The following is a 71,673-nucleotide window of genomic DNA, read 5'->3' as shown; positions in this document are numbered from 1 at the left end:
GTTAGTTAAAATTGTTAATAAATAGTTCCATTGACTTTTACTCTGAAACATCAAATGGAAAAAGACATAATTTGAAAGGCATAGGTGTTGATAGCCAAATTAATAAACACAAGGGAATAAGACTATAAGAGGCAATCTTTGTAGATTATTCCAAATGCATGGATACGAATTAAAACGATAAACAGTAAATGCTTACAGCGATCTCCCGCAGATCTGTAATCGACATCGGCAAAACTCGCTGTCGAAAGAATGTTCACAGGATCAGAAAGCTCTCTACAATTCCACTAACCAAATCTCACCGCCTCAGATGTTCTCCTTCTCTCTTTCTTATCTCTCCTCCTACTGCAGAATGATCCTTGGACGCACCCCTTATAAAGGGAAATAACCCAAGGGTATAATGGACTTTTCTATTAAAAGTAGTGGGGAACATGGACATGTTCCCACGTTCCCACTTTCCCCATTTCCTACATCTCCCATTCGTCCAAGGTAAGTCACTAAAACTAGTTCATTCAGGTAAGTCACAAAGACTAGTTAATCACAAAGACCTAATAAGTCACACGGACTATTTGAGAGTTTGGTCACAAAGACCTAATAAGCCACATAGACTATTTGAGAGTTTGATCACAAAGACCATATTAGAACATCCAATCCATACTTAGAGAAAATGGCTCATGTGACAGCAAGCACACTGAGCGATAGTTGCTAAGAAGATTGTTACACCTTTACTTAGCTGCTCTTTGAGCGATCAATGCTAACAAAGTTGTTACACTTTACTTAGTCGCTCAAATAAATTAGAGACTCACTCTTCATGACACATAGCCACTTTCCTAGTAGCACATAGCCTTTATCTAGGAATCATCCAATCTTCAAGTGGCACACAGTCATTATCTTGGAGATATCCATGTCTTGCTATTTATCCAGATTAAATTATTTTTATTTACATCAATATGAACATCTCTAATCCCTTATAATGACCATTATATCAAGAACATATTCCATATCCAATATTCACATTCATTTCTATACATAATAGAAATGGGTCGACCAGTGAATAATATCAAAAGATGTAAATATATTTAATCCTTCTTTTTAGCTAGAATCTATTCATTTTAATCAGTCGCTTTCCTAATTATGCTCCATAGACCGAATCATACATAGTCATAGGGTACACGCTAAAATAGCAGACACTGATTAAAACTTCAAGTAAACAGCTAAATAGTCACTAAGGTAAAAAATGAGATTAACTTATAATCTCAAATGTCTCACATAGTAGAGAAACAAGGATTCATTCTCCTACTACCTTTATTGTCGCAATAGCATATGTAGTATAAATCACATATTACGATGTTATTCTCTTTACTAAAAAGAGCGCATGTTGTGTTCAAATTTAACATCGTACATATTTTGATCTAGACATACCTAATGTCTAATCCTGAATTTAACAAATGAATTCTAAGATGGCCTTCAACAGGTTCAGTAAATGTCACGCCCCAGAGGAGTCCCTGTCCGAGAAAATTTCGGCAACATCTCCCCTGTATGGTGGACAATCTGAAACTTTTCTACATCTCCTATACCTCAGCCACAGGCGGCTGGAATCATAACAATAAATAAAAACACATTCCACACAACCATCCACGCAGTTATATATAATCAACAAAGTAGTAATACTCTGACTCGAAAACCACCCTACTCAACTACACTCGTAAAGCTCAAAACCGACGAACTCACCTCTTCTGCCGTCCAGGCAGGCATGTAGTAGAGTAAATCCAAATCATACCAAAATTCCATCCAACGGAAAGATTCCATACAATATCCATATGTAAAGTCCAAAACCAAACTAAAACAAAGTCTGATAGCGAAAAGCTAAAATAAAACAACAACTCAAAAACCAGCAGAGGAGTAGCACTACGTGCTGTGGGGACCAGCGACTGGAACTCCCTCCTGACAGCATCAACCTGAAAATAACAACAATGGAGGCGGGGTGAGTTCAACACTCAGCAGGTACAATTGATATGCAAAGTAAAGAAACAACACCTAGCACTAATCATGCGTACAGTCTCCTGATAAGAAAGATAAAAATGCATCTGAAGTAAACAGGAGAATACTGTACTAACCAGGTCCTGAGTATAAGGTCAAACAGTCCGAGTGGTATAGGGATCCTGTATGCATGTCAAACATAGGTATCCAAACAATATGCAGCATATAAATGCAGCAACCACAAACACAAGCAATAAATGCATCATGCATATGATGCCAATGATGCGTCCTGGTCACCCTGACGCCAGTCGATCATCTCATACAAAAGTGAGGCCGAGTGGGTAGGGCTGTGACAACCGTGCACTCTGTCGTCACTACTCCTGATGAGTGACCGAGTGGACGGGATGCTGTCGGAGTACACCTATCCTCCTACCCCAAATCATAGATGGGGGAGCGCAATGCTCTCAACTCTCGGTACACGATGACGGGGAGGAATCCCTGCCGGATAACTCGTTGTGTCACACTACCCATGAGCGGACCAACGGTGCCTAACAGAGTCCCTGCTGCAACACACTCTGCCTGAATCGACCACTAACCCATGAGTGGTGGTGTGTGCAGATCCATGTAACTGGCGATGTGCTCAACAATAATGGAGCGGACTATCGCACAGCATGCAATCATGCAAATGATGCATGGCAACAACCATATAAACATCCTGACCTAATCCATATATATAGAAAAGTGCACCCTAGGTCAACGAATCATATCGAATCAAAGGTACACAGAAGGTATAAAAACCTAGGTCCTGAACATGGTGAAGCATGGTATATCACTACCCCTATAAGCATGTATAGTCAGGTAAAGTATACATGGGATGCAAAACAAATCAATCAATCAAACATGTATCAAGATTTGGGTAGTGATTAACCGAAACAGATAAGAAACACAATTGATGCAATATGTTAATTTCATTACTAAGCATATCAAAGACAAAAAGTCAAAAGTACCCGCCTCCGATAAAATAGTAAGGTCCAGTCCGACTCCGAGATACTCGTCTCGCGTCACAGTCCTGTGTCAAACAATAAATCTTTTTATTTAGCTACACTTCTTGTAAATAGCTAAATACAATCTCTAATCCTAAAATTAGAGTAAAACCCTAATCGAATATAACTCAAGTTAACTAGAGTTAGTTTCCTTAACCTTAACCATTCTACTATTCGGTTTCAATCGAAACCTACACACGATTCCAAATTAACATATAATGCCAACACAACTAGCAAACATCTACAACAAAGTCCAAAACCCTAAATCTTACCTCAAACTCACAGCCAGATAGTTCCTACTGGAGAAGGGTTGTTTTGCTGTTGTAAACAAATACAAGCAACCCTCACAATTGTTACGCAAAGCTTACAACCTTATAAAAACTTCCACTGACAGCTACCTAGAATCACCAAATCCTTACCTTGTTGCTGCTGGATCAAGACTTATGGCCGAATTGGGCTGTCCGCCACTAGAAGGTGACTGCCTGTTGCTTCCTCATTCCCTCTCTGTCGGTGGCTGATGGAAGAAGAAGCCGGCAGTGAAGAAACGAACCAGGGCACAGTGTCAACAATCAACCGATGGGGAAGAAGGCTCGGCAGAACCTGGTGGCCGGAAATGCAGAGGTGCGGCGGCGGCTGGGATGCACACACTGTGCCGGCGATAGTGCTAGGGCACAAGGGAAGATCGGCAGCACTTGGGCAGTGAGGCTGTCAACTTGGTCGTCACTGCTCGGGGCTGTGGCCGGCGGTAAGAGGAGAGGAGATGTGTCGGCGGCGGTGCTAGGGCACGGCGACGGCGACACCTAGGGCTCGGGTCGACGTTGCTTGGCGCGAGGAAGAAGTGTCGGCGCTACTCCTTGCGGCGGACTCCAGGGTTAGGGCAGAGCTCGGGAAGAAGAATGAAGAGGAGGAGAAGAAATTGCCGAGAGATTTAAAGCGTCGGCGAGGATACCGCCGTCGGCGGTTAGGGCACCGAAGGAGAAGGCGCGCGGCGGCGTCGGGGAGAAGAAGGAAGGGGTGTGGGGACGGCTCGGGTTCGGCGACAAAAGCAAAGGAAAAGAAATAGAAAGGAAAAGGATATATAAATATAATCTTTTCCTCGCTTAAATCGGGTAGCTTAAACAGACTTTTCCGGACCCCGTACTTGTTCCCGTTAACTCGTCCATACGAGCTCCGAAAAATTCCCGAAAAATTTCCAAAAATTCCGGAAAATTCCCTTATTAATATTCGCCTATTTTCGGTATTTTACATTCTCCCTCACTTATAAAAATTTGGTCCCCAAATTTCGTTATCTACCATCAACAATTACTAACAACAGATATAGAGTATAAATGCTGCACGATAAATAAATCACATACCTCAAGTGAAAAGATGGGGATATCGAACTCGGATAATATCCTCGAGCTCCCAAGTAGCCTCCTCGTCCGAATGATGCTGTCATCCGACTTTAACCAGTCGGATAGTCTTGTTCCGCAACTGATGCTCTTTCCGGTCGAGTATCCGTACCGGAACCTCCTCATATGTAATGTCAGGCTGGACAGGAACTGGAATATCTGTCAGCACATGTGTCGGGTCGGGCACGTATCTCCTCAGCATCGATACGTGAAATACATCGTGAACGCCTGACAGGGACGGTGGTAGTGCCAGTCGGTAAGCTACTGCTCCGATCCTCTCCAAGATCTCGAAAGGGCCAATGTACCGCGGAGCTAACTTACCTCTGAGGCCAAATCTCTTCACCCCTTTCGTGGGTGAAACTCGCAAAAATACATGGTCGCCAACAGAGAACTCTAGTGGTCTGCGTCTCCGATCAGCATAACTCTTCTGGCGATCCTGCGCCTCTGACATCCTCCGTCTGATAGTACGGACCAACTCTGCATCCTGCTGAACTCTATGAGGTCCCAACAACTGGGCCTCTCCAACCTCATTCCAGAGGACGGGTGTCCGACAAGGTCTACCATACAACGCCTCAAAGTATATAACACCCTCCTCGTCTCGTGTGAACTCAGTCTGCTGCCCGGAAGCTATCTGACTGCCAATGAACTGACAATGCTGATCACTAGCCTGAGCCTCTCGGATCCTCGTCCTGATCGACGACTTAGCAACCATGGTAACCAGAATACCCTGCTCTGTAAATCCCTACTCCTCAAGGTCTAACTCGGAGAAACCCTGAATCAAGTCTGTGACCACAACTCGGTGGCAAGCTAAAGTCCCTCTGGACCTCTAGCTAAGTGCATCGGCAACCACATTAGTTTTTCCCAGGTGATAGCTAATGATACAATCATAATCCTTCAGGAATTCCATCTATCTCCTCAGTCGAAGATTAAGTTCCTTCCGAGTGAACAGATATTTGAGACTCTGATGGTCAGTGAGAATCCCAATGTAATATTATACAGGTAATGCCGCCAAATCCTTAGGGCAAAAATAATAGCGGCCAACTTCAGATCATGAACTGAGTATTTTCTTCTCAGGCTCCCTCAACTATCGAGAAGCATATAAGAACGCTCTACCGTGCTACCTCAGAACAGCACCCATACCCTGTAGAGACGCGTCGGTGTAAAGGACAAGTTCGTCCTCTTCCGAAGGTAAAAACAAAAAATCAAAGCCGACCCTAGTCTCCGCTTCAGCTCCTAGAAGCTGGTCTTACAATCCTCAGTCCAAGTAAACTTCACGCCTTTCTTGGTCACGCGTGAAAGTAGCATAGCTATGCGAAAGAAACCCTCGACGAAAGGTCTGTAATATCCTGCGAGTCACAAAAGACTGCGGATCTCCTACACTGATTTTGGCTGCTCCAAACGGTAACAACCTCTATCTCCTGTGGAACCATGGTACACTCCTACTGGTGACCGTGTGTCCCAAACATCATAACAAAAGACAATCCAAACCAGCACTACTGATAATCACATATAGATGTTCTCATCGAATCATCTCTAGATCTATGCAAAGGTAGCGTACGTGACTCACCTCGGATCCGTAATAGATCACAACATCGTCCACAAAGATAATGGAAACCTATCCAAACATCCTCGACATACCAAGTTCATCGAGTCCCTGAAAACATCTAAGGCACTGTAAGCCTATATGGCAAAAACCAAGACACATAATGTCCGTATCACAGACATTCCTATCCATAAGATCTCCGATAATAAATCGAAAAATCTGATCATCAATAACATAAATCACCAAAGAATAAATCCTCCAGGGTGAGAGCAACGCTCCATCACAGGAAACACCACATATGTGGGAGCAACGCTCTACCACAGGAAATCCTCAATATGTGGGAGCAACACTCCACCACAAATAATCTGAAATATGTATCTGCAATAAATATAGGAGCAATGCTCCGCTACCAGCAATCCGTAATATGTGGGAGCAACGCTCCACCACAAAACAATACCTAAGTACCCTAAGGCACCTAACTATCCAGCTAGAGACTGTACAAGATCTCTCTACCACAATTCGCTGTGGTTAGCCTAGGATATAACAACCTAGAAACTAATCAAATCCATCATCAACTCTATCAGCATCCTAGTGGGTCATCCACTGATAGGAAAATTAGTTGATGGGTTAATTCAACAAATGACATAATGCAGTCACTCCACATTCTGCATTCAGTATAAGTAGAATCATCATGTTGCTACCAATGTATACACCTAGCACACATGCTCACACAACATATGTATGATCAACAAAATCCTCCAATTATTATACACCAAACATACTCACAACTCAGGTATATTCAGTATGATACCTCCAACAATACATACCGAACACGTGTGCAAAATCAATGTAGGTAAAATCAACAATACACCTCAAACAACACTCACATGACATATCTTCACCTATGCCAAGAGTATAACCAACATATACTTCCAATAAAGCATACTAAACCCAGGTGCACTCACAAATCAAACATAATCAAAAAGTTACCTCAGATACCACACCAAACACATATGTACATATCCCAACTCAGATTAAATCGACAAAATGCCTCCATCAAAACACCACCGATGTACTTATACTACATCTCGGATTTAATCAACAAGATATCTTCAATAATACATCCAGATACATACACCGAACTACATATCTATAATCCACAAGGAACTTTCAAACCATATCAGAACATGGATACATATACTACTTGCAAACGGACAGTCTACCACAGGACTCCTACAACACATAACAATCATAATATACATCCAACATAGACATGCAAAATCAGCATACCACCTCAATCAAAAGAGACCAACCTTATGCTACCAACACTCATGGGCTACGGGTATATCTAAACAAAATTCATGCATATGTATCAAGCATGAATACATCAATCAAAAGCAACCCAAAATAAAGCAGCCTAATCATCCAGTAACATCCCTGCTCTAGGTTCAAAGGAACTGGTATCGGAACAAGAAAGATATACACACCATGGTATAACATTGCAAGTCAATGTCATACACTACCAAGACTATATCCAATGGGAAAATTTTTTTATCGTCATAAATCCAAATGTACTCTCCCAGTTTACACTAGTAACGATTGTATCCCATAAGTGTTAAGCAATTAGCTCTACACTTCCTTACACCAGCGGGGTCACATATCCCAACGCACCCTCTAAGTTATCCCACCAGATATATACAGTCCACGGTCCAAGTCTTCATGGAATAGGATACATCGATCCTTTATAAACTATCCAAGCTGAAAATGATTTCTGACTAAATCAGTCCTTCCCACGTCAGTACAAAACATGTACTCAAAGGTGCTCTAGATACATAACTAAGCACAAATAACCTAAAGGTTCAAACCTCTAAAAATAGAGTATGACAATCCTCTACTGATCAACCAACAAAACTAAATCATTCATCTACTAACTAATCAAGAATACTTTAATCCTCCACAAGCATCTAAAGTATATCCAACCACATAATATCATAGGTATAAATATGTACGACCCAAAAGAAAAAGTCAGAATTTAGGAACATCAAGACACTCTCATCTTCATCCTCAAAAACATCAGCCCACACTATATCAGATAAATAAATCTCTACTCCCCATGAGGGCAAGTTAGCATTCAAAACATCAAATCATTATTTATCCACATAGTCCAATATCAGAGATAGCAAATATCAACTTTATCATCCTATTAAACTAATCACAACTAACCAGATTTTATTAAAATCCATAAGTACACTCAACCGTAAACTCTCCAGCACCCAATTTATAATCTGATCACCAACCATAATCATCAAACCTGTGAATATCATAAATGACACTCACTATGTCACCATCAATGACAACCCAAATATAAATCATCAAAATAGTTATCCACTAATAGATCATCAAAACAAATATCTAGTAATTGATCATCAGACAACTACATAACATTTACTCTAATAAATCATTATAAATCAACATATCATAATATCTGATCTCACAATATCCCTCAATGATCAATTTCCATCGTACCTGGTACCCTAATATCCAAAAGATATGAGTATAAAACTCTCCTGGCTAAGTCAACAGGAATATATAGGTATCATCCACTACCCAGCTAACAATAGCAGAGGCTAGTATGTGCCTCCATCTCCTACGAGTAGTAACAGAAGCTAACACTACTGATGGTATGATAAGAAAAATCACCAGAGATTATAATCCTTTATCTCTATTAAGGTCAACCATCCTCAATGGCTAACCCATCACAAGTAATATGTGCTACAGCAACCAGACAGGTAATAAAAATAAAGTGCTAATAGATGTCCTAACCATCATAAAATAAACATCATACCTATTTGCCGTCTGGAGATGTTCCATCGCTGTCCAGTCCCCAACTTCTGACCTCAAAATTTCCGAACGAGAAAATCACCGGAAATCCAATAAATCCGAAACGGAAATCCGAAACATAACCATATTGAAATCTGAAAATGCCCAGTTTGACTCGCAAACCTGGCTAACCCAAATATCCTGAATACCAACAACCGGTATCCGATAAATCTCCAGAACACCAAAAGCAGGTATCATAACCCGCTCTGATACCAAATAAATTGGTATCAGATAAATCTCGCAAATCCAAAATACAAAAACAGAAGATCGTAAAACTGTGCTCTGATACCACTAAATTGTCACGCCCCAGAGGAGTCCCTGTCCGAGAAAATTTCGACAGCATCTCCCCTGTATGGTGGACAATCTGAAACTTTTCTACATCTCCTATACCTCAGCCACAGGCGGCTGGAATCATAACAATAAATAAAAACACATTCCACACAACCATCCACACAGTTATATATAATCAACAAAGTAGTAATACTCTGACTCGAAAACCACCCTACTCAACTACACTCGTAAAGCTCAAAACCGACGAACTCACCTCTTCTGCCGTCCAGGCAGGCATGTAGTAGAGTAAATCCAAATCATACCAAAAGTCCATCCAACGGAAAGATTCCATACAATATCCATATGTAAAGTCCAAAACCAAACTAAAACAAAGTCTGATAGCGAAAAGCTAAAATAAAACAACAACTCAAAAACCAGCAGAGGAGTAGCACTACGTGCTGTGGGGACCAGCGACTGGAACTCCCTCCTGACAGCATCAACCTGAAAATAACAACAATGGAGGCGGGGTGAGTTCAACACTCAGCAGGTACAATTGATATGCAAAGTAAAGAAACAACACCTAGCACTAATCATGCGTACAGTCTCCTGATAAGAAAGATAAAAATGCATCTGAAGTAAACAGGAGAATACTGTACTAACCAGGTCCTGAGTATAAGGTCAAACAGTCCGAGTGGTATAGGGATGCATGTCAAACATAGGTATCCAAACAATATGCAGCATATAAATGCAGCAACCACAAACACAAGCAATAAATGCATCATGCATATGATGCCAATGATGCGTCCTCGTCACCCCTGACGCCAGTCGATCATCTCACAGAATAGTGAGGCCGAGTGGGTAGGGCTGTGACAACCGTGCACTCTGTCGTCACTACTCCTGATGAGTGACCGAGTGGACGGGATGCTGTCGGAGTACACCTATCCTCCTACCCCAAATCATAGATGGGGGAGCGCAATGCTCTCAACTCCCGGTACACGATGACGGGGAGGAATCCCTGCCGGATAACTCGTTGTGTCACACTACCCATGAGCGGACCAACGGTGCCTAACAGAGTCCCTGCTGCAACACACTCTGCCTGAATCGATCACTAACCCATGAGTGGTGGTGTGTGCAGATCCATGTAACTGGCGATGTGCTCAACAATAATGGAGCGGACTATCGCACAGCATGCAATCATGCAAATGATGCATGGCAATAACCATATAAACATCCTGACCTAATCCATATATATAGAAAAGTGCACCCTAGGTCAACGAATCATATCGAATCAAAGGTACACAGAAGGTATAAAAACCTAGGTCCTGAACATGGTGAAGCATGGTATATCACTACCCCTATAAGCATGTATAGTCAGGTAAAGTATACATGGGATGCAAAACAAATCAATCAATCAAACATGTATCAAGATTTGGGTAGTGATTAACCGAAACAGATAAGAAACACAATTGATGCAATATGTTAATTTCATTACTAAGCATATCAAAGACAAAAAGTCAAAAGTACCCGCCTCCGATAAAATAGTAAGGTCCAGTCCGACTCCGAGATACTCGTCTCGCGTCACAGTCCTGTGTCAAACAATAAATCTTTTTATTTAGCTACACTTCTTGTAAATAGCTAAATACAATCTCTAATCCTAAAATTAGAGTAAAACCCTAATCGAATATAACTCAAGTTAACTAGAGTTAGTTTCCTTAACCTTAACCATTCTACTATTCGGTTTCAATCGAAACCTACACACGATTCCAAATTAACATATAATGCCAACACAACTAGCAAACATCTACAACAAAGTCCAAAACCCTAAATCTTACCTCAAACTCACAGCCAGATAGTTCCTACTGGAGAAGGGTTGTTTTGCTGTTGTAAACAAATACAAGCAACCCTCACAATTGTTACGCAAAGCTTACAACCTTATAAAAACTTCCACTGACAGCTACCTAGAATCACCAAATCCTTACCTTGTTGCTGCTGGATCAAGACTTATGGCCGAATTGGGCTGTCCGCCACTAGAAGGTGACTGCCTGTTGCTTCCTCATTCCCTCTCTGTCGGTGGCTGATGGAAGAAGAAGCCGGCAGTGAAGAAACGAACCAGGGCACAGTGTCAACAATCAACCGATGGGGAAGAAGGCTCGGCAGAACCTGGTGGCCGGAAATGCAGAGGTGCGGCGGCGGCTGGGATGCACACACTGTGCCGGCGATAGTGCTAGGGCACAAGGGAAGATCGGCAGCACTTGGGCAGTGAGGCTGTCAACTTGGTCGTCACTGCTCGGGGCTGTGGCCGGCGGTAAGAGGAGAGGAGATGTGTCGGCGGCGGTGCTAGGGCACGGCGACGGCGACACCTAGGGCTCGGGTCGACGTTGCTTGGCGCGAGGAAGAAGTGTCGGCGCTACTCCTTGCGGCGGACTCCAGGGTTAGGGCAGAGCTCGGGAAGAAGAATGAAGAGGAGGAGAAGAAATTGCCGAGAGATTTAAAGCGTCGGCGAGGATACCGTCGTCGGCGGTTAGGGCACCGAAGGAGAAGGCGCGCGGCGGCGTCGGGGAGAAGAAGGAAGGGGTGTGGGGACGGCTCGGGTTTGGCGACAAAAGCAAAGGAAAAGAAATAAAAGAAATAAAAAGGAAAAGGATATATAAATATAATCTTTTCCTCGCTTAAATCGGGTAGCCTAAACAGACTTTTCCGGACCCCGTACTTGTTCCCGTTAACTCGTCCATACGAGCTCCGAAAAATTCTCGAAAAATTTCCAAAAATTCCGAAAAATTCCCTTATTAATATTCGCCTATTTTCGGTATTTTACAGTAAATGGTGGGTTCATTTAATTCGATCATTATTAACACATAAATGATCTCATCTTGACACAATTATTAAGGCGACCTCAACTTATGTATCTGTCTCTAATTTCAGCTACATAAGCTATTCCATAAGTAACGGTCTTACCCCTATTGTACTTAACAAACAGAGATAATTGTCCATGTGAGTGGACCAATCTCCACCTGCCAACATGCTCACCGAGATCTTATATGAATGTAACAAATACAACATATACACTGAATAAATTATGGCAAATAACACAATCAAATCACAAAGTCTGATTACTATTTCAATATTGCTACATTTTATGAAGTCCCAAAGACTTTACATATTCTTTAAATGACTCTTTAATCATTGGCTTAGTAAAAGGATCTGCAAGCATAACATGTGTAGGTACATACTGAAGAATTACTTTTCTTTTAGTCATAATACCTCTCACAAAATTATATTTAATTTCTATATGCTTGTCTTTGCTGTGATATTTGGGATCCTTGGAAAAAACTATTATAGCTTGACTGTCACAGTAGACAGTTATTGGACTCCCACTATCTTTAGCAATTTTCATATGCTTAAGGAACCTTCTCAATCAGATTGCTTCTTGCACAGCCGTTGAACATGCCACATATTCATCTTCCATACCATTTAGCAAGAATGCATAGCCTGATGTGGATTTTCTATCATCCAGGTCCCCAGGCCAATCTGTATCTGAATAACCTTTCAGACTCATATCTGATCCTTGAAAACAGAGACAATAATCTGTTGTCACTTTCAGATATCTGAATATCTTTTTTACCGCCTTCCAGTGTCTCAATCCTGGGTTTGACTGAAGCGACTGACCAAGCCCACAACATAGCTGATATCGGGGCGTGTACACAACATATTGTACATCAAACTACCAATAGCACTGACATATGATTTTTTATTCATCTCAGCTATTTCCTTTGAAATTTTAGGACACATACTCTTGCTCAAAACAATACCTTTCACAATAGGTGTATGTTCTACATTGCAATTTGATATGCTGAAATGATGTAAACTCTTATTTATATAAGACTCTTGTGACAGACCCAAAAGTCTTTTAGGACGATTTCTTATGATCTGCACTCCTAAGATGTATTCAGCTTCTCCCATATCCGTTGTATCAAATTGTGATGACAACAACTTCTTGACTTCATTCACATATCCTATGTCATTTCTAGCTATCAGGATATCATCAACATATAATGATAAAATGACATACTTTTCTTTTTCCCTTTTCAGGAGAACACAATGATCCTCATTGATCATCTCAAAACCATAAGATAAAATAACTTTGTTAAATCTTTTGTTCCATTATCTTGACACTTGCTTTAGCCCATATATAGACTTTCTACGTCTACATAATTTTTGCTCTTGGCTTTCAGCAATGAAACCTTCTGGCTGAACTATACAAATTTTTTCATCAAGATCACCATTAAGGAAAGGGATTTTTACATCCATTTGATGTAATTCCAAGTCATAATGTGTCACAAAGGCCAAAATAACTCGTATTGACACAAATTTTACTACAGGAGAAAATGTCTCTTTAAAGTCAATACCCTCTATTTGGGTATATCCTTTTACAACTAAATGAGCTTTGTATCTCTTAATCGATCCATTAGCTTTCTTCTTTATTTTGAGAATCCACTTATTCCCAATAGCCCTTCGGCCCGGAGGAAGATCGACTAAGTCCCAAACATGATTCTGAATCATGGACTCCATCTCTTCAACCATTGCAGCTTTCCATTTTTCTCTAACTCTACATCCCAATGCTTCCTCAATGGATTGAGGTTCGTCGTTGTCAATTGGAAGTGTAATCAATGCCTCATTCTCAATATTAAATCTCTTCTTAGGTTTAATCTTACGAACACTTCTCCGTAAGTTGGGTTGTTGAGAAGTCAACTCATGACTCGACATATCACTCCCACTCGGTTGACTAGACTCAGGTATCCCTTTTGACACCTCTCTTATTGATAATATCTCATCCTCCTCAAATAGAGAAATATTTTTATCAACATCACCTCTGATTGGAAACTCTGTTTCGAGAAAAGTTGCATCTCTCGAATCTATTTCGGAGATGGTTCCATCTAGTTGTTCACCTATGAAAACATAACCTTTGGAGGTCTCATAATATCATATAAAGATACATTTCTTACCTCTAGGTCCCAATTTTCCATACTTGTGAGAACTATCATGAACATAAGCAGCTGACCCCTAGGGTCTCAGATTACTTAAATATGATTTTCTTCCTGTCCAACGTTCATATGGGATAGATGGAACTGACTTTAAAGGTACTTTGTTAAGTGTATATGTTGTAGTTAATAATGCATCTCCCTAATAAGAGATTGAAAAATTAGCCTACGCCATCATAGACCTATTCAAGAAGAATCCTATTTCTTCTTTCAGCTACCCCATTTTACTGTGGAGTTCCAGGGATTGTCAGTTGTCTTATAATCTCTCTATCATTACATATTGTCTTGAACATATCAGACAAATATTCCCCTCCACGATGAGTGCTTAAAGTCTTAACTTTACGTTCCATTTGATTCTTGACTTCATTCATATAACGAATGAAGCAATCCAATGCTTCAGATTTGTGAGAAATCAAATATACATGACCGAACCGAGAGAAATCATCAATAAATGTAATGAAATAGGAAACTCCATGTCTAGCCTTCACATTCATCAGACCACAAATATCCAAATGAATTAACTACAATGTTGATTCAAATCTAATAGTCTTACCAAATGATTTCCTAGTTGCTTTTCTAGCAAGACAATGCTCACATATAGACAATTGAATCTTAGCCCGAGTGCCCAATAGACCCTCTCTAGCCAACCGATTCATACGTTCTTGTCCTATATGTCCTAATCTAGCATGTCAAACCTCATCAGTTATATCTGCATCACTAGTTAAAGCAATGTTTGAAAAACAAACATCAATAACATAATTGACATATGGTTCTACATCAAGAACCATAAAACTATTTGTTAAAAAACCATGTCCGATTGACACTGAGTCAATCTTAAGTTCAACACATCGACTGTAAAAATTAATACAATATCCTAAATCAAGAAGACACGTAACGGAAACAAGATTCCATCGAATTTTAGGAGCATACAGGACATCATGTAGAAACAAAACTCTACCACCACGGAGGTTGAGTTTGCAAGTGACGACTCCTTTGACTTCAACTCTTGCATTGTTTCCTACATAGATCCACTTGTTGTCAGCTGGTACCCGACAGTACTCAACAAATGTAACTCGTTCCCAAGCAACATGATTGGTTGCTCCCGAATCTATAATCCACAAAGGATAAGAATCAGCTAACAACACTGAACTAGCAACAAAATGCTCTTGAAAAGAAGACACGCTTGGATTTACCTTTTTCGGCTCAGTGCACTCTCGAGTGAAGTGATCCTTCTTACCGCAGTTAAAACAAGTCAACTTATTTTTAGGTTTCTTTCCAGTCTTCTTTACTATCTTCTTGATTGGGTCATGTCCCACTGTAGCAGCTTCCCTCTTCTTTCTTGAACTATTTCTTTTTCATGGATCTAGATGATCCAGCAGAACCTACAGCCACATAGGCTTGTCCAGAAATCCTTGCGGATTCAACTCTCTCCGCCTCCAATTCTACATGACGTGAGACATTAGTGAAAGTCTTGATACTCTCACTATGAGTTAGGGTCTACTTCATGGTCTCCCAAGAATCTGGAAGTGAACGAATAACTGCTTGAACCTATTGTTCATCGGTCAACTCATGACCAGCAGTTTTAAGCTCCCGAGTCATGTTCGACATCTCCCTGAGGTGTTGAACCATTGATACATTTGGACGCTTCTTGTAGCTGTCAAACTTGATTGCCAGCTGTTGAAGCTTGCTCAGACTTACTCCACTGTATTTTTCTTTAAGGACTACCCAGACTGCATGAGCCGAAAGATACGACTCATACTCAAAAGCTAGGTCATCTACCATTAAACTAATCAATATGCCCTTCGCAGTGGAGTCCTTTTTCTTCCATGCCTTATAGGCATCAAGATCTCGTCTGTGCTGTGCAGTGGGACCATCTACAGGTTCTATCATAACCTGATTTACAGCCTCCAGAACTTCTTGTTCCTCAAGTACATATTGTATCCTAAGGTGTTAGATCTTATAGTTATCCCCATTAAGTTTTTCACCTTTGTTGAGTTCAGCTATAATATTTTTGGTTGTCATAATCTATCATAAATAAATACATTATTTAGTATTCAGTGTAATTCATATGTATACAATTTATGATTGACTCAATATTAATTTGAGTTGGTTTACAAAATCAAGTGACAACAATGTTTTCACTCATTATTCGTATGACCAATCAAATCAATATTGATCAATTCTATTACATACATCCCAACCAATGAACTAATCATTTATAAAATCATAATTTCTTTAATTAAATGAAATGATCATTTAATAAATCATGATTACTTAATTAAATGAACTGATTATTTAATAAAAATGAACTAATCATCCATCATGTCAAGCAAACAACATAAATAAATGAACATATCATTAATATAAAATTATGCTGCATATTGTTAACATATAACCGACTGACATGAACGAAATAGACTAAAATTGTTTACACATAATGAAAAATAACAATAACAGAACTCTAGTAAACTAGATAGGCTACTACCACTCCCACTAGGACAGACACTAGTGCAGTGGCCAACATTATCCCTTTCAGCCTGGACTCATTTGGGGTAATCTCAGGCAGGACAGCTTCAAGATTCTCGATTCTTCAGGATCTTCTGAATCCTCTTCAGATTCATCTGGATCCTCCTCTGGATCTTCAGGATCTTCTTAATCCTCTTCAGATTCATCTGGATCCTCCTCTAGATCTTCAGGACCCCCAATAGAAATGAAGCAATTGTCTATACATCTCTGAATACGAGATGTGCCCATCATAATCATCCCAAAGTTGGAATGCTATCTGTCTACGATTTTCTGGCAGTTAATAGACCAGAGCCCATCTTCTGTGTGTGTCTTGGACTGGAAACTCTTCTCGCTCAAGTTTCCAGAACAACCGATTGAGTCGACCAATAAGTCATCTGAGTCCTTGAACCGGGTCGAAATCAAGCTCCTTGATCTCCTCTCAAGGCTTATGTTGTCGTAAATCACGACTAGCCATCTGAAAAAAAATTAAAATTAAATAAGTCAGTACAAAACCGACTAACCAGTCCAAAATCGACTTATTTCAATTTATACAGGCATAGTATCAATATAATAAATCAAGAAAAATAAATCTTCTCGATTTTTAGGAGTTTAAGTCGACAATTAGAAATGATCTAATTGGTCAGACCCATTCGATTGGTTGATTATGGATCCAGATGCTAAGTTTGGTCCATTGTCCTTAATTAGAACTAATCTAATTAGATAGGGATTTTTGTACCTATGTTCTGTTACTGTTTGATCTAAGTTCTACCAATTTTAGACTTATTGATCAAACTCAGGTCCGTTTGATCAAACCAATATTCATTGGTTTAAGTCTGACCGATTAGAACAAATTTAATCATTTGATCAAATTTGACCCATTAGAATAAATCTGGTCATTTGATCATATTTGGTCCAAATCTAATTAATCAACCCAAATTGATTAGATCAAATTGATTTAGTTAAACCAACTAATGTTTGATTGGACCAATATAGTTCGACTAAACTAACTAATGGTTTAGTTTACCCCGGGTCTAGTTCTAATTATCTTTAAATCAAGCCCATTTAAAGTTGAACCAGTTTAAGCGAACAAACTTCATTGCATTAAATAAAATCATTGCATTCAAGTGAATAAAATTCATTGCATTCAACTTGAACTTAGCACGTAATTAAATTTATGCATGCATCAAATTCAATTGGGTAGACATGATACGTTTTTCCCTTTTAATCATGCATATTTCCATGCCATTATTCACTGCATGCATTAAATAATAAAAAAAAGTTTCTGTCGTGAACCCTAATCTACTGTTTCTCCACATTATATGCCGCCACCAGCACTTTTCTCCACCACGAACCCACGTTGCACACCGCCTCACAGCGACGAACATTGGTCGCCGCACATCGCCTCCCCTCTGCAGCCAACCTCACAACGACGAACGCTGTGCAAAAATTGCAAGGGGTCACCTCGAACACGCCGCCGGCCAACCTAAATGTCGCTGGCCATGGATCGTTGCCACCAGTGTCCTCTAATGACGCAAGGCCTATGTGGGAGGCAACCATGAACACAGTCACTGGCCAAAATCAGAGACAATTTATGTGGGTGTTCCTTGAGGCCTATGGTGTCGGCAATTGAGACAGATCGCGACATGGACGCGATATTGCCATCGTGTTGACGATAGGCAACAAAATCAATCGGAGTGGCAGCAAACAAGAGGGCATCGATTTTAAACAGGATATCGTACATGCATTTAGAACTAACTTGGGCTCTGATACCATTGTAGATTATTCCAAATGCATGGATACGAATTAAAACGACAAACAGTAAATGCTTACAGTTATCTCCTGTAGATTTGCAATCGACGTCGGTAAAACTCGCTGTCGGAAGAACGATCACAGGATCGGAAAGCATTCCACAATTTCACGAACCAAATCCCACCGCTTCAAATGTTCTCCTTCTCTCTTTCTTATCTCTCCTCCTACTGCAGAATGATCCTTAGATGCACCCCTTATAAAAGGAAATAATCCAGGGATATAATGGACTTTTCCATTAAAAATAGTGGGGAACGTGGACATGTTCCCACATTCTCACTTTCACCATTTCCTACAATCTCCACCCACATTAATAACTTCTTCTTTTTTAAAAAAAATAGAAAACTCCTACTTTTGAGTGAGTAAAATGATATACGGTAAATCTTGAATTTCCACCCTAAACACACAATGTCTTTTCATAATTTATATGGTAAATATAGATTACCTTCTTTGAAATGTTCAAAGTATGTACCTTGCAAGGAGAGTCGAACCCAGCAGTTATCTTGGGACGAACCGAGCAGTTAAAAAGAAGAAAATCGAGCAACGTAACATTGAGAACCAAACAAAAAAAAATGTCAATTTGGACAAAAAAAATATGCAAAATTTGTAAAATCAGCTAAGGAAACTAGCGTAATTCATTCGAACACTCATAGAAATACCTCATACCTGGATTCATTGGCGGAATCCTTCGTTGTGGGAAGTAGGATTTCGTCGATATCTTTGAAGAGACGAAGGAAGGGAGATTTAGGGCAGGAGAGGATTGGGAGAAGAAGGATGGTTCATCAGGGTTCGATGGGCACAGAGAGATTTAAGACAGGGAGGTAAAGAAATGAGCCGAAGAGATTTAGGACAAGGAGGCGGAGAGAAATGAGCGCGGGGAGATGCGGCAGAGAGAAAAAACTTAAGTTTTTGGTGCTGACATAGAAGTGTCCATGCAGGAGTCCACATTGGTCGAGATGAGATTTCAAGATTAGGTTTCGAGAGGTACATCATTTCTCTTTTAATTATTAGATTGCAACTACACGTGTCGTTGATTTGGAAATTGAAGTCATTCCAATTCATTTAAGGGAACTGGATCCAGGGTGTTGATTGTTCTCTTACATATCCAGCGCCTTCTGTTTTAGATGCTTTTTTTCCATTGAAAATCAGGCCTCAGCTTGTTCTGTTCAAAGATTTTAGAGCAGTTTTTCTGGTATCTCGAAGGAGTTGATCAAAATACTCGCGTGTTGATTTTTCATATTAAATCATTCTTTGGTTTTTTTATTCACATTGATTTTATTTAGCTTTCCTTACCATCTAAACCGCAAACTGATTGGCACATCTCACATAACTATTGGAGCAAAAATTATATTTACAAGATAATCTGACTAACTCATTGACCAACTTAAAGTGATTTGCATGCTTCAAGACTATCGTACACAATTTTAGTGTCGGTAAAAGCAGCCAGCTTCAATGCAGCAACACGGTACAAAAAGTCATTCATCTGTCGGTTAAAATCAAAATGGAAATGAATGGAAGTCTCCTCGAATAAGACTGAGACTTGGTTGAACCAGCTTAGTGCTTGTTTTAGAGATCTAAGATTGATTGAGAGTAGGTCTAAGCTCCCGACTCATAAGGCTATAATAAATTAAGTATTTATCAACAAGTTTAGTATTCAATTTGGTAAACATTTTTATGTTCGTTCAATATATATAAAATTAATTAAATAATTAAATTTAAATAACTCGTTAAACTAAATAAATAAGTTTAAACACATATATGTTCAGCTCGTTAACGTTTATGAATAACATTCGTGAACAACGTTTATGAACAACGTTCATAAATAACATTCATAAATCATATTTATTAATAAAACTCTTTTCAGTATACTAAATAAATTATTAAATAAAAATAAAATAATTAAATAAGTTTAAATTATCAAACTCAATAATTAATCAAACAACTAAAAGTTTCAAACAATCAAAGAAGATTAAATTGAAAACTCAATAACATGTAAACGAACCAAACTCGAACCAAACTCGAATCAAACTCAAGTAAAGTTTCAAACAAACTTAAGCTTATAAAAAATAAACTAAACCAAGTTTAAACAATCATTTCAAAAGCTTGGTTCATTTTAAGCCCGGCTTGGCTTGGTTCGGTTACCTTATCAAATAAGTTTGAACACCCCAAAGCTCGACTCGTTTATAACCCTACCAACATAGCTCGGCTCGGCTCGGCTCGGCTCGACTTGGCTCAGCATTAGTCGTCACCTATTTGGCTTGGCATTAGTCATCGACATCGCTTATGACTCGGTCTCAGCCGCAAACATCGTATACTCTCAAGATTACTCAACACCAACATCGATTCTTCATTTCTTCATTCTCAAATTAGGTTCATACTCTACATGACCTATCAAAGGTACGAGAGTATAGGACCAAAAGGGATTAGATATCTCCACAATAGTATGATATTGTCCACTTTAGGCCTAATTCCTCATGATTTTATTTTATGCTCTACCCAAAAGGTCTCATGTCAATGGAGATGTCTTTTTCTTATAAATCTATGATCTTTTCCATGTATTTTCAATGTGGGACTTTGTTTGCAATCTTGCAACCCAACAATCGCCCCTCAAACGAAGGACCACGACTTCCCACGTCTGATCCTCGACCCACCAGGTCTTCCTGCCCCTCGGTCCACCCGACCTACTTGGACATCCTTACCTAGCCGCAACTAAGACTTCCTGCCTGGTCTCTAGTCCTCTTGATTCGGACACAGGAGCCCCCACCTCCTTTGTTCGAGGTCAATATTCTACTCATATGGCTCAATTAGACCATAGCTTTTGTGCACAATTAACAGTTAGACCTTCTAGTAGTCCCAACTCTGATACCAATTGTAGGATCATTGCGCTAAAGGGGGATAAATAGCGCTCGTGGCTTTCACGTTCGTTTTAAACAATCGAAGAACAATCGAAAGAAAGCAGCGGAATATAGAAAAGAAAACAAAAGTAATGCTAACTCGTCAAGATTTACTTGGTTCGAAGCCTGTGGCGACTCCTACTCCAAGGTCCACACGTAAGAGTGCTTTCGATGAGCAATCACTAATCAATTGTAAAGAGTACAAGTACAATTTCAAATGGTTACGAGTAATTAGAAAAGTAAAGAATACCGACAACTTTGGAGAATGTAATCTTCAGCGTAGTCATTATTAGAGCAATTTCTGAGCATCATGGAGGTGTTTTTTTAGCAGCACGTAGAAGCAGAAGCTGTTTGGAATGTCGTTTTGAAGCCATTGGTCGAAGGCTACTTTTATAGACTATTCCGGGCGTCTGAACCCCCTGCCAGGGGTTGGGACCGTACTGACGTGGTGTGCTCTCGTTAAAAGTTGATAGGCAAAAGTTATCCGCTTCTGACTGCCCGGACCGTGATGTAGGCCTGTGTAATCTTCACACTCTAGCTTGGTGAAGAGATGAATTTTGGTGGTCCGAGCGTGTAGTTGACTCACCGACTCACCATCCTGCATTTTAATATTGTATAGCTTATTCAAAATTAAGTCTCGTTTGCTTACCTTAGTGTCGGAGGTGTCCTCGTGCATCTTGATTAGCTTTTCCCATAATTATTTGGTGTTGTTGAAGGGGTCGACCATGTTTAACTCTTCTTTGGTTAAGCCACATTGGAGGGTCTGGGTCGCCTTTGCATCAGCTTCAATCTTCTTACAGGTTGGTGCTTTCCATTTGTTGTAGGGGACGAGTACTCTATCTTCGATGGAAAATGTGAATCTGGTTGGATTATGATTTACATCTCCACTTGGGTCTTGAGGTGGTACTCCATTCGGCTTTTTCAGTACCCGAAGTCTTTACCAAAGAAAAAAGGTGGACGGACGGTGCTGTAGCCTTCTTGGTGGGCTATTTAAAAAAATCTTGCACACACAAAAAATTGATAAATGTCCCAAGACTTGGTCTTGGATTAATAGTGCTGGAGAAAAATAAACAAAGAGTGTTTCACGAATTTTAAAAAAAATAATAAAATAATATAAAGTAATAATATAAAATATTATGATAAATTTTGCTAAATATGATATTTCACCAACTCTGACTAATGGTGAAAAAATAAAAGTGAATTTTAAAAAAAAATGGAGGGAAAAAATGAAAGATGCTCAAAAAGGAACCCCTGCTCGATTGGTGGTTTCACCAATTCTGAGTGACCTAGTTATGATACCAATTGTTAGGACTAAAAGAGATTAGATATCTCTAAAATAGTATGATATTGTCCACTTTGGGCCTAAGCCCTCATGATTTTTCTCTTGGGCTCTACCCAAAAGGTCTCATGCTAATGGAGATATTTTTTTCTTATAAATTTATGATCTTTTCCATGTATTTTCAATGTGAAACTTTATTTGCAACCCTGCAATCCATCATTGAGAATCATTTCTTTACAAATACTCTAGAACACGTATCACTGGATAAATAAAAAGATAGTTATAAAATTATTAGATCTGGTCTCCCCCAAACGCATAGCAGTTAGTAAATGATAAGACAACTAACAGTTATCGTTTGGTACCTTTACTTGCTTATATGAAGAAGATAGAAGAACACACTCTATAATAACTGATGTGGAGATGCTCTCTTGATAGTTATATAAATGCCCATGAAGATAATGGCAATGGATCCCTAATTTTAAATTCTAGACCATATGCTTTCCTTCTGCATCTATTTGGTTTTCCCATATATTACATCAAGTAAATCTTAACTTAAGTCTCAGAGCAGTTTGTGTAGGATCGATAATATGCTTGTAACGACCCGCCTCCTACTGGTTAAGCTGTAAGGTCGATCGTTACATTATGCTGTGCTAATTCATGTGCGGAAAGCTGATCTGATGAAAATTTTGCTGAACTAATGAATATGCTTCTGTTAATCCCTATTTGAACTGGATGTTTAAACTACCCCTTAAATTCCTGTGGCTATGCTAGAAGGGGTGTTCTAGGTCTTTGCTGTCATTTGGGGCTGAACTAAAGTGTCTTCAGCTAATACTAGGCCTCTAATCGATCCACGGATCGATTCAGCATGCTACTGTGCACGGAGACTAATTTGAATCGATCGGCTGATCGATCCAGGTTAGTCTCCGTGCACAGTAGCACGCTGGATCGAACCGTGGATCGATTAGAGGCCTAGTATTAGCTGAAAACACTTTAGTTCAGCCCCAGATGACAGCAAAGACCTAGAACACCCCTTCTAGCATAGCCACAGAAATTCAAGGGGTAGTTTAAACATCCAGTTCAGATAGTATAGCGATTAACAGAAGCATATTCATTAGTTCAGCAAAATTTTCATCAGATCATCTTTCCGCACATGAATTAGCACAACATAATATAACGTTCGGCCTTACAGCCTAGCCAGTAGGAGGCGGGTCATTACAGAGTGGTATCAGAGCAGAAAGTTCCATACTTCCTACACACACATCAGCATTGAACCTGCAGCTTCCAAGTAAGAATACCTCTCACTTTGCTATGTTTATTGCTTTCTTGTTTGTAGATAACTAAAGTATGCTTATCTGTAATAGTAACAAACATGATAGTATTAGCTATGTGACATGAACATTTAGTTATGTATGTCCTTTGTTCCTTTAGAAATGGCAAGAGGACGCCCAGCTAGAAGGGCACCAGCTACTGAGCCCCAGCATGAGGCAGGCAGTTCAGTGCCTCCCCCAGACCTTACAGCAGTAGTGGCTCGGTTACAGAAGCAGCTAGCAGAACAACAATAGGAGATAGCCACCTTAAAGGCTAATCAGCAGAATACCCCCACTGTTACCCCGGAACCAAACATAGCAACCCCAGTAGTTATAGAGGTTCCACCAGTCCAGCCTACAGCACCAGTAGCCCCAGCAGCAGAGGCAAAGCGAGAAGCCTATCTGATCCAGTGGCAGAGAGTCAAGCTCGAGAACTTCTCAGGCACCAGTGAACCATGGGATGCTCAAGCCTGGTTCAAAACACTGGAGAGTACGATGGAGCTTCTGGACTGGCCAGAGCATGAAAAGGTGAAGTGCGCCTCCTTTTGCTTGACAGGAGATGCACGTATGTGGTGGGAGAGAATTAGAGCGAAGCGCCCAGTGGACCAGATGACATGAGCTAACTTCGAGAAAGAATTCTTCTAGGAGTTCTTTCACATGCGTGTCACAAACCGTCACTACGACGAGTTCACTGAGTTTCGTCAGGGCAACCTATCAGTTAAGGAAGCCGTGAAGAAATTTAATAGACTGACTCGTCTATGCCCCGAACTAGTCAGCACAGAAAAAGAACGAGTCCGGTTGATGCTCAAGATGCTGAGGCCGGAAATAGCAATGAACGTGGCTGGCAGCGTTCATAGGCCCCAAACCACCGAAGAACTAGTCAGCAGTGCTCTGACTACCGAGCACTATCAGAATAATATCAAGCAGTAGAAGCAAGTCCTCTCAGAGTCCAAAGGGCAAGGAGGCTCAGGTACTCAGAAACAACAGGGCCACAACTCTAACTGGAAAGGGAACTCCAGCAACAAGCGCAAACCAGGGAGTTACCCAAAGGGAGGACCAGCTAGCAAACAGCCTAGTTATCCCAAATGTGCTACTTGTGGGAAATTTCACCCAGGAATTTGTCGCAAGGGCGCACGAGGATGCTTTGAATGTGGACAGGAAGGGCACATGGCTAAGCAATGCCCGAACAAGACAAGTCTTCCTCAACCATAGCCGATACAGTATGGAGGACAGCCAGCACAGCTACATCAGATGCAGCCATGTTAGATGGTCCACACATCAGCCAGGGCAGACTAGAAGCCCCTCCAGCTATGACGAATGCAAGGATCTACTCCTTAACCAGAGAAGACGTAGCGAATGCCTCGACAGTTGTTACAGGTCAGATTAGTATTTTACAGCAAAGTGCAACTGTCTTATTCGATACTGGGGCAACCCATTCTTATATATCCAGGACGTTTTCCGAAAAGTTAGCGATACCCCCAGAGGTACTCAGTAGTCAGTTTTTGACGACACTACCTTCAGGAGAAATTATGGCGTCCACGCACTGGCTCCGGGCAGTGCCAATCATTATAGCAGACAGAGAACTCTTTTGTGATCTGATAGTGCTAGATATGACTGATTATGATGTCATATTTGGAATGGACTTCCTAATCAGATACAGTGCCTGTATAGAGTGTCGTAAACAGAAAGTTGTATTCAAACCTGAAGCAAAAGTACAATTCAAGTACATCGGAGGACCAAAGAGAAAAGCGAAGAAATTTCTCTCAGCTCTAAAAGCACAGAAATTAATGGATTCAGGATGTACGAAATTTGTAGCGCATGTAGTCAATGCCTGTCAGGACAAGGACCAACAGCTAGCAGAGGTCCGAGTCGTATGTGACTACCCAGTAGTCTTTCCTGAAGAGTTACCAGGCCTAGCACCAGACAGGGAGATTGAATTTGAGATAGAACTCATTCCCGGTACGAATCCTATCTCCAAAGCACCTTATCGCATGACTCCAACAGAACTGAAGGAACTTCAGAAGCAATTACAAGAGCTGCTTGACAAAGGTTTCATACGCCCTAGTCACTCACCATGGGGAGCGCCTGTATTGTTCGTGAAGAAGAAGGACGGGAGCATGCGCCTGTGCATAGACTACCGGGCACTGAACCAAGTCACCATCAAGAACAGGTATCCTCTTCCTAAAATAGATGACCTGGTTGATCAGCTAAAGGGAGCAACAGTGTTCTCTAAGATAGACCTCAGATCAGGTTATCATTAGGTAAAAGTTAAAGAAGGGGATATACCCAAGACAGCATTCAGGACTAGATACGGACATTATGAGTTCGTAGTCATGCCCTTTGGCGTGACAAATGCTCCAGCTAATTTCATGGACCTCATGAACAGAGTATTCAGGGACTACCTAGATAGATTTGTTATTGTGTTTATCGATGACATTCTTATCTATTCAGGAACTCAGGAAGAACACACAGAGCACCTGAGAATAGTATTGCAGACTCTTCAGCAGAATCAGCTGTACGCCAAGTTCACGAAATGTGAATTTTGGTTAGATCAGGTGTCCTTCCTGGGTCACATCATCTCAAAGGAGGGTATCATGGTAGACCCCAGTAAAATAGAAGCTGTGAGTAACTGGAAAAGACCCAAGAGTGCCAGTGAGATCAGGAGCTTTTTGGGACTAGCAGGTTATTACAGAAAGTTTGTAGAGGACTTCTCCAGAATAGCCTCCCCACTGACATCTCTCACAAGGAAGAACAGAAAATTTCAGTGGACAGAGGACTGTGAGAACAGCTTCAACGAGTTAAAGAGGAGATTGATCAGTGCTCCCATTTTGACTCTACCAGCCAACACCGACAGCTTTGATATTTATAGTGACGCCTCTAAGTTGGGACTAGGAGCAGTACTGATGTAAAATGGCAAGGTGATCGCCTATGCCTCCAGACAACTCAAGGAATATGAGAAAAATTACTCTACTCATGACCTTGAGCTTGCAGCAGTATTGTTCGCCCTCAAAATTTGGAGACATTACTTGTATGGAGCTCAGTGCAGAGTGTATACAGATCATCAGAGTCTGAAGTACTTCTTCACTCAGAAGGATCTGAATATGCGACAGCGTAGATGGCTTGAGCTGGTCAAAGATTATGACATAGATATTCTCTACCACCCAGGAAAAGCCAATAAGGTGGCAGATGCACTTAGCAGAAAGTCCGATGCTACCTTACTATCCCTAGCATCCATGTCACCGCCCCTACAGAAAGAGATCACAGATTTTGGTCTCAAACTTATAGTAGGACAACTCTCTACTATGATATTAGCATCTAACCTGCTTTGTGACATTCAGACAGCTCAGGAGCAGGATCCTGAAATTCAGAAAATCAAGCAAGGGTTAGCAGAATCAGAAAGTAGAGAATTCAGAGTGTCCGATAGTGGGGTATTATACTTCGGTGACAGACTCTGTGTTCCAGATCAGGAGGAACTAAAGAGGAAGATTTTAGACGAGGCTCACAGGACTCCTTATGCGATGCATCCAGGTTCCACCAAGATGTACCAAGATCTAAAGAAATGTTTTTGGTGGCCCGGGATGAAAAGAGACATCGCTAGATATGTTAGCACCTGTCTGACCTATCAGAGGGTCAAGGCAGAACATCAGAGATCAGGAGGAGTTCTGCAGCCTATTCAGATCCCAGAATGGAAGTGGGAAGACATCTCTATGGATTTCATAGTGGGCTTACCCAGAACCACGAATGGTTACGATGCCATCTGGGTAATAGTCGACAGGTTGACTAAATCAGCCCACTTCTTAGCTATCAGGATATCCTACTCCATGGAGCAGCTAGCTCAGTTGTATCTCAAGGAGATCGTCAGACTACATGGAGTCCCACGGACCATTATTTCAGACAGAGACAGTCGATTCACATCACACTTCTGGGAGTGTGTACAGTCAGCATTGGGCACTAAGTTGAAATTTAGCACAGCTTTCTATCCTCAGACAGATGGTCAGACGGAGCGAGTGAATCAGGTACTCGAAGATATGCTCCGAGCATGTGCCCTAGACTTCAAGGGAAGTTGGTGCAAATATCTGAGTTTAGCAGAATTTGCATACAACAATAGCTATCATGCCACTATCGGTATGACACCTTACGAGGCTCTCTACGGGCGGAGGTGTAGATCTCCAATCTGCTGGTATGAGAGTGGTGAACAGAAAGAACTAGAACTTCAGACAGATCTAGTAGCAGATACCACAGCAGCTATACAGCAGATCCGCCAGAGGATAGAGACAACTCAGAGCCGCCAGAAAAGCTATGCTGATACACGGCGCAGACTATTAGAGTTTTCAGTTGGGGATTCAGTATTCCTCAGAGTGGCTCCCATGAAGGGAGTAATGCGTTTTGGGAAAAAGGGCAAATTGAGTCCCAGATATGTGGGACCATACCTTATCACTAAAAGAGTTGACAAGGTAGCATATGAGCTAGAGCTACCACAGGAGATGTCAGCCATCCATAATGTATTTCATGTCTCTATGCTGAAGAAGCATATCCCAGATGTCACCCAAGTGATTGAGCCCTAGTCGGTACCAGTCCGCGAAGACCTCAGCTATGATAGTCGGCCTATTCAGATAATAGATCGAGCAATTAAGAAATTACGGAACAAGGAGGTACCATTAGTAAAAGTCATTTGGCAAGATCACACCACATAAGAGGCAACATGGGAGACAGAAGCTAGTATGAGACAGAAGTACCCAGAGTTATTCTAAGTTCGAGGACGAACTTTTTATAAGGTATGGGGGATTGTAACGCCCGAAAATTCTTAAATCAATTTTAGAAATAGTTTATGATTTTTTTGGAATTTTAGGATATTTTTATGGAATTTTTAGAGTAGCGGAAGTAACAAAAAGAAATATAAACGTAAAATAGCTTAAGCGGGAATCGAACCCGGGACCTATCGGGTCCGATAACCTTTAGATAGCTTTAGTAACCAAGTGAACCCAGCAGGGCCGTGCTGAAAGGAAAGGGGAACAATTATATTTATATTTGAGTTGGGTCGAATTACCCACTTAATATAAATAGGGAATTTAAGTGAGGAATTGTTATTTTCTTAAACGAGAAAAACTTTTCCCTCAAACCCTCACACACCGCCGACCCCTCTCCCTCACCCTCTCGGCGCCCAAGACCAAGGAACCTAGGGTTCCATTCCAAGGGCCATAGGAGCACCTTCCGGCGATGACTTCAGCACAAGAACACTCCCCTCCGCGAGAGGAACGCATAGACGCGAGAAGATCGTCGAAAGGATCGTCTTCTCCGGAAATTTAGCGATTAGAATTGTAAGAAAACTAGCGCAGGAGGTAAGAAACTCCTCACCTATAGTATAAGTAGCTTTCGTATGATTTCATGCTTTAGTTTAGTAGTATATGGATTTTTGGCACATAGGGTGAGCAATAGCGCATACCAAGTGCTCGATAGTAGGTGCAGCTCATTTAAAATGCAACTTAAGCATTGTAATAGCTCAGTAAATGCAATAGAAGTATTTTTATAGCATGTCCAGTTTTATTACAGTTTTTATGGGACTACGGTCCAATGGGTGGGCTCCCACAGTCGCCTCTAGGTTCAGACAACCTAGCTCTAGGTTCAGATAACCTAAAAATAGAAAAATAAGAAGAATTTAGCTATAACCAGTATTTTATTTTAGCAGTGGCACTGTACTGGATTAGATATCCATTGGGTTGGGCTCCAACAGTCGTCCCTAGGTTTAGATAACCTAGTAAACCCTACTAAATTCGGGACTTGCAAACCCGGGTCTAGTTAGGGATGCGCGCATAGCACCAGCAGCATGATTATGTATTTTAATCTATTTATGATAAATAGTTTCCAAAACTCACAAATCAGTTGTGTATACAGTTTAATTTCAGTTCTAGCTTAGTTTCAGTGTAGCACAGTTCATGCTTTAGTTTAGCTCTTTTTATTGATACATGTGACAGTTCTATGATCAGTTTTGATTCTCTGTTTTGTATGATAGTATGTCATGCCATGCTTTAACATGTTCAGCATAGATTTCAATAACATGTTTTAAAAAGCATACATTGCATCGTATGCATGTTTTGTGAGGTAGATGGTTTCTTACTAAGCTCTCAAGCTTACAGATACTCTTTTCCTTATACTGCAGATAAAGGTAAAGGAAATATAGACTAGCGGAGGCTGGAGGTCAATGCAACGAAGATATGTGTGTGAAAAAGGAGTTTGGAATGAAGATCTCAGGGATTTAACAAGTCTAACTATTAGAACCTTGTTATTTTTTAGTTTTCGCATTTCAGTTTGCTTAAAAGTCATGAACTAGTGAAATATGCACCATGCCATGTTTAGAATGCTAGGTATTTGATGTTAGAATGCATTTCAGTTAGTTTAGAGTTTGTACATGTGATTTGGGCACGAAACAGTGCTGAAATCAGAGCTTTGCTGCGAAATCAGCGGATCGATTGGGGAGCCTGGTTCTGCGAACAGTAAGCTTCTGGATCGATGAGCCGATCGATCCAGTCGCATTCTGTCGTGAATAGAAGGTTTGTGGATCGATCAGCCGATCGATCCGAGCTGAACCCGCGTACAGCGCGTCGTTGAATCAATCACTGGATCGATTGGACATACTGGATTGATCATCCGATCGATCCAGACGCTAGTTCCCGCATACAGTAGGGTCTGGAATCGATCACTGGATCGATTGCCCAACCTGGATCGATCAGCCAATCGATCCAAATTAGTCCCCGTGCACAGTAGCACGCTGGATCGATCTGTGGATCGATCAGAGGCCTAGTACTAGTTGAAAACACCTTAGTTCAGCCCCGGATGATAGTAAAAACCTAGAACACCCCTCCTAGCATAGCCACAGCAATTCAAGAGGTAGTTTAAACATTAAGTTCAGATGGTATAGTGATTAACAGAAGCATATTCATTAGTTCAGCAAAAATTTAAATCAGATAAGCTTTCCGCACATGAATTAGCACAGCATAATGTAACGATCGGCCTTACAGCCTAGCCAGTAGGAGACGGGTCGTTACAATGCTAGAGAAGAGGGGGGTGAATAGCACTTGTGACTTTTCCACTCGTTTCGGAAAATACAAAGTAAACGCAGCGAAAGATAAAAAGAAACAAGAGAACAATCGCTAACACTTTTGGTTACTTAGTTTGGAATCTGTGCGACTCCTACTCCAAGACCCGCGATCGTTGATCGCTTTCGTTGGGCAATCACTATAGATCCAAAAAGTCTTTACAAAGAACAAGTACAACTAAGAAGCTTTACAAATATTGAAATACAACTTGTTACCGACGACTTGGTGAAATCAATCTTCTGGCTTGGTCGTCGTGGAAGCAGCATTTAGACGTTTCCGGAGTGTGCACAAGAGCTCGAATTATTCTCAATTGATCATTCTGAATGTGTTGTAAGTGTTGCCCGAAGCTACTAGTCGACCCTCCTTTTATAGCCGAGCCAAACCTGATCTAGATCCACTAATCTTGGGATCAGTCTTTAATCGGTCAACCGATCCAGGTGTTCGGTCAACCGAACCTTTTGAACCTGCCTAACTTCTCGCCCACATGCTTCTACTTGGATAAGAGTCTTCGTTCGGTCGACCGATCCTGCCGTTCGGTTGATCGATTCCTAGCTCATCTGGTCCAATCAACTCAGCTTAACCACGCCGATGCCTATGCACTATTAGGTCGACTGAACCCCAGGTTCGGTCGAGCGATCCCTTGGTCGAACCCGATCAACTCGTTGGAATCTAATCTATTTGCTTGGAGGTTCGGTCGACCGATCTCCAGTTCGGTCGACCGATCAAAGCCGAAACTAACCCTGCACAATTATTAGTTTCTCTGCAAAACAGAATTAGACAAATAACAAATAATAGAAAAGTAATATATGACTTTTGATAGTCTTCGAACTGTCCGGTTCTAACTTTCGAATTTCACTAGAAATCCTAGGTCGAACCAATGTCTACTGTTCCCTCTTTGGAGAATGCGTCCTCACCTACTCCTCTCAAGAGAGTTTACCTTTTGTCAGATCGGTCCTCCAGACCGACTGAACTTTTGCTCAACGTTCGAGACTTCAGATTTTCATACTGGCCATCCGCTCCACGACCCGTCCAGACTTTCACCTGATCCGTGACCACCACGATTTTCACCTAAAGTTCTCAACTCTAGGATTTTGCCCAAAGTTCACGACCTATCAAAACTTTCCACTTAAGGTTACCATCCCCTCGGACCTAGAGTTACCTCCCTCTAAGATCTAAGGTTATCTTCCCTTAGGATTTTCCATCTACCTAGTATCCATAAAGATTTTTGTCTAAATACACATAAAACTTTCCTACAAATTCACTCATAATTATTAAATAATAAGACAACTTACCTTTAAATTCTTTATACCATTATCAAAATATAAATTCAATAATCTAATATTTCTTATACCAACAGTCTGCCATTCAAATCCATCTCACTTTGTCTACCGGCCAGAGACGGCCATCTCTGGAGAAAGCGCACAACAATATGTTCGTTAACGGATGGATGACATGATCATTATGCCATGAAACAAGGTGCCCTCTTTCCTCAGCGGTTGGTATCAAATAATCCATTTGGTATACAGCACACCACACTACCATTCTCCGAAAGACTTGAACACTCCATGGCAATTAAAAAATATATATTTTAACGCTAAATCTCTTCTATAATTAATTAAGCGTCCTTGGATATTTCCAACGATGCCGCACTATAACACCTCATGAAATGCTCCCTTATTTAAAGGGTGGTATATTTGTTATAATATGGCATAAATCAATTATCATCGACGGACGTTCAGAGAAAAATTTCTAACACCCCTAATTATTATTTGAGATGAGTATAATCATTTTTTTGTTATAATTTATTCTGATAGCAAAGTTGCAGTGGACGGGAACGTTCTCCTTCAATCAATTCAAAGAGTAGGGATACTCAACTTAAAAAAAAGTTTTCATGGAACAATCCTGCACCTCCTTTTCTTCTCCTCCGTTGCTCCCTCGACAGCATCTTCCATATCAAATCTTTTCCTCTATCTCCGTCTGAAAGAAGAAGACAAGTAGAGATCTAGATCTGTTTCCACCAAATTAAACACTCCCATCAAGACAGCCCATGCATCGTCTTCAACCGGCTCCGGTGGGAGCAGATAGAAAGAATCCACTCATTTAAGAGTTAATCGAACTCTTAAACCCCCTTTTGTCAGCTGAAAGAAGAAGAAATGAGCCACTGATATAGCGCCCAACCTACCGGCTCGAATCCGATTCCCCATCCGATCCCTTATCGACGCCACGTCACCACTCACACCCTCACGCTTCATCCTACGGCGCACAGTATTCGAGACAGCAAACATGCAAATGACGTATCATGAGTTTGTAATAAGGTGGGTCCCATGTGAATATGAATTTCTATTGGGATAGAATTGTGTAAACGAGACAAGTCGGTAAATCCGGTTCGGAAATCCTTTTAATTCGCTTTGTATATAAAGTCAAGGAATGCTTGCTACCGATCCGCCAAAACTTTCGCTCGGTTACTCAGAGAAGATCGATGGCGTCTTCCGTCTCGGCGTGGGCGAAACCAGGCGCGTGGGCCTTGGACGCCGAGCACGAGGCTTCCATGGGCAAGGAGGATGACGGCGATGCATCGCTGGCGCAGCAACCGCAGCAGGAGTTCCCCTCCCTCGCTGCCGCCGCTTCCTCTAAGACATCCAAGAAGAAGAAAAAGGCGCAGCCCATCTCCTTTGCGGAGTTTACTACCGGGAAACCCGTCGCTCACGGCACTGGCGGTCGATTCGCATCCTCCTCTTCATCCAAAGGCCTCACGGCCGACGAGCTCATCCTCCTCCCTACCGGCCCGCGCGAGCGCTCTGCCGAGGAGCTCGAGCGCTCATCCTCCAGGGGTTTCGGATACACATCGTACGGCGCCGGCGGTTCCCGTGGCCGAGCTGCGTCGGGTGAGGATTCCGACCCCAGCCGTTGGGGTTCGTCTAGGGGGTCCGACGATGCGAGGAGAGGAGGTTTCGGCGGATCTGGAGGTGGATCTGAGAGGGAACTTGGCCCATCCCGTGCCGACGAGATCGACGACTGGGGAGCGGCGAAGAAATCCCTAGTGCCCGAGAGGAGGGAGAGGGGTGGAACAGGGGGTTTCTTTGACTCGCAGTCTAAGGCGGACGAATCCGATAGCTGGATCTCGAGCAAAAGCGTTGCACCTCCGGTGGACGCCCGGAGGATAGGTAACAGCGGATTTGATGCGCCCAGGGAGAGGAGAGGGGGGTTCGACATGTTCAGCAAGGAGGGATCTTTCGGAGCTGGAGCCGATTCCGAAACATGGGGTAGGAAGAAGGATTTCGTTACTGATCCAGATACAGAGAGGAGGGAAACAGAACGAAATAGTGGGGAGAGGCGTAGGCTTGTGCTGCAGCCTCGTTCTTCCCCAGCGCCCGATGGAAACAGCGAACAAGAAATTCAAGGGGAGCAGCATAAGCAGCTAATAGAGAAGAGAGGCAAAGGTTCCAACCCCTTTGGAGAAGCTCGCCCACGAGAAGAAGTATTAGCAGGGAAGGAGCAGGACAGCGAACAGGAAATTCAAGGGGAGCAGCATAAGCAGCCAATAGAGAAGAGAGGCAAAGGATCAAACCCCTTTGGAGATGCTCGCCCACGAGAAGAAGTATTAGCAAGGAAGGGGCAGGATTGGAAAAAGATTGACGAACAACTGGAGACCATCAAGATTCGGGATGTTCTCTCTGAAAGTTCTTCATTTGGCAGAAAGGGACTTGAAGCAACAAATGAGACTCAACGACCACCGGAGAGCCGTGCAGATAATGCTTGGAGGAAGGCGGATGCTACTGTTTCTTCTCCTGCAAGGTCTAGTCTTTTACCATTATTTGCCATGCTGTTTTGATATGATGCCATTTCCATTATAATGATTTCTCTTTTCTGCTAACTTTGATTTACTTAGCATGTGAGGAGATGTGCCTTTGCAATTATAGTAGATCCTAGTATCTTGTTCTAGCAAACTGCCATGCTGCCACAACATACACTTTTGCTTTATAAAGCATGTGCAATGGCTATTGAGATATCTTAGGTGTCTACACAGAACCCAGAAAAGAGAATAAAATTCAATCCAAACACTTGAGATCACAGAAATACTTATATTTGCTTAGGATTATGTTTTGATCTTTCTTCTTGTTGTTATATGCTTATTAAGCTATACCATATAGCATCTTTTGGGAAAAAGTCATACATTCTTGGACGTCCTTTCCTGTATTGATACTCTAGTTATTCAGGAGCAGAAGATTTTGAGAAATAGTTTAGTTTATATTTTAATTCATAATTGAAGACCTAATGCTGATAAAGATACATTTGTCCATTTTATATTTTGAAAAACGCAAAACTTGCCAGACTTTTCATAAAGAGATCATGAATTCATGGAAGTTATTCTAATTGAGCATTCCTACACTGCCCTTGTGTGTTTGGCTTGCTTGATATTACTATTTTCAAAAGTTCTAGTGGTATTGTTAAGGAGATTTGAATTCTAAGAAGGGAAGTTGAAGACTGACAAATAGCTTAGGTTGGAAGAATCTAGTTCTCAATATATTCTTATGTTATTGTCTAGACTGAATAAGGGCTAATCATTAGTTCTGTTCTATATCAAATCTTCATTGTATCGGCAATCTCCAAGACCTAAGATATTAGGAAACTACCCCATTTATGTATTTCTTCCCTAAGATATGTTTCGAAGCAAAACTTTGGAGCTACTTCAGAGGTGCACCTAAATCTAGTAACTTTTAGGTCTATAAGATATGGCCTGTTACATCAATGTATATGATATAGTTGGACTAACAGTATGATGGTTTTATCACACAATATATCAACGTATTGGGGTACATGGTGACATCTCGAGATATAGCCCTATGTCATTATGTTGAGCTACATATAGAATCTGAGATTATGCCAACGAGCTTTGTATTCTTTATTCGAAGACACTTGTTTAGGGCCCATCAGGTAAGCTGTTGCACATGGTTGAAATACTGTAAAAATTATTTGACATCAATGCCTATCAATGCATGACGATCAACACAGACAATCTAGCAACTAATCGGAATGTTCTTTTGCCAATATCCCTAAGTTTGAATGTGATCCACAGAACACTGGTGGTAGTATCAACTTGAGTAGGAGCCCTCACGAGACCAATCAGTGGGATTCTTCACTTATCTGTAGACCATACTGTGAGATTTTGCTAGTTATTGTGTCATTGTAAGATATTTAATAAAATTTTCAGCATTTATTATTATTACGGCTTTGTATATTTTTTAGTGGTGCTATTTTGTAGTTGTAATACAGTGGTGGATATTATCATGAGTATGAAGCTTATCCCTGGTATAGGAATAGTGCCCTTGAGTGAATGTAATTTCCTAAGAATACGTGCTCTACTTTCCAAATGCAGTTGTGATTTCAAGATTTACTCATTCTGAATATTTTTGGTGTAGTAAATATTCCAACAGCACAACCTCTGTCGTGGACCATGGTGGATTTAGCTGGCTGGTCAGCCACTTCTTCAGCATTACGGATTCAATTTTCAGCCTTTTATTATACTTTTTATGTTTGACCTTAAGATTCGTAGTACTTGTGTTGGCCATCACACCTAGGATAGATAGCAATGCTAATGTGCAGTGTCGTTGCAGCATCAACTTAAAAAATGATTCCCTTTTTAAAGTGTCTGTATATCTTGTTCAATCTCATACTTCTCTTGTGATTGCCCTTTGCAGAGAAAACAAAGTGGATGATCCTAACAATTGAAAATATAGACAAGGACCATACCAGTGCAGAATCATCTGAGGGTTTATCTTCGTTGGTCTTTGAAAAATACCCGTGGTGGTAAAGTTTCACCAGGAAAAGATGAAAGTTTGCTAGATTTTATGGAAACGGAGTAAGTATTGACATCATACCTCGAAAGTTCATACCTTCCTCAGCTTCTCCACATTTGGAAGAATTTTGTTTTCTATGAATTACTATTAACATTTGTAATAAGGATGATGTGGTTTCATTCCAAGGATTTAGTATAATTGAAATGTACGAACAAATTATTGATTGATCTATAGATTATGTTGGCTTTTTCACTAACCTTCACAAGTCTTTTTTATCAACTTTATTTTTTTAGTTGAAGCATTCTCTAAGTTATGAGATGTTTTTTCCAGTCACATTTCATCTTTGTTTTTTTTAAAAAAATGGTGATATCAAAAAGGATAATGATAAAGAGAATAAACAAGAATAGCAATTACAATGTAAAATATTTAGAGACGTATTTTTTCCTTATTATATGTATTTTATTTGTTTACGTATCTTTGACATGTGAAATAAATGCGACTGGAAATTTTATCATAAATGAGATTTGATTAAGTAGCAGCATCAAGTTCCCTATTGCCAACGTCTGGAAGGCTTGGATGAAGCCACTGTTGATCGGCTTGTGCTTTTCCGTGCACCTTTATTATTGGAAGAGAAGTTGATGAGCAAATGTATTCTCAGCGAGACAACTAGATCACAGGTATGAAAAAAGTGATACTAAAGTTTTTTAGGAGTGAAATCTACATACTTGGAGGCTTAATTAAGTCTCCTCTTGATCTTGTTGGGAGTATTGAGACTTGTCCAGTCTTATATGAAGGTGGTTTAGATACTCTTGATGTTTTTCTAGACCTGCATTTAAGAAAGGCTGTAGTTAATATATTGAAGTGAAGTTATAAGAAACTATACCCTGTTTCAGCAAAGAGATTGGTTGTAGTAAACAATGCAACTTCATTAAATGAATGAAAATATGTCTATCGGTGTTTGTTTGAATTGAACATATGTTGAAAAAAATTCTCATATAAAGTTCGAGAAAAAAAGGAACATAAAATTCTAGAGATCTTACACTTTCTCATCTTTCATGTCTTCTGGTGACTTGACTTGTCCATGGAGATTAAGGTCAGTAAGACTTGTTATTGAAGCATCTGTTTCTGTTGCCATGGAAATAATACCATCTGATATTTCACTTAATCTTTCCTCTGAATCTGCATCACCGAGACTGACAAGCTCCGGATCAACAGTAAGCTCAATAGCTTGAAGCTTTAGGTGCCTTCTACCGTCAGTCGAGCACTGAGAACCGGATTCAGAATGCTCACCACTTTGGTCGGAGTAGTGTTCTTGATCCAATGCGACCTTTTTATTAGCCTGTACCCTCTCCTCGTAAAAATTCCTCTTGTGTTCAATTGTATAAGAGGCTGAGTGACTCAATGAGTTGCCATTATACCCAGAACTAGTGTCTCTTAACTGTTGTAGTTGTTCAATTTCCTCATCTTTATTAGTTATTACATCTTTAAGTGTTGCTATCTGCAAGGCCAAAGCAACGATAAATGAAGCAGACAGATTATTAAAGAACTAGATGAGACTCCACTAAACATTAATAACCTTTAGGCCTTAAAGGCACACTCTTTCGAGCATACCTGTTAATTTACTTATCAATGGCTTCATTTTCCTCAAAAATTTCAGATAGAGATCATAGAAGATAAAATCAGATCAATGCAAACTAGAAAATCATAAATTCTAGAACAAATCACCTGTTCCATCAAATCTCTAATATCTTTTCCTTCCTTTGGACTCTTTGCAGCACCCAACTCCACTCCAGACACCCTCTCAGCAAATTTTAAGGTACTCAATGTTTCAGAATAAGATCCTATCTCTGGGTTTATCTGTACAAACATAAGTGTCTTAGCATGCCCACCTGCATAAAAAAAAAAAATAAAGCTTTTACTCAACTTAGATAGAAAATGTGTAGAATCTACATTATAAGATAATGCAGCAAGTACCGAGAGAACTTTGTAAAATTTGGGTTAGTTTGCTGTTTCTGTAAGGTACATGAGAATTTTTCTGTGATAGAGAAAATATGACATCTCCAAGAGCCGACAAAGATCGGTTGATATGTTGAGCTTCCTTCAATCTATCACCTATGGCCTCTGAACGTTCAACCCTCTCACTTCCAGCAAGATCTACTAGATGCAGAGAGCCTCTTAACGTAGCTCCAGTTTTTAAATCCACACCTCGTACATGAACTGTCATGATACTGCGAAAGAAATGGTATTTGACTACATCAGTAATCTAAGAAATGTGCATTTACATGTTGATGGTGAGGAAAGGAATACCTGTGTGATCTGCTGCTTCTTTCATTAAGAGCTGTTGCACCCACTGCCCTGTTGCTGTTTCCCATTTGCATCTGTTTCAGGACATCGTTCGTAGACGCAACAGGATGCATACTTGCATCAGGGACAGCAAGTCCATTCGGTTGCGAAGCATTCAGAATTCCAAGTGTACGCAAGTTAAAGAAGCAGTAATTTCATTAGTTTTTGCCCGTGGTAGGATAATGAAGTTTAACAAAGGATTGAAAGGATTTATAGTATGATATTTAACCTTTGTAGACATTAACTAGGATAAAAATCATTAAGAGGTTTAGCACTTGTTAATTGGAGTAATGAGATCACATGGGAAGAAAGGATATTTCTTTTGTGAACCATCATTTGCAAGCAGATCTCTGACTTGCTCGTTGTAGATTTCAATCATCTGAACACCCACCTCATACATATAGGTGTCTCTCCTGTTTCGGGATATTTGAAATAGGTCATTTAGAGCTCGACAATTGACGCCCCATTCTTCGTCACTTGCTCCATTTGGTCCACTCTACTCAGTATAATAAGGATGAAATCATTAAGTATGAGAATGTAACTGAGAAAGTGAAAGATGAAAGAACATCAAGGAATATTCACCATGGTATAAGTTTTTCCTGATCCAGTTTGACCATATGCTAGAATGCATACATTGTAACCATCAAGAACTGAGCGAATTAATGGTTGAGTGTCAAGGAACACCTCCTCTATTAAACATAAAAAAGTTTTTCTTAGTATCAATAAAATATGCTTCAGAAAAAGATTGTACGATCGATACAAGTTTAAGTATCCATTTTCAGACCTTGAGTAGAAGCTGGACCAAAGACCTTATTGAATTTGAACATTCGTTGTCCATCTTTTCTTTGCTTGGAGGGATTTGCAATAAGAAGCTCACCATTCTCGCCAATGTACTCTATTGTAGTATGCTTCTTGTCTTCACCAGAAAGAAATGGTCTTATACGGCAATAGACTCTAATGTTCCCTAAACAAGATATAAAACAATAATAGCAGAGTTATAAAATGGCATGAAAAAACATTATGTGAGATTATATTTCAAAACAAATGACACCTTTTAGCTCTTGAACTTCATTAAACAATTTTCTGTTTTCAGCAAGGATGCTATGGTAGTTGTCTGCAGCATCAGTCAGTACTTTCAGTCTCTTCCCTGCAGAAAATAAAAGAGAGTAAATCAAATACATGTGTTCCAGGTGTTTGAAATTTTTGTCAAAATGGAGTATCTCAGAGCACTTGGTACCAAAGGCAATTGATTCTTCACACCATTTCTTTTGTGAAACTGCAAGTTCAAGCTTAATTGAGTCATAGGATGACCTCAACTCCTAATGAAACACCAAAAAAAAAAAACAGTCTTAAGAATCAAAAGGAGAAGTATAAGTACAAGTGAGGAATACCTTCACTGATTGCTGTTGCAGATTTATGAATTTCTGAAAAACATGTTCCTTGTGATTCCAATTTTGGGTCTTGGATTCTGAAATTGCCTCTAGCTCTTTCATTCTGCTTCTTGATTCTTCCAAATAGGATTCAACTTCTTTTAATTTTTGTTCGAACTCCTCCTGATTCTCCTTTGATTTTGTTTCCATATGCCGATATTGCTCTTTGTATGCCCTTTTTATAGTCTCCAACTCCTTAGCAAGTTCTGAAGTATTTTTGTCATTTTTCTCCTTCTCCTTCAGCAACCTACCGATGTTTTCTTCATCATGTGTGTTCTTCTCTTCAATTTTATGCTTTTCTGTCTGAACATGCCACTACAGTTACAAAATGTTCCACTAGATTCTCAAATATGTTGTTTCAAATGACACGAAGATACTTGCAAATCTAAATAAAGTAAACAACACAATTTCAACTGTCCATTATTTCTTTCCGGCGTCTGGTTCATTTCAAAGTACTTTCTTCATCTAATTTTTCGTTTACTTTCAGCAGTTAAGGATACTGTTGAATTAAGTGCACATAAATTATACAAGAAAGGAAGAGTAGATAATCACAAAAAAGAGTCCTATTTATTAAGTGCTACAAAGTTTAGACAGGAATCAGACCTTCAGAAGTTGGAGTTGTTCCATAACTATCTGAAACAGAAATGAGACTAATTTTACTCCAACATCTGAGAAACAACAATGAACCTTGGAATTCATTGAACATAATTGTTGCAGTTAATTGATGTCACCTGTGTTTCTTCATTTGTACCCATTGCTAATGCTTCAAGCACTCTAATTCTTGATTGATACTTCTCCTCCCTGGTTTTGATAAGATTATTTTGCTGCAGAAAAGATGAACTGTTCTTGGCGACATTTTGAAAGAAGCACAAACATATATTTGAAAAAATATATATATAATTCTTACATTGTGTATGTGTTCGGCTTGGGTTGCAATACGACGTTCAATCTCTTGCGCTACTCTTTTCAACAAGGATGATACACGCTAGCAAGCACAACAAAGAATTATGTACTAGGAGTAGAGCTAAAGAGTAGGTTCTTGAGAATCAAGAGTTCCTCTGGTGTACATACTTGAGGTATATCTCCGTTCTTCCTCTCAATACTTTCATCAAGAATCCCATTCATGATGCTTAAAAGAGATTGAGTCGGGGCATTCTATCAACAAAATATTCATCAAAGGTTAAAAATAATTTTGAAAGAAGAAATACCAAAATGATGCAATTTTACATCTAAGCTATTTGATTTCATCATATCAGAGATCTTTGATGCCTGAATATCATAATAATGTCCTTGTTTTAGTTGGAAAACATCATGGAACTTGTGACCACCATAAGGAGATTGTGGGGTTGATGGCTCTGCACTCACAGAAAAAGCAACAACGTAATTGAGCTCAAAATGTTCAGCAAAGAACTTTTGTCCAAAATAACATACCCGAAATGTGAGTGTTCTGAAAGTAATGTGGCGATCTTAGCTCATGGAAGCTATGCCTTCTTTGTTCTCCAATGGAAGCAGGGCTGTGACCATTGCCATCCCCAACCACAACACTGAGTGGGGCAAACCTTGTGCTTTGAAGCACTTTGGGCTTCGTTCTCCCCTCTCCTCCACTTCTAACAAGCGAGTTTCCGTCCTGGCAGACGTCCGAGAGGAGGTGATCCTTGAGAGACCAAAGGCAGTACACCACTGTAGACACTGCTCCCTACATCCAAGTTGATCAATCCAATACTTCAACTTCATGGTATATACCAATTCTTCGAATGTTATTATTGAATTACCTGTTCTAAATCGAATACGTTGAATCCTGGCAGTCCCATGTTCTCGACAACCGATACAAACTTGGTTATGTTTTCCGAACTGTTCTCGGGGGTAGAATCATAGTTATCGTTCCTCATCTGCAACGACGGTGCTTGGAAAGTTGAGATTGGGAAAGGAATATAATGAGTTGACGCGGAAGTTTGATGAACAAACCTCATTGGAGTAGCCGGGGCTCAACCTCCTCAGGATGCCGCAAAGAAGAGATCCGTCGAGCAACCGCGCCCGGAGTTCCTCCTCCGACGCGTCGACCGGCATACGGAGGCCAGGAAACAGGCTGTTGAGCCACTCGATGACGTCGGACCGCCTCTTCGCTGAGCGAACCATCAGAATTAATTAGTCCAGAGGAGCAGAGAAAAGATGAAAAGCAGGTGAGGTACGGGGCACGCACCCATCTCGGCGTCGATGTTGAGGCCGGCCATGCCCCGGTGGCTCACGGGGGTGTCGCCGTTGGACATCTCGAGCAACGCGCCGAGCTTCATCGGAGCAGAGGAGGCGAGGGAGTCCCGAGCCACTGATGGAGTTCTTGAAACCTTCCTAGCTTTTGGTTATGGGCTTTGAGGTCGCCACGTTCATGAAACCGGCCATAACTCTCTGTTTTCTCCTGATTTCTTGACAGTTATTTGTGGGAATGGCAATGGCAGGTGGCCATGTTCGCGCCGCGGTGGAATAGATTTCACATGGAATTGGCGCGCACGTTGTGTAACTGCCGAGTATTTGAAAAAGGCTGCGTCGCGCTATGGCAGTGGCATGATATCGAATCACTGGGAACTGCAATTTTCTACTGTCTTTGTTTGAAGTTCTTAATCTTTGATTAATCATTTCAGCAATTAGCTATGAGATTAGATCTATGATTTCCTATTATTTTTAATGCATTTTCTCCAGTCCAATCATCTCTCTCTCAGATCAACTTGATTGCTTTGAGAAGGTAAAAACCAAGGGAGCATCTTCACCTTCGAGAACCAAGCATCAATTAGGGTTAATTGGATTATTTCTAGAGAGGAGGTGGCTAGTGTCTCTGTAAATTTATCATGATGCATTTCAACACAAACTAGATACACTGTGGACAAGAGATTCCAGGAGTGATGGGTAATACACACCTGACCTCTGATAGTGCATTGGAATCAGCATTATCAGTATGACACAGTATGTTTGCCTAGACAGATGATCACAGTAGAAGAATTTGCAAATTAGAAGGCATTTCGATAATATCATAAACCAGAAATTTACAGAAACATCACAAATCACCCGGGACGGAATTTTATAAGATGAATCCAGAGTCATGTTCAGTGAACATAATCGCAGGAAATAGGCAGCCACCTGCAAGTAAGAAAACAAAAAAGACAAACATTAGAAGAGATAATACATGAAGGATTATACAGAACATTTAAGATGAAATTTAAGTAAAACAAACCATGTATTCGTATTTTGTACAATTCAAATTATGTCTTACACAAAACATTAAAGACCAATATAGAAATATTTAACCCTCCCACCCCCGGCCAATTTGGCGGCCGGCTGTAGTTAGTAGTTGGAGTTGCAGTTAGACCCAACTGTAATGCTTCCTTGTTCTTGTTCATTTACAGTAAGTAACTGGAGTTGCTTTTAGAGAACACTGTGATGCTTTTGTCCATTTCCAGTAAATCGCAATCCAATCTATCGAGCACCTCAATTATTTGCTCAAAGTCTGGTGAAGCAAACGAAAGTCAGTGTCCATTCATTTAAGGTCAAGGCATGCATCTACTGCAAAATATCAATCAAAATAGAATCATGGTTATTATGTACGTAAATATCTGTATAAAAATGGAGAAGAAATACTGTATTTATTAAAATGTAGGAGTGTGTGGTTGTGGAAGTAACAGGCGGCGCTTTCAAACTCCATGCGTTACCGACAGTCCCACGGGGCGGGGCGCGCGCACGCCCACTCTCCACATCGATCTTCTATGGCTGCCATTAAATCTCGCTAGCTCTAACCTCGACAGCCTAATAAATCCCACCTCTTCTCTGCCCAACTGATTCCGCTTCCTCCATGTGGAATTTGGGTTGGAATTCTGCGTAGGCGATTTGGGTGATTGTGGATTTCGACGTACTCCGGAAAAGTGGGATCTAGCCCTTTTCTTCTCTTCTGCCTGCCTTTGTTGATTTTGTTTGGCTAGGTGGTGGATTAGATAGTGGCGATGGGGTTCCTCGGCACGGTGTTGGGTTTCTTTGGCTTCGGATGGGGGATCGCCCTCGGCTTGGTCATCGGCTACTACCTGTTCATCTTCTCCCAGCCCACTGACGTCAAGGTGCCTGCGATGATTTTGGTTCCTCTCTGGACGGTTTCTTTAATTTCGCTTCTTCCATATTTCGGTTTTGCTTTGCAAGAGTTGCGGTTGTTGCGGAATTGTGCTCGCTCTTTATGAAAAAGAAATAATAGTGACAATAACAAAAATGATTCCTTTCTTGATTCTTTAAGATCAATGCAAGTTTGAACGAACCTGTAATCTGACCTCTTTATGGAATTCCGAGCTGTGTCATTGTTCCAAATATCAAACGTTTCGGAGGAGTCTCGGGTCAGTTGATTTTTGTTTTCTTGTTCCTGATGAGTGATGATCAAATTTTTTGTATGAACATTTTGAACATGTGAAGATCAAGGAATGTCATGATGATACAATAAACTTGTACCACTATGGATGCCTACAATTTGTTTATGTAGAGATGTAGCCTTAGTGTGACGTGATCAGTTTTATGTTAAGGAAAAGATTATTGGTTGATTTATGATAATTATAGTCTGCCAACATTAATAGGCCATGGGATATTTTCATATATTCCATCCTTACATATTAGCTTTGTGATTTCTGTTATGATCTTATCACTTCTCCACAATAAATAAATAGCTTGGTATACTGAGAGGCTAGATTAAAGGCTGTTTCTACTCGCAGAAGGAAGGAAACTCAATGGAATATAAACAGTATTGCATTTTGTGTTACTCATTATTGACATTCATATTCTCAGGATCCTGAAATTCGGCCACTTGTTGAATATGATTCTACTGCATTGGAGAAAATGTTTCCAGAAATTCCCTTATGGGTGAAAAATCCAGACTTTGATCGAGTAAGAAAACTCTCTTTTTCCCACTACAATTTAGGTTCTGATTTTTGTTGGAAATTTCTCTGACACTCACTTTCAAAACTAGACTTATTATCATTGTCCTTTTAGGTTGACTGGTTAAACAAGTTTCTAGAGTATATGTGGCCGTATCTTGACAAGGTGAATGCCCTTTGAATTCTAGAAAATAATCTAATGTATTTATGGATGCGATAGAATTTCTGTGTTCAATAATTATCTTCACAATGCTTGTGCAGGCGATTTGCAAAACTGCAAAGGAGATAGCAAAACCAATTATTGCTGAGAATACTGCCAACTACAAAATTGACTCTGTCGAATTTGAAACACTCACCTTAGGTTGTTTGCCACCTACTCTTCAAGGTCAGAGTTTTTCTCACTGTTACATGACTTCTAGACTTGTTTTTTGCTAATTTCAAATTCTTAGATGAGCTAATCCTTTTTGCTAAGAATGCTGCACCATCTCACATTTGATCTCTAGGAAATTATGAAACGGATTATTGGACTTTGTTAATGCATTTAAAGCTAAGAATGATCATATATATTTTGTTCGTGTCATTTCAGTGAACTTTATTATATATTTTTTTACTGATGGAACTTTGACTTTGCCTCTTCCACTTTTTTGTTCATTTGAACTGTCTGCTGTGAAACTTCAGTAATGGTTTTCAATGGAATTTTATTCTCATTTTATCTTAACAGTTACCTTAGCATCTATATATATATATGCATGTAGAATTCTTTATGTACCTTTACATTGTATTTCAGGAATGAAAGTTTACACTACTGATGAAAAGGAACTGATCATGGAACCATTTTTGAAGTGGGCTGGAAACCCTAATGTGACCGTTGTGGTTAAGGCATTTGGATTAAAAGCAACAGCACAGGTCTGGATACTTTAGGTTCAACCAAAAGAAATACCAGTTTTTTCTCAATCATAAGTAATTCACAGTTGATGTTCGGACTTGATTATTTCCCCACTTTTAATTCATTTTAGGTTGTAGACTTGCAAGTCTTTGCAATTCCACGGATTACATTAAAGCCGTTGGTCCCAAACTTCCCTTGTTTTGCAAAAATCCTTGTATCACTCATGGAGAAGGTAAATTGGGAGAGAAATATTTGGTTTTCATTTTTGTTTAACCATTTTCCTACATCCTTCAAGTTTTGATTTCTTGTAGTCTCTTGCAGCCTCATGTTGATTTTGGACTAAAGCTTCTAGGAGCTGATGTTATGTCAATACCTGGTCTTTACAGATTTGTTCAGGTTTAGCATTATTGCTATTTTTTGTTTCTTAGACCTTACCACCGTTTCCTTTTCGGTTATAATCACAATCTTGAAAAATGTTTATATATGTTTGAATCACTTTTCTCATCTCATAGAATAATATGAATCAACCTGAAACTTTCTTTCACCTAACTATCCATGTGCCATTTTGATAAGGGACTTAATAGGATTTAGGAAAATATCCAAATGCCCTTGATATACATTAGTTTTTCTAACTTCAATGTCACTTCTTTAATGCTATTGATTTAGTCTTTCCCCTCTATTCTCTTCTCTTCTTATAGGTTTCATTTCCTTCCCATGATCAGTAGATGGAATCTGTTGATGAGTCATGAAAAGAGAACCTTCTTATCTCTGTCATAATGGGTGACACAATTACATCTAATCTTGCCAATTGCCAACATTTTATCAATATTTGTCAGTAGCTCGAACGATATGTTACACAACTTCTACCCTTGTGTTTTTGTTTTAAACCTGTTCAGATTTGTATGCGGCCTTCTTTTCCCCCTTCCTGACATATACATTTTTCCACAACAGGAGACCATAAAGAAGCAAGTTGCAGCCATGTACCTATGGCCTAAAACACTAGAAGTCCCGATAATGGATCCCACGAAGTAGGAAATGAGATTCTACTCATTATTTATTACATTATCAGTCGCATTTAACTACCAGCACTGAGTATCTTTTCATGTCATCGATCTGGCAGAGCTATGAAGAAGCCCGTTGGTATTCTGGAAGTGACTGTTGTCCAGGCAATGAAATTGAAGAAGAAAGATCTTTTGGGTAAGTCGGATCCATATGTAAAGCTAACTCTTCAAGATGATAATCTGCCAGCAAAGAAGACCACTGTGAAACGTAGCAATCTTAATCCTGAGTGGAATGAGGAATTCAAGTTTGTTATCAAGGATCCAGAAACTCAAGTTCTTGAACTTAGTGTCTTTGATTGGGAGCAGGTACGTATACCTTCATCCCTTTAGCAAAATACCTATAACTTTTATTGTTCGTGTGTTATGAATGTTTATTTCTCCTCCAGGTTGGCAAACATGATAAGATGGGTTTGAATATCGTCCCACTGAAAGATCTTACCCCTGATCAGACAAAAACTCTAACTCTTGACTTGCTCAAGACCTTGGATCCAAATGATCCTCAAAATGACAAGTCACGTGGACAGATGGTTGTAGAAGTCACCTACAAGCCATTTAAGGAAGGGGACGTTCCAAATGATATCAGTGATGAAGAAGGAGAAATGGAGAAGGCACCCGAAGGCACTCCGGCGGGTGGTGGTTTGCTTGTGGCTATGATCCACGAAGCTCAAGATCTTGAAGGGAAGCATCACACAAATCCTTATGTTCGGATCCTGTTCAGAGGAGAGACAAAGAAAACTAAGGTACCATGAGTGAAAAATGTTTTATAATGATCGTTCATATTGATAATTGTTGCACTCTTAATTCCATTTAACCTTCTTTCTTCTTCTTTTTTTTTTTTGGTCTAATGTAGTGCATCAAGAAAAATCGAGATCCAAGATGGGACGAGGAGTTTCAATTTGTTTGTGAAGAACCACCTACAAACGAAAAAATGCATGTCGAGGTAGTTAGTCGACCACCTAGTATCGGAATCCACTCCAAGGTACCATCATTTGCAATTTGCATTTTGCATTTTGAATAATGTCTATAATATTCCAAGCAATTTTCTCTCAATCCTTCGTCTTCTTTGCACTTCATGACCTCGGTGCTATCCTCACTTCTCATGTACCCACAAGGTGAAAAAAGAAAGTTAAATGAAGCTTATATGAAAAGTAGTCTTATACTTGCATATACTTCAGCCTAGATGGATAGTTCTTATGCTACTTCGAGATATTATTTGGGTTTTCGAACGATACTGATATCTAGTTACTTGTCAGGAAATGCTAGGACATGTGGTCATCAGCCTTGCGGATGTTGTCAACAACAAGAGAATCAACGAGAAGTATCATCTTATCGACTCAAAAAATGGTCGCTTGCAAGTTGAGCTGCAGTGGAGAACATCATAGTCCAGAAACTCATTCAATTTCATGTCATCGGATGTTCAATAATTGGAGAATATTTTTTTTGTAAATAACTAAATCAAAGACTATCTTTTGTCTTCAGAATCTCTGTTTTTATGTTTCTGCTGTCGTATTTTTCATAGATGAAGAGAGTTTTTGTTTGAAATTTTCTTGAATTCTTTGGAGATTGATGGAAGCGCATGCCATTGTGGTGCCCTAAACGCTTGCTTCCTGTGTGTAATTTCATCATTTTGTTCCGTCTAAAGTATAAGTTAGCCTTCCTTCTCCCCCATTGCACAGACAGACCTTGAAAATGAGTTCTTAGATAAACTCTAAATTACGAAAACAACTCTCAAGGCATTACAATTGATGAGGTGAAGTGAAATAAAGGGCAGACCATTGTCTATGCAGCCTTAACCTGCTTTACAAGCAGCAGAGGTAATTTTTGAGACTCGAGCCACAACTTCTATGTCATGGCAGCAACTTTACAAGTAAAGTGGAGAAGAACACTTGAACTGAATACAGAAAATTGGATTTCTTCGTTAGTAACTTGGTTCTCAAATGTGTACAGACAAAATACAAGTACAAGAAGAAGGAAAACAATGGATACTTATATTCAGAATGGGAATTGCTTGCCCACATAAGTCTTGCCAAAAGCCCAATTCTTAGGGGCAACATTGTAGGAGGTGAGAGTAACACCATCACTGCTGGAGACCTCAAATGACAGTGCTTGGCCCTGTAGGTCAGCACTAATGTGCCAAATTTGGCCCCAATTCCGACCCATAGGAAGCCATCCAGTTGCCGACCCCTTAATTTTCACAGCAACAATGTCACCTGCACCTGCAACATTACTGATCAGCACATTGTAGAAGAATCCCTTGCCATCGATGGTAAAGCGAACGCCGCCTTCTCTTACACATTTCACCCTGTATAACCCCATGCATAATTAGTTATTGTAACAATAAGCAATGTTGCATAGGGCAACTGCAATATGTCAAAGCCACAGTGATGAGCCTTTAAAAATTAACAAAAGAAGAAAGAACCATGACATTCGATTCACAGTGGAAATGGAAAGGAACATAATGTTCATTCTTAAGAAATGAAATAATGTAGGAACAACAAGAACATTTTCCTTTGGTTCATTGGAAAACAATTCCAACATATCAAAATAATTCCATTCTTGATACAATCAAAATATTATTCTGAAAATACCAGAATTGGCTCACAAAGTTTTCAGCATTCAAAAATAACCTTTAATGTTGTACTATAAGTTGGAAGGCACTTTTCAAGTAATGTAGGAACTTTATAGCTACATGGTCATGACACACATAATTCCTAAAAACTAATTGATCATGCAATTAACTGTAAATACCCTGGGTAAGTTTTGATGTGATCGGGTTAAGTTGGGCTCTATATTTTTGATGTCTTGTGTCTAAGTGTGCACATACTTACGAACACAAGAAGTCGAGCGAAAGACACAACTACTAAGAAGAATGACACGGGAAGCGGGTCGACGGACTCGGTGCATCCGAGGGATGAGGTGCTGTGGAAGAGTACACTAGTAAACGAGAAAGATGTGTGCGACGCTTCCAAGAGACGAAAAGCTAGAGCGGAAAACTGCTCGAAGAGAAGACCGGAGTTGGGTTCGAGTGAACTCAACTCTGGACGGCTGGAAAATCACCCAAGTGACCGGAGCAGACAAGTCAACACTAGAACCAGGTTCGAGCGCCTGGACCAGCCTGGTACAGAACAGGAGCCTCGTCGAGCCGTTGCTGCAGATGATGTTTAGATTCCACGTCAGCAACACTCCAGGTGCTCGGAAAAGTATTAGCATAGTTATAATTAACAAACAGAGTATTAATTAGATTCCGTCTCCTCGAGACCGGAATCTAGTCACGATCTCAACTTAGATTTCCGAAATGAATCTAAGTTAGATCGACGCCTAATGTTCCCTTCCCGGGAACGCGTCCTCACAGTCACTCCCCTCCAGTGACTTACCTCTACTTACCTGCCAGACGTTCGGTCAGCCCGTCGACTCGTCTGGACTTCGTGCCAGCTATCCGATCGACCCTTTGACCTAGCTGGACTTCGTGCCAAACGTCTGGTCAGCTCATCGACTCATCTGGACTTTGTGCCAGCTATCCGGTCGGCCCGTCAACCTAACTGGACTTCGTGCCAGACGTCAGATCAGTTCGTCGACCCGTCTGGGCTTCTCCTGTACACTTCGTAGAAGTGTTAGATCAATATGAAACTAACTTAACCTACTTTGTCATTCATCAAAACTTGAGTTAAACCGTTAGTGGTAACCGCACCAACACACTCCAGGTGCTCGAACCGGTCCAAGCGCCTGGGCAAGGATGAAGTTTGATCATCAAGCCATTGAAGAGTCGTTGCGAAGCAGATAAGGTGCACCGTTAGGGCGCCTAGACCTACTCTAAGCCCCTGGAGCCGCCACGTCAGCCAACAGATAAATTTGACCAGTAGGCTATACATAGAGCCCTGGTCCTATGAGTTTTCCAGTTTGTTTTCGTATTTACAATTCATGTTTTCAAACGATGTACGAGACTTCTTCGCCTCCAACTTTGCTCGAAGAAGAAGAAGACTTTGCTAGTGCTTACATTGCCTTGGATTAGCAACTTCCCAGTTGCAAAGCAAGTAAATCTCAGTAGCCTCGTATTTATTTATACATATTTTTTTATTTATTAAGTGTTTGTCTAACTCAAGTTAAAAGAATGAGAATAATATAATCGTAATTTCAAGACAATTCACCCCCCTCTTGTCGGCCGCACTAGGTCCAATAATAACAAATGAGATTTCAGGTTTAGTGACTGTGAGGTAGTTTAGTTCTCTTAGCAGCCTTCTATAATTCATTTTTGTATTTAGTTTCTTTATGCCATTGTCATTATACTTGACACAATTACACACATATGAGCACTTTCACATTACTAATGGTTGCATTGTTTCGTGTTTGTGTGTGAGAAACGAACGAATTGAACTCAGTGTCTACTTGCCCCTCTCTAGTTGGACCATAAAGATCCTATCACATGTTTTGTCAATGTCAACCTAAAAAAAAATTTAAACTAATGCAAATGAGGTTGTGGTATGATATGACTTATATTTGTCAATAGATCTATACTCATGTAGTCATCGACTTGAAGATCTCATTAGACCACATAATGTTTGTGTTTCTTGTTGATGTTGTTTTCTTTCATTTTGTGTCTCTCTTCTTAATGTTTAATGTATTTCTTGCTTACAATTATTGTTCTCCTAACAATCGTTATCATAGAATTGATTGATGCCCCCCCAAAATGTAAACATCCTTTTTCAATTCCATACCTACTAATATCGTAGAATTAATGCACTTAACTGTTCAGAAATGTTACATCCCTGCATGTTAAGCATCCAAAGTGGCTAGTGACTATGAAAGAGATAATTGCAGTGATGCTTAACATGCTGAGATTTCAGTCATCCATTCAACATGGGTTTCCATCTTTACACAAAATGAACAAGAGCTACCTACTAATAGTTAGATATAAATATCTGTTTCTAGTTTTCATAAACTAATGGATGTATAGATAACATATAGTCAGGTAGTAAGTTTTTACACGATTATTTATTACCTGAACGATGACAAATCTTTACAAAACTACTTGAACTGAAATTACTGATTGAGACAGTCCGATTAATGCATAGAGTAGAATCATTGCACACACAGTTTTATCAGATTCCTCGTAGTATTCTAACCTTTTAACAAGAACTACGTACTTTCACAATATTCCAAAATTCCAAACTAAAAAAAAAATAGCCTAATTTTGCATGATTCTAAACAAGTAATTTCATTATCCGTTCAATTTTAACTAATATCAACAAAACAAACGAAGATATCGTATTCCAAACTGCCACAAATTTTCACTTTCCGTTTTTGACAGAAATCTCTTTGGCCTTGTAGCACTTTGGGAGTAAAAGCAGAGAGAAAGCATAGATTAGTGACCTGCGATACTGTATGGGCATGACTCCGGCCTTCCAAATGGCGATCTTCTCAAAGGCCTGGATCGGCATGAGGATGTGATGGTTAGGAGCGTTGCAGATCCCACCGGCGTCGGCAGGGAGACCGTAGTTAGGGGCGCAGAAGTTGGTGACGGTGAGCACCATAGAGGTCCCAGGCAGGCAGTACCGAAGCTCCTCCACACACCTCACCTCGTAGCATCCTCCGCAAGCCGCTCCCTTTTCAAACAGCGCCTCGCTCAGCCCCGCGGTGGCCATCCCATACCCGCTCTTCCCCAAGTCCCCGTACCCACACGCACCCCCTGCATAAAATTCACAGAACCCATGAGATCGCCGATCTAGAAACATGAGCAAAAAAAAAAAATGAAAAGAAAATGAAAAGGGAATGGTGGGAAATTGAGATCGAAGTCGGACCGACGGTGTCGAGCGGGTCGAAGACGGCGTAGTAGGAGGCGTGGGCGGAGCGCCATTCGGTGAGGGCGACACTGCCGGAAAAAGATGAGCTCTGGTGAGGTGCGGCAGGGGGTGCGAGCAGAGTTAGCGACAGCAGCAGGAGCGCTAGATCACGGCGGTGGAGAAGGAGAAAGAGAACGGGGAAGAGGCGGCGGGGAGGAGCGAACAAGAGATACATCGGACGGGGGAAGCGCGACGGCAGTGGCGTCGGTGGCTGCTAGACCGTGAGACTCCAAAGCGTCGCGCAGTAGCTTAGTGGAGTGGAGTGTGTGTGAGAGAGAGAAAGCAGTGAAGGGAGCCGCTTTCTTTAAAGCGATGGCGCATGTGATGAAGCCTCAATCAAGGGTTGTCGTAATACTGACTCGAGCTGTTTTGGAATTTTGCTCATCAAATTTTGTTGCTCTGCTTCGTCACTTGGACGGGCTGTCATGGAATTTTGCTCATCAAATTTTGTTCCCAGCTTCGTACAAGTAGAGCCTTGTTTGTCCATGGAAGATTTCAAAAATTGTACTACTACATGTTAGATCTAACAGACCACGCTCAACTGTGCGACAACATCATTAACCAATTCGCCTCATTGAAGGATTGCTAAGGTGACTACTTGCCCTTGTACCCTAATGGCGACCAGATGAGTTTTTCACCACGGAGAGATAATTTCACAATTGCAAATCACTGAATTTGAGAACCTAAATTTGTCATTTGAAACAACAGGATCTAACAAAAGCCACTAAAGCGGCTTTAAGGTCATCTAAAGGCATCAGACTGCAATTTAGCCAAAATAAACCAATCCACTAGCTCCCTGCCGAGGAAAGGAATCAGGAGACACACCTATGGCAAAGTGTATTTGTCATTGATAGTCCCTTTTTGCCAATCTATGTAGCCATTGCAATTGCAATCTAGAAAAAGCAGTCAGAATGTACACAGTCAAAGTTTAAGGAAATAGATTAGATATAAAGACTGTTTTGTCCTAACGTGTGAAAAGGAGTAGAAATTGCATAGTAGTTCTTCCGTCACTCTTCACATTGCTCCGAAACTTCTTGTAGTTTGCTATCTTGCTACTTCTCGAAAAGAATCAAGTTTCTCGTCAACAGCATTGCGCTGTTCTGGGTTGGCAGCCGCATTACCAATGGTCAAGCACCCATTGCACTCCGGATCAGGCTCAGTGACCCCTGTCGCAATCTTTGGGGAGGTCTTGCAAGAAGTATCATTGATAAAACTCAGATTCTCTGTACAATTTTTACCAGAGAAGGCCAAATCGTTTGGCACATAGGTAACTTCAGCAGAAATTGAAGCCCCTGGTAGCTGCTGAGTTTGAGGAAAATGTACAGATCCTGGCGGAATGAAGACTCCAGTGCCTGGAACAGGAAGTCGAGGAGCAGTTGGGTGTCTCGGAGGAGCTGCCATAGTCCACCCAGAATTGGCATTAGGTATCGAGGTGGGCAATGGGTAAGGAAGAACTGGAGCAGCAACCACCGGACCAGCCACAAACAGCTGTTGAACACCGTTAGGAGGAGAAATATTTTGAGGGGCTGGCTGAGCTTGCACCAAACCATTAGCAGGTATGACCCCATATTGCTTACGACTTAATGGATAACGCGAAAAGCTTGATGAACTGGAGATATAGCCATCTGATGGAAGAGTCTTCTTTGGTCGAAATTTTCCAAAAGTTAAAAGTATTCGTGCCTTTGTAAGGGAAGGAATAGCACGTTTAGCTAGATCTGCACTTTTCCCATGCATCACAAGAAGAGACCTGGAATAGATCGAAAAGGTAAGAATTTTATGATGACAGCTCAAGTAAATATTACATTATTAAAAAATTGTAACTCAAATTTTGAAGAGAATGGTATGAGATGAGCTTTGTCATCAAACTGCTGGACTACTTTGCTATAACTTTATACTTCGTTGTTATCAAATTCCTGAACTCATAATCTTTGAAAAGCACACAAATGAAAAGGAAGAAAACAACTTTTGCAAACTTCCAATTATTTATGTTTGTTACAGAAATGAAAGATAATTGTATTGAATGAGGTGGAACTTTGTATATATGCAAGGTTGCCATTAAAATATGTAATTTCAGTCATGGTTTAAAAAATATGTAGTAGTTTCAGTCATTTAGTTTAATGAAGATATATACAAGTTAAAGTTTCTTAATAATAGTTGAAGAATCAAAAACCATGCCCCTTGATAAAATTCAGGTCTAATTAAACTTCCAAATTGGGATTAAAAAATGCAACAGTATACAGAGCCATCCATTGTTACAGAACCTAGACAAAATACTTAACCAAATTTATCCAAAAAAAACAACCTTAGTTAATTTATGACTAAAAGCTATTAGGTTTCAGTATCAGCTAAAATTATTAGTATGCAGTCAAGTATGATTAGCAGAGTCAACAGTGCACACATATGAGAAGTATAGCTCAGATAAAATGGGAAAACAAAATTAAGATAACAGACGGCAAAGACAATTATAGTTAGAGAACTTCAATCAATTGGAAGTTAAAGGTGAGAATGAGGAAGACTTTGAGTTGAACAAAATGAAAAGAGAAAAATATATGGTGAGGGCATCATTATTAATAAATAATATGAATCTACTTTGCAAATAAGATTCATCTAGTCGGCTCCAATAGTTGGGGATAATAATTGTTGTTGTAGAAAAGTATACACTAATTTTTATTGTCCTATTTCATGCATGGACATATAATGTCACGTAGCCAATTATCTTCCACCCGTTCTCATAATAAAATTAGTGTTCCCTGAGGCTGCCCAAAAAAGAGGTTCCTCAAAATCTTTCTCAGAAAATTAAATCAGTCGTAATACAATATTTTTTAATTCTGCTGCCAGTCCCTGACAACTTTTAACGGTTTTATGCAATCTCAAGAGAAGAGATTTTACTCAATATATCCCTCTTAGTCAGTTTGGAAGGAGGTGAGGGAAGGGTAAGTAAAGGCTCAAATGGCCTATTTCCTTACACTCTGATTTGAGGTGTAAGGAAGTTACCCTCCCCTCCCTTTCCATTAATGAACCTCCCCTCACCCCATCCAAATACAGGGGAAAGGACTTGTCCCACATAAACACCAAACTGAGCTCAATGCAGGAGATCAAAAATAGGAAATTACTTCATGTCTTGGTTGTTGAGAAAATTATCTAGTAAGATACTGCCAGACTACATAGGTGTCCATTTTGTGATGTGTGACAATCATTGATGCCAAGGCACAACAGTTCTAGATCTCCCTTTTTCCTCATTTCACTTAAACATTTCTTATAAAAAAGGAGAAAGAACTACTTTTCACAGTTAAACTTGCTGGTAGTGAATATTATATTGCTTTTGTTATGAAGGGAAAATTACATGTATATAGATAACTCAATCTGAAAAACACCAAAGGTTCCATCATCCCCATTTACTCGTCTCTATAGAGGAGAGGAAAGAAAAAATTGCGACCTTGACTCATTCATGACCTCCCCGATCGCCTATTACCTCGAGCTCTTCAAAAGTGAAGTTCTCCTCTCCTCCCCTAAACATTTTACTGGGATGAATAGGTCATAAATCTAAAATAGTGATGTGGGATTACATCCACTTTTCTGGCAAGTCATCATGCCACCGTTTTGAAAAATAAAAAAAATTAAAAATAATCAAGTGATTGGCACCAAGATGCATTCAAGCTAGTTTCCGAGTAGAGGCCAAATGAAGAATACCTCTTTGGAAAATCCTATAAGTCTGGGTAAGGACTAAGGTGAATACGAAATTGCTCATGTTGTAAGGAGATAATTACATGACTCAGAGCCCTAAACTTAAGGGTACTAATGTGGAACTAAACCCACTAAGCCAAACAACTCTATTGACTTACCTCTGACATTTATCATAGAGTTTTAAAACATAGAAACCAAATCCAATAATTTGCATTTAAGAAATGACAATAAAAAAAATCAAACTCGTAAATTAGGAAAACTAGTGAGAAAAAGCATACCCTGCTGTGATGTTGAGCTTCAGAGAACCATTGTAGTCTCCCCTATGATCTGAGCCCATTGTTCGGCCATATACAATGTCACAATCAGTCAAAAATAAATTACAAAGTGGCCTACCATACCAAGATGGCAATGTGTGAGGTAGTGAATAATCGCCCTTTATAATAAGAACAACTGTCAGCTAACTCAAAAAAATTCGCAAAGACAATAACATTAAAAAAAGCTTACCTCATGGAAAAAGTCAATCAAGCAGAAATCAGGTTTCACTGGCAAAACTTGCAGCTGAACCAAGCAGTCAAAGATACTATCAAGCATACTAGGAATGACCTCTATCTTCCTCTCTAGAAAATAGTATTTGCCCTATCAAGGATTTATATACATTTGAAGAAAATTAATACTAAAATGTGTTTTTAACAATTACCTCCAGAGGTCAGAATTGTATTTTCTTCTATAGGTTCTTCGTTAATGAGAACACCTAGCTGAATCATCTCTCTACCATGCCCCTTCATTGGTCTTTTCAGTGTTACAAGTGTTTGCCCTGTGTTTTAATGATAGCATGTAAAAAATGGTAGTGATATTGGTATTATTTCTAAAATGTTCTTGAACTAATTTTTAATTTTTTCCTTAAAATAAAAGTTCCTTTAGAAGAAAATAAAATAAAACAAAACCCAGAAAATGCTTTATCCAACACATGACAATGATGTGAACCTAAAAGAAGAAAGTAGTCTAGTGGATAGATAAATAGTCATCCATGGAAGTCAAAAAAAAAACTGAACTAATACTGCATAAGCTCTTACCTTCTCTAATCAGTCAATGCTATTTATGTTATACCAATGTAGTGAAGATCATCGTGATAGATGGTCCCTCATAAGCAGGTGTTTTAAAAGTCAGCCTAGCAGGACCACTTTGGCTGCCTAGGAATGGAGTTTAGGGTAAGAAATCAAGTTATACTAGGTGATGGGTTCATTTGTTAATAAAAATTAAACTTAAATTTATAATCTGTCACTCGACACCTCACTTCATCCAAACCTCCTGCTTCTATTGACACCAAGACTCCCTCTTTATACAACGCAGGCCATTTTCCAGCCAATTTCCAGCTAGATTTTCTTTCTTGTCTTATCTAGGTTTGTTCTCTCTCTTCTTTTGTTTCTTTTTCCTCATATATTCATAAACTTCAGCATTTATTTTCAATACTTTTTTTATTTCCAGATTTGTGTCTATTTTCTCCTTTTTATTCCACAATTATCTTTAAGGTCATACTCCTCACAATGAGGTACCTTTATCCTCTTCTCCATATTCTTTTTTAGTTTATTTTTTTTACCTTATCCTCTCAATTAATTTTCCTTTGATGTTATCTTATTGGTTTGAATCCATTTAAAATTCTATAACAAGAACAATTTACATGCTGTGCTGTGCAAAGTTTGTGGGAACACAACCACAGAAGGAATCTATATATTTAAGCAATGTCTAGGTCATATTAAAAGTAGCAGTGTGGCCTGTTAAAAGGTGGCCTGTGAAGCTAAAAAGATTTGTCATGAATACATAAAGCCAAAGAAAGAGTATGCCTACCTGGAAGTTCTCCTCTGTGCCCAGCAGCTCTCATTTCATTAGCTAATGAAACAAGTTCAGTGACTTCTCTGCTATCCAGAAAATTCTCATAAAGTTTGAGTCCCTCGACTACATTTACCTACAAAATTTTATAAGGTAACCTAATAAATAAATTGTACCATATCAATTCTCACAATCATAGGAAGCAGTTGAATGCAACAGAAGTTTTCTTATATAGAAGAGCATACCATCATGCCATCACTTGTTTCTCTGGCCAGGAATTCTTTTGGAGTTGATATTTCTTTCAGAGTTCCATATTGATCTGAAGTCATAATTGTCTTGTCTGTTGCAGAATCATTCCCAAGTAGCCAAATATTTAAATTAATGCAAAAGAAAAGGGTCCAAATTTAAAATCAAACTAAAAGCAAATTAAACAAGGTAGAAACACAGGTGTTGATATTGGTAAAGGCATACTCATAGAAAGTTAAACAACACTACTATCATTCAGTGAAATGTAATGCTAGACAGCAAATGTTCCTAAATTTAGCAAGAACATCCACTAGCAAATCATTGCTAATGGATCATAAGATAATGTTGGTACATTCCAGATTGAATGAACAATCCTCCCATCTGGTACACATTCCATCCAGAGTGTACTCAATTGTCAATGATGGATGAAACCCTTAGGAGGAATCAGTCAAAGAAAATTAATTTAAATAGAGAGGAAGTTCAACAGTCTCTTGGGAGAAAGTTTTGTCATTCATGACTTGAAGGTCCAAAATCCATCTGACCAATCCAGCTTTACCAGTCTAAGATGATCAATGAGTCTCATCCAATTCAAGAACTTCTAACCCATTGAGGGATTGTTGAGGATTGAAATGGATTGTAAAGACTTATGACCCCTAGGGATTCGATGTAAAAACATGAGATCAAAATCATCCCTCCTCTGTCATCACAATTAGTGGGTTCTGGCTCCCCAGCGGAGTAGCAGATCTCTCACAGCAGTAACAATCTGCCTCTCACCTCACATAGAACCAACCCATCAGTTATGAACCTAAACCTTAGCAACAAAAACAAAAGGGACCCTTCAAACACCCATTGAAAGGAAAAGGAAAGGCTATAGAGTAGTGGCAAGCCTAGATCCCCAAGAAACGAGAGTAGAAGCCCCACTCTCCTTTAGTCAACCATCTTCAAAAACAATCAGGAAAAATAATGAAATATCGCAATTAAGAAAATTGGAGACCTAGAGAATCAATCTTAACAAGACAGAAGTTAGCTCCTACCTTGTGATTATTCTTATGAAACTAAAAGACTCTTAATTGAGCCTCAGAGACATAATACTAAATTGGAAAAGCATCATTGATGTTTTGCACTCATAAAAATTGAAACTTTATCTCACTAAATGACCAATTCTTTAAGACCAAGAACCTTCAAGCAAATTGTAGTACCTCACCCAAAAAGAGTCTCTTGATAAGACACCCTTTAGAAAGCATGCAATACAACCACCAATCATAGGGCATTTAGTGGCCCATCTATTGAGAACAACAATCCTTCAAAAGTAGCTCTAATTAAAACCTAAAGGTATCACCATTTCTTCTATAAAAAAGCTAACAAGAAAAGTAAATCCTTCAAATCATGCATCCTAAAAAATAATATAAGCATAGTACATTTGGCACTTTGTAATGAGCATGATGCAGAAGGAACAAAAATGGTGTCCTACATCTCACACTAAATATAAGAATGCGAAGGATAAAGCATTCTAATAGGCATCACAACACATGGAAGACAATATTCCACTATTCAAGATATAAGACTCCAGATAAAAGAACATATCTATACTCAGATTCAATATAAGTGGGATCCAATAATCTGAGGGCAACATTCAAGTCAAAAATAAAAGAACGGATGAAGTCCAACAAGAACCTATCTATACTCAGATTCAAACTAATTGGTTTGCCCCTGTAACAATCAACATGCAGATCAAATTCTGCATATCTTGACATACGCATTTTTCTACCTAACTGAATCTTGATTCAGTGACCAATGAAATAAAATTAGTTAAAATCTACAAAAGAATAAAAAGGAATCAATTAATACCATAAGAAATTAATTGAACTTCCTAAAAAGTTAACTTGGAACATGTAAATTTAGTTGTGCAATGCGGCCACTCTTTCACCAAAAATGCATGAAGTACATAATACAACACATGCTGGTTAATGATTTTTTTTATTTTTTTAAAAAAACATACCTCCACAATCTGAATCTTGATTACCATGCACACAACCATCTTCCGACTTATTATCACTGGTTCCAAATTCATTCTTTCCATCCTTCAGGCAAGAGTTGTCCTCTGAGCTATGTGGATTGCAGTTTCCTGAATACATTTATTTACAGATCAATTATAGTTATCTTTGAGCATTCCTATGAATGCATACCAAGATATTAAAAAAAAATGAAAAAACCCAGATAAGTGCAGATATCTGTAAAAAAAAGCCATGTTAGATATTGTCAATTCTGAAATGGAAATCTTCTGTTGTAGATGTGACTAAGCTACGAATGACAGCATGGAAAACACAAAATACTCATTTTTTGAAATTTATTTATTCTGACATCTAACAATCGTTTTCCTGATATGTGTCATTGAAATAAGATTATACACTTCTAGCACAAGACACTCCTAACCTGAAAGGCTGAAAAACTCACCGTCCTTTTCACTGAGAGGCAAGGAATCCTTGACCGATGACATCTGCACATCGTTCTGCTTTATGTCTTCGATTGGGTCATCATTCTTCTCCAAATTTCCAACTTCAGATACAACCGTGCAGGAAGCCGGACATGCATGACTCTCACGAACCCCACTGAAACGATGGCCGTATCGATGCCCAAAACCGGACTTCCTCCCATCCTTCTCCTTCGGGCCGTAAGAATACCTCAGCGGTGTCTGCTGATGTTTCCTCCACTCCACCTGCTGCAGTGCGTAGCCAACGTCCACAACCGGAAAATACTGCTGCATGTGGAGGATGTTCGTCCAGTGGAATCGCCGCTGGTGGATGCAGCCCGCAACGTGGTCGTACTCACCGGGCTCGCCAGTAACCCTGAGGTGATTGAGCAAGAGATCAACGATCGCATTAGCCGCCGCGAATTCCCCCCGCATCCACGAGATGAACCCGTCCCTTTCGTCCACAAACCACTGCCTTGGAGCCTCATTCCCGCCGCCGCCGCCGCCGCCCACTGGGAACTGCAACGGATCCACCGGCACCACCACCGCATTACCGGAAACTGCCGCCATAACTAATGCCTCTAGTTCAGCAGCATAACCCGAGATCCAACCCCTTTCACCTCGAAATTCCCAATAAAAAAATTCGGTGGAAGAAGCAAGCAACAATAATTAAGGCAAAAATAAAACAATCTCCGATCCTGGATACCGAAAGAGATTTCCCACGACGCGGAAGGATAAAGAAAGTTGACGATTCTCACGCCTCTCAGGTATTAACTCAAAACGACTCGTACAACTTGTAATAAATAAGAATCTTGTAATAAATAAATTCTTGACTGCGATAAATCGAAAATCAGAATCCGAGACAATGCAGCTAATAAAAATCAGATCTTTTCGCACAATTAGTTTCCATTCGACGCATCAAAACAACAGAGAAGGGATAGAAAGTAGATTTTTGGAACGGGTCAGAGAGCAAGAATAAGAGGTCTCTGTACGCACAAAAATTAATTGGAGAACTACTTAGAATTTAAGATTAACTAGCGAGAGATCTGGATGACATGGGAGGGGAAGCCTAGGGTTTGGTGATTGGCTTGTGCCGCCTCTCACTTCTCCTCCTCTTTGTAGAACCAATTTGCACCGCACTCCTTTGCCAAAAATTGTTTTTTTTTTAAATATCAATTATTTCAAATAAATCGGTCAAAATTTTAAAACTGAATTCGATTATATCAATTTTGTATCCATTTAACTGAAATTAAATTATTTTAATTTTTAACAGATTTAATTGATATTTTAAGTTTACTCGATTTTTTTTTACTTTCGGTCGATTACATTAGATTAAAAAAATCAATTTATTTAACTTTGATTAATCGAATTTGATCGACTGAGTCACCTTTATTTTCTATCTCATGTGAAATAGCACGATTGACGATATCTGACGTGGTCCACTAGCGTATACCGGACCGGCTCAGTTAAAGTCTTCATCTAACTTAGGACGTCTCCCATCCTTAAAATTTTAAATGATTTTTTTTTAAAATTTTAACATGTCATATCAATATTATAAAAACTCATCAAAATATTCTCAATAGTTAAAGTTTGAGTGAATTTTTTTTTAATTATCTCCACACATATTATATCAATTTCAATACAAATTTACTATTTTCTTCACAATTAAAAAAAAACCTGCATATAATTTTTTTCATTTAATATTTTTATATAATTTTTATTTGATATTTTAATTAATTATAATTTTTAATTTAATTTATTTATAATTAGCAATTAATATATTAATTAATTTATAATTTTTAATTTAATATAATTTATCATTTTATTTAATATTTAATTATTTTATAAATTTAATTTAATTATAGTCATTTATATTATTTTAACTTATTTGATTATTAAAAGGAAAAAAATATAATTTTAGTTATTACTAATTATTTAGAAACTGAAATATTATAATTAACTCATTAAATAATTTATTTTTAAATTATTTTAAAAAGTTAATCATGTAAATTAATTATTGGCTCCACCTTCAAGAAAAAAATAGATTTGAAAACTCAAACCTACTCTTTATTTAAAAATCTTAAATTTCACTTACACAATCATAAAAAAAAATTTAATGAGATTTTTAAATTTTACAAATCTTTGACAAAGCTTGCATTAGAGATACTCTTAGCACTGCTCCAATCAAGTGTGGATTCGTTCGGATTCAACTTAGGTCATACCAAAGTAGATAAAAAATATTTAATTAAATATAAATTTTTCTTTTTTTTTTAAAGAAATTACATAATTTTTAAAAACATAAACATAAATACGTCACAAGTTTTAAAATTATTCTTAAATTTAACACTATCTTTAAGACTTACTAACTTGAGTTTTAAAAGTTTTACTATATCAACTTATTAAAAAAGTTTTAGAAAATTGTACAATCTCAAATTATTAGATTGATTTCGTAAGTTTTAAAATTTATAAAATATTTATAAAAAACCTTCTGTTTTTTTTACCTTAAATTTTACTAGACTTATATATTAGCCCTAATGTTAAAATATTTTCAACTTTAATCAAATCAATTAACTAATTTGAAATGAGAGACAACCTCAATCAAAAACCAATTTATTCTTAAGGGTGCGTTTGATTGGGTTATGTTTGATAATTTTAATTATTTATTTAAGATTATCAATAAAAATTTTATTTGATTTAATCTGGCATCAACATGACATGCAAACTAAAATTAAAAAACCTAAAAAAAAAGAGGTTTTTTTTTTATTTTAGGGTTCACAAAATATTTTAATCAAAAATACCCCTAAAACTTTTTATAAGTAAAAATTTTATTTTAAATTATAAAAGTAAATAAAATGAAAAATATGTGATATTTTATTAAAAAAACAAAGTTGTATTTTTGAAAAAAAAAATGTAAAAAAAGTAAAGTTCATAAAAAAGAGAAAAACGTAAAAACAAAAGAAAGAAAAAAAAAAACGTAAAAGAAAAATCGTAAAAAAAAAATTAAGTTTATTTTTACAAAACGTCAAGTTGAGGAATATAATAATAATAATAATAATAATATTATTATTATTATTATTATTATTTATCATTGATTTTATAACTAAGTAATACAATAAATTATTAAATTAAATTATACATTAAAATCTTTAAACAAATAAAATTTTATTATATTAACTATATTAAACTAAATAATATTAAATTATATTTTATTTTCTAAAACTTTAGATAATCAAAGTTATATATATATATATATATATGATAATTTGAATCAAATATCCTATGAGATATTTACTACTTAAACCGTGTTAAACAAAATGAACCAACAAATTCAAACAAATCGATTAAATCGAAAGTTTCCAATTCTCACACTATTAACTCAAAATGACTTAGACAACTTGTAATAAATAAGAATTTTTTAGTAAATAACTTCTTCACTGCGTTAAATCTAAAATCAGAATCAGAGACAATACAGCTAATAAAAATCAGATCTATTCGTGGAATTAGTTTTTATGGTAGCCGGGTGTTACCTAGGGATACAGTAGATTCTTTAATAATATATCACTGAGCAATAATTTCAAGATTTAACAGAGCAATCTTACAAAGACTCGCTAAATAATAATGACGGGAACGTTTAGGACGAACGTATTCATTTTTTTTACCATCACTAAATAATAATGTAAGGATTCAACGGAGCAATCTTATGGAGGTTCGAAGACCAATTTCACCAAAGAGCAATCACATGGAGATTCTCAGAGCAATATCTCTAAAGTCCCACAAAAACAATATTATTGATGCCCGTCAAGTAATAATGCTTAATTCCATAGAGAGTGTGATCTCATTAAGTTTCACATGGCAATAACATTAGGATCTGCAAAGCAATATTATTAAATGAGTTTTTTGTCATGAATCTTCCAATTAGCATAAGTGGTGATGGTTGAATAGAGAAGTGGCAGAGTCTGTTACTTTGATCCCTTCCCCATCTTACACAGTGATTGATAATTGGAAAGACAAGTAATAGAGAGGTGATTTTTTGGATTCCTTCATAATGCGTGACAATCAGTGAATAAGGATGAGTAATGGGTAGGTATCAAAAGCGATTCTCTAGAAGCCGTCTTCCCTTTATTTGACAGTCAAGGATTAGAAACATGATAACGGATCATCATAAATTGCGTCTTTAATGACTCAGGCGAGAAGAAGTAAAAAGGCACGAAGATAGATGACGTGAAAATTCCCTTCTAACCACTGTATAAGTACTTCGGATGGTGACTTCTAAATACGATGATATTTTATTTCTAACTAGTGGAGATAACTCTTCTCCCTTTATTTGTTTTCTATCTCCACTGGTTATTAACTTGAGTGTTAAAGGAACTCTGCTGAAGGAGTTCAGCCTAACTCTATTACTTTCTCAGATCCATAAGATTATAGGAGAGAAGAGGGCTTGCCACGAATAATGAGAAACCCAAATTAATAAAAGAAAAAGGAGCCATCAGTTTTGATATCAAGAATCAAAATCATAGAGAATAGATTAAAAAGTAGATTTGTGGACCCGAGAATATCATAGAGCAAGCATAAGGAAGAAGTCTATGGACGCAGAAAAATGAATTGGAGGACGATTTAGATTTAAGATTAACCCGATTTGGATGACATGAGGGGAGAAGCCTCGGATTTGGAATTGGCCTATGTTGCTCTCTTCCTCTTTATAGAATCCACTTGTGCTGCACTGCTCTTTTTCTGTGCCAGTCTTGTATGGTCGGATCAATGTTCGATTAGGATAATTCAAAATTTTGATTTTATTTCTTAAAATATAGATTATTTCGGCCAAATATTTCAATTTTAAAAATCTAAATTTAATTAAATTGATTTTGATTATGTCTTAATCAAAAGTTTGAAATTCCTAATTCCATAAATAGCAGCTCCCTTTTTTTGGCCGAGTACCACTTTAATAAATTTTTTTGATTATTTGAATTTTCAACTGATTTAATTAATATTTTATTAATTTAATTCGTTTAATTTTTTTATTAAAATGAGATGGATTGGATTAGGTAAAAAATCATCAATTTGTTCAGTTTCAATTAAATGATTCGATTAATTCAGTTATTAATAGATCATTTAGCCTTATTTTTTTTACTCACGTGAAAGAATGATTGGTGATATCTGTTGCGATCCAATTTTAGATTAAGGTACGCCGGACCGACTCAAGCCAAGGTCGACGACGACGTGATTTACACAGGAGTTAGGCTTGCATCGTGGGGGTATGCCGGCGACGGCGACGGCATTCCAAACCCGGCGAAGTCTTCTAGAGTGGTTGGCGACGCTCCTGTAGCCAGCGACGCGTCTTTGGCAGCCTCTCGTATTTTCTGCATTAGAAGGCGCCGATGACCTCGTCAGACCAAGGGTGATCGAAATTTGGCGCCAGAGAGGCCGACGACCGTCCTAGTAGGTCGACAATTGGCTGGCGTAACCGATGACTGTGTCTATCGTGGTTGCACGGGTGAGACGGCGTGAGTGGCGTGCAGCGAAGAAAGTGGTCAAAGAAAAATATGTGCTACCGTGTTTTGAGAAATGACAAAGCAGATCTTTCTTTGCCTAGATACGTTTTGTTGATCAGAGGAATTAAAAACAAAACAAAACGTGAATAAAAAAAATCTTCTAATGATCGGTCTAATTCAAGGCAAATAGGATTAAACCCGATGATCTAATTAGCCTATTTGGTCTCAGTCTAGTTAAAATTATTAATTGATTTAACTGAATCAGTTTAATTTAAACTGAAATCAATTTAGGTTGATTTAATTGAAGTTAGACTAGATATGATCAAGTGATTAGATTTATTTTAATGAGTTAGATCTGAACCACTAGACATTGATTTGAACAAATGGACCTGAATTTGATCAATAAATTTGTGATTGACCAAAATGGACTTGCATTAAACAATAATAAAATATAGATAAAACATCCCAATCCAATTAGATTAGTTTTAAAGAGGACGATAGATCGAACTCAGGGCCTGAATCCCCGATCGACCAATCTAATGGATCATCGATTTAGACTCCTAAAAATCAAGAAGATTTATTTTTCTTGATTAATTATGTTAGTTCTATACATGTATAAATTGAATTAAGCTGGTTTTGTACTGGCTAGTCGGTTTTGCACTGACTTATTTAATTTTAATTTTTTAGATGGCACGGACGATTACCACATTGACTTGTCGCGAAGTGCGACGGAATCAGCTTAGGGAGGAAATTCAGGAGATAAAGTATAACTCTATTATGGAGTCGACAGACACATTAGACGGCTTGATGAACTATTTTGGCAACTTAAACGAGAAGAGTTTCCAGTCATGAACAATTATAGGATTTGAGCTTTGATGTGTTCATTGCCAGAGTATTCTAAGGTGATAGCAGACAATGTTTGGTAGCGTCATCAAAGACGCATCACATATTTAAAATTATGTAAGCAACTCATCATATGGCTGAAGAGGATCCTGAAAAGTCTGAAGAGGACCCAAAAATATTCGAGAAAGATCCAGAAGAGAATTCGATTGTGGATCCGATGAAGAATTCTGAAGTTGTCCTACCTGTGATTACCCCAAATGAGTCCAGGTTAAAAGGGATAATGTTGACCACTGTACTAGTGTCTGTCCTAGTGGGAATATTGTTAGTCTATCTAGTTTATTAAGTTTTATTATTATTACGGTCATTATGTATAAACAGTATTAGTTTATTTAGTTTATGTCAGTTTATTATATGTTAACAATATGCAGCATATTTTTATATTAATGATATGTTCATTCATATATTTATTTATGTTGTTTACTTTACATGATGCATGATTAATTCATTTAATTAAAAAAATCATGATATAATAAATAATTAGTTCATTTATTGAGATGTGCATAATAGGGGTAATCGTAGATCGGGTTGGTTCGGTTATTAGGATAAAAAGTTATCCGGCCCTACTAGATCAGATAATACAATATCAGGACCTACATCCGGTCCTATATCCGGCGATTATTATGTATCAGATATCCGACGGGTTGTCAGTTATTTGAATATCCGACCCTATATCCAATGAAATATAAAATAACAAAAAAATAAAATATTTTTAAACGATAATAGACATTATTCATTACACGTTGTAGCAGCTAATCGCTAGTAGCTGCTACAATGTGTAGCAGCTTATCGGCAGTAACTACTACAACGTGTAGCAACTTATCGACAGTAGTTACTGCAAGTAGGGGTGATCGCGAATCGGGCTGATTCGATTATTGGAATAAAAAACTATCCGACCTTACTAGATCGGATAATGCAATATCAGGACCCTACATCCGGCGGATTTTTTTTTCGATTGATTCGGGTTGGTATAAGCGGGTTGGTCGATTTAGCGGGTTAACTGCTCACCCTTAGTGCATAATAGAATTGATCAATATTGATTTGATTGATCATACGAATGATGAGTGAAAATATAGTTATCACTTGATTTTGTAAACCAACTTAAGTTAATATTGAGTCAATCATAAATTACATGCATATGAATTACACTGAATACTAAATAATGTATTTATTTATGATAGATTATGATAATAAAAAATATTATAACTGAATTCAATAAGGGTGAAAAATTTAATGGGGATAACTATAAGATCTGGCACCTCAGGATACAGTATGTACTTGAGGAACAAAAAGTTTTGGAAGCTGTAAATTAGGTTATGGTAGAACCTGTAGATAGTCCCACTGCACAGAACAGACAAGATTTTAATGCTTATAAGGCATGGAAGAAAAAAGACTCCACTATAAAGAGCATATTGATTAATTCAATGGTAGATGACTTAGCTTTTGAGTATGAGTTATATCTTACAATTCATTCAGTTTAGGTAGCCCTTAAGGAGAAATACAGTAGACTAAGTCTTAGCAAGCTTCGACACATGACGATCAAGTTTAACAACTACAAAAAGTGTCCGAATGTTTCGATGGTTCAATACCTCAGGGAGATATCGAACATGGTTCAGGAGCTTAAAAATGCTAGTCATGAGTTGACCAATGAACAACATGTTCAAGTAATAATTAGTTCTCTTTCAGATTTTGGAAGACCATGAAGTAGACTCTAACTCACAGTGAAAGTATCAAGACTTTCATTGACGTCTCACGCCATGTAGAATTGGAGACAGAGAGAGTTGAATCCGCAAAGATTTCTGGATAAGCCTATGTGGCTGTCGGTTCTATTAGATCATCTGAATCCATGAAAAAGAAATGGTTCAAAAAGAGGAAGGAAAAGAAGAAAGAAGCTGCTACTGTGAGATAAAGTCCAATCAAGAAGATAGGAAAGAAGACTATAAATAAACCTAAAAATAAGTTGACTTATTTTAACTGCGACAAGAAGAGTCACTTCGCTCAGGAGTGTACTGAGCCGAAAAAGGTAAATCCAAATGTGTCTTTCTTTCCTGAGTATTTTATTGCTAGTTCAGTGTTGTTAGCTGATTCTTATCCTTTGTAGATTATAGATTTGAGAGCAACCTGTTGGATCGAGATGCACGTAAGAGAGGGGTGAATCATGTGATTTTCAAAAACTCGTCTTTTTACATCTTAAAACAAAAATACACAGTGAAAAAGGAAATAGACAAAAACTGAAAAAGACACAAACATAAGGATTTACTTAGTTCGGAGCCTTTGACGACTCCTACTCTAAGACTCAGGTCTCACGGACCTATTGATGGGCAATTCACTAAATGCCTCTTTCGGACCCGCCGGAATAGATGATCGAATACAAGAGATAGGGGCAGTGTAACAACCTACACTTTTCCTTTTTAAAACAGTAATAAAAAGTGCAACCCTTAATAAAATATTACCAACAATTAAGAGCGCTCGTGTGTTGCTGTCGGTCTGTCGGAGAAGATTAAATGACTCCGAAAAGTAGTTTGGTGGTAGACAGACTTCTATGAAGCAGCAACAGGAAGTTGGAGCAATCAGAAAGCTAATCAGACGCGTAGAAACTCGTGTAGTAGTTGTTATTGATGGCTTGGGTGAAACATCCTTATAAAGGATGTGGAAGGCGCCTTCCATAGGCTTGAAGGCGCCTCCAATAAGAGAACTCTGATCCCAGACAACCCGGTCCTTATCTACGATGAAGTCTGAATTTTATCCTATGGAAGACACCTTCCATGGCACTAAAGGTGCCTTCCATGAACAGTGTAAAGGCACCTTCGTACCATGGAAGGTGCCTTGGGCACTGTTCACCCGTAGCCTTTTGTGCTTCTTTTTGTCATGCAAAACATGTTAGTCCAATAATACATGTTGGTCTCTTGCAACCGGCAAGAGGGGGGCAAATTGCCTGAGAATAAAAATAAACCTCTCTCGACTTATAGCTTGATTAAAACTAACACTTGTATAAAAAGAATTAACAAACTAATTAGGAAGAAAGAAGAGGCACAGAAGAATTTACTTTGTTTGCAATCAAAAGATTATTAATCCAAGACGTTGAAAAAGCCCACTAAAATCTCCTTCAAGCGAAAAAGTCTCTTACAACGTTAACAACTCACACAGTAGTAGAACAGACAAAGAAATTGATTACAAGGGATGATTTCTAGCTACTGGGATCAGAATTGTATTTATAGCTCTGATCAGGACACCTAGAAGGGTTCTAGACGCCTGGACGTGGATAGAATTTTATCCACGTCATATCGGATCGCTATAGGTGACTTTACAATAATTTTTTTGGTCCGTCCGGGCGTTTGGACTAGGTCCGGTGGCCCAGACCAGGCTGAACCAGCTCGACCAAAGCGTGAGACTGAGACACCCTGGGTCTGGGCGGTCCGAGCGCTTGGACCCAGTCTGGGCACCTGGAATAGCTTTGGGCGCCTGGACCAAAGTCAACTTTTGGTTGACTTTTTGTTCGGGTCTTTCACTCCAGCTCCGCTCGTTTAGGTGATTTTGGGCATGCGGAATATGACTTACCCGAATCCATTTTTCGGCCTTCTCGGGCAACCTTTGCCTTCTGCTTCTTGCCCCTCGGAACTGTCATGCGCTTCCTTTTCGCCTACCAACGTACTCTTCTGCAGCACCTCGTCCCTCAGACGCACCAAACCCATCAATGCTTTTCCGTGTCGTTCTTCTTGCTAGCTGCGTCTTTTACTCGACTTCTTGTACTCCTAAGCTCCTGCACACTTAGACATAAG

General features: G+C 39.1%; 5 protein-coding genes across 7 annotated transcripts; 2 read left to right on the top strand and 3 right to left on the bottom strand.

The window, feature by feature from the left end:
* The first annotated feature begins 33,461 nt into the window (after window positions 1-33,461).
* On the top strand, window positions 33,462-37,082 carry LOC121989044 (eukaryotic translation initiation factor 4B3-like). Of its 3 annotated transcripts, XM_042542853.1 has the most exons (3): window positions 33,462-34,823; window positions 36,449-36,503; window positions 36,728-37,082. In XM_042542853.1, the coding sequence occupies exons 1-3, from the start codon at window positions 33,508-33,510 to the stop codon at window positions 36,743-36,745; spliced, it is 1,389 nt and encodes a 462-aa protein (XP_042398787.1). In that variant the 5' UTR covers window positions 33,462-33,507; the 3' UTR covers window positions 36,746-37,082. The 3 variants fall into 3 exon arrangements, with proteins under 3 accessions (XP_042398787.1, XP_042398786.1, XP_042398788.1); XM_042542852.1 differs by having other exon boundaries at window positions 36,449-37,082; XM_042542854.1 differs by lacking the exon at window positions 36,449-36,503 and having other exon boundaries at window positions 33,463-34,823.
* A 698-nt stretch (window positions 37,083-37,780) lies between these two features.
* LOC121991410 (kinesin-like protein KIN-14C) lies at window positions 37,781-42,735 on the bottom strand. Its single transcript, XM_042545418.1, has 18 exons — window positions 42,565-42,735; window positions 42,372-42,488; window positions 42,031-42,295; window positions 41,827-41,954; window positions 41,671-41,754; window positions 41,507-41,584; window positions 41,331-41,423; window positions 41,203-41,232; window positions 40,561-40,902; window positions 40,407-40,488; window positions 40,221-40,316; window positions 39,954-40,133; window positions 39,752-39,858; window positions 39,487-39,665; window positions 39,134-39,298; window positions 38,801-39,054; window positions 38,552-38,715; window positions 37,781-38,324 (listed from the first exon to the last, which is right to left on the bottom strand). Exons 1-18 carry the CDS (start codon window positions 42,733-42,735, stop codon window positions 37,863-37,865), a joined length of 2,997 nt encoding a protein of 998 aa, XP_042401352.1. The 3' UTR covers window positions 37,781-37,862.
* A 1,541-nt stretch (window positions 42,736-44,276) lies between these two features.
* On the top strand, window positions 44,277-48,981 carry LOC121989045 (synaptotagmin-2-like). Its single transcript, XM_042542855.1, has 12 exons — window positions 44,277-44,696; window positions 45,406-45,504; window positions 45,610-45,660; window positions 45,756-45,879; window positions 46,282-46,400; window positions 46,511-46,612; window positions 46,702-46,776; window positions 47,332-47,408; window positions 47,501-47,747; window positions 47,828-48,181; window positions 48,292-48,420; window positions 48,695-48,981. The coding sequence occupies exons 1-12, from the start codon at window positions 44,586-44,588 to the stop codon at window positions 48,821-48,823; spliced, it is 1,617 nt and encodes a 538-aa protein (XP_042398789.1). The 5' UTR covers window positions 44,277-44,585; the 3' UTR covers window positions 48,824-48,981.
* A 352-nt stretch (window positions 48,982-49,333) lies between these two features.
* Window positions 49,334-53,650, bottom strand: LOC121989060 (expansin-A10-like). The gene is made up of 3 exons (XM_042542876.1): window positions 53,237-53,650; window positions 52,809-53,124; window positions 49,334-49,743 (listed from the first exon to the last, which is right to left on the bottom strand). The coding sequence occupies exons 1-3, from the start codon at window positions 53,451-53,453 to the stop codon at window positions 49,434-49,436; spliced, it is 843 nt and encodes a 280-aa protein (XP_042398810.1). The 5' UTR covers window positions 53,454-53,650; the 3' UTR covers window positions 49,334-49,433.
* Window positions 53,651-54,136: 486 nt separating this feature from the next.
* LOC121989036 (RNA demethylase ALKBH10B-like) lies at window positions 54,137-62,654 on the bottom strand. Its single transcript, XM_042542839.1, has 8 exons — window positions 61,490-62,654; window positions 61,035-61,160; window positions 59,035-59,129; window positions 58,808-58,925; window positions 57,660-57,776; window positions 57,467-57,579; window positions 57,241-57,395; window positions 54,137-55,025 (listed from the first exon to the last, which is right to left on the bottom strand). Exons 1-8 carry the CDS (start codon window positions 62,073-62,075, stop codon window positions 54,323-54,325), a joined length of 2,013 nt encoding a protein of 670 aa, XP_042398773.1. The 5' UTR covers window positions 62,076-62,654; the 3' UTR covers window positions 54,137-54,322.
* Between the last annotated feature and the right edge of the window lie 9,019 nt (window positions 62,655-71,673).

This window comes from Zingiber officinale, chromosome 6B, assembly GCF_018446385.1.
Source record: "Zingiber officinale cultivar Zhangliang chromosome 6B, Zo_v1.1, whole genome shotgun sequence".
Taxonomy (NCBI): Eukaryota; Viridiplantae; Streptophyta; class Magnoliopsida; order Zingiberales; family Zingiberaceae; genus Zingiber; species Zingiber officinale.
This window is presented reverse-complemented; position numbering and strand designations above follow the sequence as displayed.

Excerpts from the sequence above, each read along its gene's own strand:
- LOC121989044 (XM_042542852.1), top strand. The coding sequence starts at position 33,508 with ATGGCGTCTTCCGTCTCGGCGTGGGCGAAACCAGGCGCGTGGGCCTTG. Across the intron at positions 34,824-36,448 it reads ACTGTTTCTTCTCCTGCAAG|TAAATATTCCAACAGCACAA; the intron begins GTCTAGTCTTTT and ends TTTTTGGTGTAG.
- LOC121991410 (XM_042545418.1), bottom strand. The coding sequence starts at position 42,735 with ATGGTTCGCTCAGCGAAGAGGCGGTCCGACGTCATCGAGTGGCTCAAC. Across the intron at positions 40,903-41,202 it reads AACAACTCCAACTTCTGAAG|ACAGAAAAGCATAAAATTGA; the intron begins GTCTGATTCCTG and ends TGGCATGTTCAG. Across the intron at positions 39,859-39,953 it reads TGGTCCAGCTTCTACTCAAG|AGGAGGTGTTCCTTGACACT; the intron begins GTCTGAAAATGG and ends TATGTTTAATAG.
- LOC121989045 (XM_042542855.1), top strand. The coding sequence starts at position 44,586 with ATGGGGTTCCTCGGCACGGTGTTGGGTTTCTTTGGCTTCGGATGGGGG. Across the intron at positions 46,613-46,701 it reads TTGTATCACTCATGGAGAAG|CCTCATGTTGATTTTGGACT; the intron begins GTAAATTGGGAG and ends AGTCTCTTGCAG. Across the intron at positions 46,777-47,331 it reads GTCTTTACAGATTTGTTCAG|GAGACCATAAAGAAGCAAGT; the intron begins GTTTAGCATTAT and ends TTTCCACAACAG.
- LOC121989060 (XM_042542876.1), bottom strand. The coding sequence starts at position 53,453 with ATGTATCTCTTGTTCGCTCCTCCCCGCCGCCTCTTCCCCGTTCTCTTT. Across the intron at positions 53,125-53,236 it reads CGACCCGCTCGACACCGTCG|GGGGTGCGTGTGGGTACGGG; the intron begins GTCCGACTTCGA and ends AATTTTATGCAG. Across the intron at positions 49,744-52,808 it reads ATGCCCATACAGTATCGCAG|GGTGAAATGTGTAAGAGAAG; the intron begins GTCACTAATCTA and ends GGGGTTATACAG.
- LOC121989036 (XM_042542839.1), bottom strand. The coding sequence starts at position 62,075 with ATGGCGGCAGTTTCCGGTAATGCGGTGGTGGTGCCGGTGGATCCGTTG. Across the intron at positions 58,926-59,034 it reads AAACAAGTGATGGCATGATG|GTAAATGTAGTCGAGGGACT; the intron begins GTATGCTCTTCT and ends AAAATTTTGTAG. Across the intron at positions 57,396-57,466 it reads TGATTGACTTTTTCCATGAG|GGCGATTATTCACTACCTCA; the intron begins GTAAGCTTTTTT and ends CTTATTATAAAG.